General features: G+C 41.7%; 2 protein-coding genes across 2 annotated transcripts; one reads left to right on the top strand and one right to left on the bottom strand.

Moving 5' to 3' along the window:
- The first annotated feature begins 14,673 nt into the window (after positions 1 to 14,673).
- On the top strand, positions 14,674 to 48,362 carry slc41a1 (solute carrier family 41 member 1). Its single transcript, XM_041979762.1, has 11 exons — positions 14,674 to 14,965; positions 16,341 to 17,483; positions 25,182 to 25,289; positions 33,261 to 33,332; positions 39,239 to 39,383; positions 40,033 to 40,179; positions 42,055 to 42,202; positions 42,448 to 42,527; positions 42,624 to 42,758; positions 46,306 to 46,454; positions 46,555 to 48,362. Exons 2-11 carry the CDS (start codon positions 16,998 to 17,000, stop codon positions 46,738 to 46,740), a joined length of 1,656 nt encoding a protein of 551 aa, XP_041835696.1. The 5' UTR covers positions 14,674 to 14,965; positions 16,341 to 16,997; the 3' UTR covers positions 46,741 to 48,362.
- Positions 48,363 to 60,567: 12,205 nt separating this feature from the next.
- si:ch211-112f3.4 (EF-hand and coiled-coil domain-containing protein 1) lies at positions 60,568 to 71,499 on the bottom strand. The gene is made up of 8 exons (XM_041978516.1): positions 70,456 to 71,499; positions 68,754 to 69,195; positions 68,539 to 68,673; positions 66,051 to 66,254; positions 65,838 to 65,973; positions 63,116 to 63,208; positions 62,186 to 62,255; positions 60,568 to 62,107 (listed from the first exon to the last, which is right to left on the bottom strand). The coding sequence occupies exons 1-8, from the start codon at positions 71,060 to 71,062 to the stop codon at positions 61,932 to 61,934; spliced, it is 1,863 nt and encodes a 620-aa protein (XP_041834450.1). The 5' UTR covers positions 71,063 to 71,499; the 3' UTR covers positions 60,568 to 61,931.
- Between the last annotated feature and the right edge of the window lie 590 nt (positions 71,500 to 72,089).

Below are 72,089 nucleotides of genomic sequence, written 5' to 3'. Positions count from 1 at the left end.
CTTTAAGAACCATAATCCTCTTCCTCTCATGAACACAGCTTTTGACCTCATCCAGGGTACCACCATCTTCACAAAGGTCACTCTCAGGAATACTTACCAACTCGTCTGTATCAAAGAGGGAAATGAATGGAAGACTGCTTCAACACCCCCACAGGGCATTATGAGTACCTTGTGATGCCTTTTGGCCTGACTAATACTCCTGCTGTCTTCCAGGCTCTTGTTAATGATGTTCTCAGGGATATATGGTTGGGTTGTTTGTTTTTGTTTATCTAGATCAGGCATGTCAAACTGGTCCAGCAAAGGGCCGTGTGGCTGCAGGTTTTTGTTCCAGCCAGCCAAGAGCACACAGTTTGACCAATCAGCTGTCTGAAGACTGAGATCAGTTGATTGAATCAGTCAAATCTGGTGTGCTGCTGCTTGGTTGGAACAAAAACCTGCAGCCACACGGCCCTTTGCTGGACCAGTTTGACATATGTGATCTAGATGATATTTGGATCTTTTCCAAGGACCTCCCCACACACCAGAGACATGTCTGTGTTGTCATCCTCTGTCTTCCACAAAATAACCTGTTCATAAAAGCAGAGAAATATGAATTTCAATGAGATACTATATCATTCCTAGGTTATGTCATCTTACCTAACCAGATATCCATGGACTCCAGCAAGATTTCAGCTGTGAAAGAATGGCCAGTTCCCCAGTTTCGCAAATAGCTTCAGAGATTCCTGGGTTTTGCCAGTTTCTATTGCAGATTCATTAGAAGCTAGAGTTCCATTGCCTCACCTTTACATGCTCTAACTTCTTCCAAGAACAGGGTTATTTGGAACATGGCAGCTAAATCGGGCCTTTGCATGCTTAAAGGAACTATTCACATCAGCACCTGTTCTCCATGCACCAGATCCTTGTCGCCAGTTCATTGTTGAAGCGGATGCCTCTGACTCAGGAGTAGGTGCCATACTTACCCAGAGATTTGATGGCAAGACTCATCTATATGCTTTCTTTTCCAGAAGCCTCTCTGCAGCTGAAAGGAACTATGATGTTGGCAATCATGAGCTCTTGGCACTTAAACTGGCTTTTGAGTAATGGAGGCACTGGCTGGAAGGAACTAAGGACCCATTTATTGTGTGGACGGATCATAAGAACCTTGAGTGCCTGAAATCAACAAAGAGGCTCAACCCCAGACAGGCTACATGCACCCTATTCTTCAGTAGGTTTAACTTTTCCCTGTTCTACAGACAGTGGACCAAGAACACAAACACAGATGCTCTTTCGAGACTCCAGGAGGTTCCAGTGGAGAGGCAGGCAGAGGTTCAGAGTGATTACATCCTTCCCTAAACGGTGCGGCTGAGTGTCACCAGACTTGGCTTGAAGAAGGAGCTAAGGGAGGCCCACCAGTAACACCCGGTCCCTGAAAACTGTCCCAAGGATCCCCTTTTTGTCCCAAATCACCTAGTCCAGGAGGTACTATCGCTTGACCATAGTTCACATTTATAACGTCACCCAGGAATGAATAAGACTCTGTGGGAAACCTTAGTCCAGGACGTCAAGGAGTTCATCACATCATGCCAAGTCTGTTCCCAAGCCAAGTCTTCTCATCAACCACCAGCTGGGTTCCTGTGACCAGTCCCTCATTGTCCATGGTCTCACCTGTCCATGGATTTTATCACAGGTCTGCCCGTCTCTAATAATCACTCTGTAATTCTTACCATAGTTGACCATTTTTAAAAGATTACTCACTTAGACCCTCTTGTCAAACTCCCATCTTCTAAAAGCTAGGAGAGATTTTATCCCGGGAGGTTTTCAGGTTGCATGGACTTCCTCTAGACATTGTCTCTGACCGGGCCCTCAGTTCATCTCTAAGTTCTGGAGGGAATTCTGCAACTTGCTGGGGGTCCAAGTCTCTCTTCCAGCTACCATCCACAGACGGATGGGTAGACAGAGCGCCTCAACCAGGAGGTGGAAACTAAGCTCTGCAATTTGTGTGAGAGGGATCCAACTAAGTGATCGCAGAACCTTCCTTGGATGGAATATGCTTTGAACTTGCTTCCCACCAGTGCCACAGGGTTGTCTTCGATTTACATGGTATATGGGTTTCAGCCGCCTGTCTTCGACCTCCAGGAACGCACCGCCTCTGTCCCCTCTGCCCATACAGCTCCTTTGAGATGTCAGAGGGTATGGAGGCAGGCTCGCACTGCCTTGTTGAAGACATTGGCCGTGTATTCCCAGAATACCAATCATTGGAGAGTCCCCGCACCAATGTATCGGGAAGGGCAGAGGGTGTGGCTGTCGACTAAGGATCTTCCTCTTTGCGTTGACAATGAAGTTGGCCCCCCAGTTCATCAGCCCTTTACCAATTGCCAGGACAGTGAACCTGGTGGCGGTGCATCTTCAGCTGTCTAGGAACCTCAGGGTGTGGCCAAGTTTTCATGTTTCCATTTTGGGGGATGCAGTCATGCACCATGAACGTGAACAGCAGAGGACTCAGGATGAAGTCCTGAGGTGAGGGTGGTGACACTCTGTGGTCTGTCAGTTAGAAAGTAAGCACCCAGTTCTGCAGGGGGCTGAAGCCCAGGGGGCCCAGTTTGCCCAACAGGTGCTGTGGGCTGGTGGTGTTAAAAGCTGAACTGAAGTCCAGGAACAGCATCCGCACATGAGTGTTCTTCTCCTCCAGGTGTCCAAGGCTTCGTTGTGGAATGAAGGAGATGGCGTCGTCAGTGCAGTGGTTTGGTCGGTAGGCAGACTGGAAGGGATTGAGCATGGGAGGGAGTCTAGAAATGATGTCCCTCTTTTACCAGCCTCTCAAAGCACTTCATCATCATGGGAGTTAGTGCAATGTGTCAGTAATTGTTGAGAGAAGTGATCTGAGGTTTTTTCGGCACTGGGATGATGGTGGAAGATTTGAAGCATGATGGCACTACAGCTTGGTCAAGCGATGTGTTAAAGACGCCTGTCAGGACACAAGCTAGCTGGTCTGCATATTCCCTGAGCCTGAGTCGAATACTACCACACATCAGCTGAGTCCAGGCAGAGTGCCTTTTCTTCCTGTTGGGGTACTACTTTCTCTACAAGGGAGCTATGTAGAGCCTCAGACCTCCCAAAGAAGTTACTGAGTTCATTGAGAAAGTCAGCTTCACCCACAGGAGGGGGGACTGACTTGTGGTTGGTGATAGGCCGCATGCCTTTCCACATCTTCCTGGTGTTGGTGGAGTCATGGAAATGGTCCTGGATTTTCTAGTTGTGAGCAGGCTTTGGTAACCGGATAGCTTGGTTCAGTTTAGCTCTTGCTGTTCTCAGAGCTGGGATAGGCTCCAGCTTACCCGCGACCCGTAATGGACCAAGCGGTACAGAGAATGAATGAATGAATGTTCTCAGAGCCTCCTCGTTACCAGACTTGAAGGCTGACTTCCGTGCTTTTAGCATCTTATGAACATTAGCCATCTTTCAGGGTTTCTGGTTGGCTCGGGTGGCGATGTTTTTCATGTCCTCCGTGTATTTGCTAATGCAGGCTGACACAGACATGGTGTACTCATCAATGCTGATGTGGTTGTTGAAGGTGGCAGCTATCTAAAATACGTCCCAGTCTAATTGACTGGACAGACACCAGATCTGTTCCCTCAACAGGCAAATCAAGTTTAGTTCTACAGCACATTTCATGTATAAGACCATTCAAAGTGCGTTACATAAAACATTAAAAGCATCACAGATGGTAAAAAGAAAGCATACATAAGTAGTTAAAGGCAGCAACAGATAGCAAAAATCACAGTAAAATAATAAATTACATTAAAATTATTAAAAGCAAGATAAGTTAAAATGTTAGCGTGTAGATTTCATGCATAGATGCACAAGAAATGTTTTAACCTGGATTTAAAAATGTCTACATTTGTTGAAAGTTTAATCTCCACTGGCAGTTTGTTCCACTTTTCTGCAGCATAACAGCTAAATGCTGCTTCTCCATGTTTTGTCTGGACTCTGGTCTGGACTAGTTGACCAGAGTCTTTAGATCTAAGAGCTCTGCTAGGTTTATATTCTCTGAACATATCACAGATGTATTCTGGGCCTAAACCGTCATAAACATGATGTAAACGATCAGAAGGGTTTAAAATCTATTCTGTGACTGACTGGAGACCAGTATAAACTGGAAACCAGTATAAAGATTTTATCAACAGCAAGAATATCACTCCATAAATGTTTAAGTTATCTGAGACTCCCAGATCCACCTGCTGAATGGGTGTTTAATAATTTAAATATATTTCACAAGTGTTATTTTGTTATACTGGGTCGGGTCGCTGGGGCCAGGGAGAGGGAAGTCTGAGCTTTTGTGCTCTAGCAGCTGTCCCCGTGACCCGACCCTGGATAAGCAAGAAAATGGATGGATGGATGGATGGATGGATGGATGGATGGATATTCCAGGGGCCTCTGAGGGCCACATTAATGTCCCTACTGATGCCAAAATCAAAACCAACAGTCTTGACTCTAACACTAACAGATGCACACAAACACACACAAACCTACACACACACACTCACATTACTCTGTAAATGTAGCATTTGATTGTGCAAATTCACTTATTTTCACAAATTATGCAACGGCTTTGGAAATTTTGTGTTGGGATCAAACACAACCTTCTGGCAAGCAAACCCTGGAGCTGATGAGAGGAAGAGATTAGAATATGAGATGTCAAAGAGCGACCAAAAAGGATACATGACTTTAAAAAAAGTCTGTCTGTGTAAAGAAGAAATGATGGCATGACTGGAAAGAGTGTGCATGTCTGAAGGGCCAAATAAGAGAAAATGTGTTTCTAGCACTCACACACGTCTGAAATCATGATGAATAATACTCTATTCACTTGCACATGCTCATAAAATCAGCTCTCATATACACACACAAGCAACATATTGCTTATATACTAGTGGAAATTCAAACATACATACTATAAAAACCCCACACACATATATACAAGACACCGTATACGCTTATGAATCAGTGACATTAGTACAGAATGTGAGAGGTTATGTGTGTGCATGAGGTGACACTAGTTTGAATGCAAACACTGTTGTATGTGTGTGAGAGTTAATTTAGTCACAGAAGAGGCGGGGCTACAACCTTGCCGACAAGTAAGGTTGGGCATCGAGCATTGAGCATCGATTGGAACAGGGACTTACTTTCCAATACTCCCGGAATCGTTCAAATTTTTCAATTTTAGTTCCTAATTTTGATCCCTGGTCCACTGACCAGAAGGTGAAGCCCCCGAACACCAACAAAGAAGAATCCGCCGGAAACGTTTGCGTAACCACCCAGTGATTGGCCACACTTGTGACTGGCATGAATGACAGCCTATCATCAGACTTTTTCAGGCGCAAAGAAAAGGAGCGTATGCTTTTTGGCTAGTCAAGCAGGGAGCGCTTGTTGTGTACCTCCAGGTGTCCTGGAATGAAAATGCCACATAAAAGAGAGGGGACACTTCTTTTTTGGCCAGAAAGGTGAGGAATACAAACGTTCCCAACAACACACATCACACAACAAGAAGGAGTTTGTAGACAGACCTTCATAAGGACTGTACTGGAAAAAATACATAACTTGGAATAATTTTGTGGAAAAACTATTTTTGATATTTTTTAACACTGGACTCTTCTGTGGAAAAGTAATACAATTGATCATGGAATAGAAAATAATGTGATGTCATTACCACGAAACAGGTAAAATGTCCTGTTAGCTGTGTTGCTAGCCATAGTGTTTCTTTTACTAACTGTGTTCTGGTTTTTAGGAGTACTGTAAAATATGTTATGTGGCTCAACTGCAGGAAATCTAAGCTTTCTAACAAGGTATAGCACGCCTATATTGACAAAAGGGTTATTGGAGAAGTTTTACAGTTTATCGAACAAAATGGTGACTGAATCACCGGCGACCAAGTGAGAATGATGAGGTCGAACATGTAAACTTTTTTATTACCCTCACTCTTAAAAGAATCAGAAATCAGAAATACTGGAAATAAATAATGCCAGTCATGTTTTTGTGTCAGACTGAAAGTTGTATACTGTTAACCTTACCTGAATGATCAGCCGGTGTCATGCATACTAACAAGCATCCTCCACACCCACACCCCCACCTGGCTGTGTCTATGCTGCTTTATCAGGATGAATACTTGGAAACAGTTAATGTAAAAAAAGCTCCTGGAAAAAGCTCCTGGAGGAATAGAAAGCAGTCACAAATACCAATCTTCCCTTTCTTGAATGTAATCGACCCAGTTTAGACTGGGTAATGTCTGAAATGTATGACCACTGCTCCCACCATGCGCCTACATGTAGGGGGGCACGGAAGACAGCAGGAGTATTTGGAGCACGTCTGGTGACACTGACTAACTAACTGGTGGCCATAAGATTTTTTTTTCTCACATATGATTTTCATTTCAAGCTGCAGCACCTTCAGCACCCAAATAGAGTTTCTCTTACTTATTAGTGTCTCTTGTTAAATGTTGTGTTGTGATAAATTACAGTAGGTTGCAGGATAACATTTTAACAGACGATCTTGGTAGCTGTGTCTCAATACCAGGTCCACATAGACCATACTTGCTATTACGGACCTAAATGGTAAATGGACTGTGCTTATATAGCCCTTTTCTAGTCATCTTGACCACTCAAAGCGTTTTACACTGCATGTCACATTCATCCATTCACTCATACAGCACTTATATACTAAGTGCTTTTTGCCCTAACACACACATTCATACCCCAATAGGCACATCGGGAGGCAACGTAGGGTTTCTGTGTCTTGCCCAAGGACACTTCGGCATGGAGTCAGGCCACCAACTTTCAGGTTGGCAGACAACTGCTTTTCCTCCTAAATTACAGCCGCCCCAGCCGACTTGACAAGTTGGACTTGGAAATACAAACTTCTGAGGACAGAAAGACGGAAGAATGCTCATCTTGCATTTTCAACAGTGGCTTCAACTTGATGACGTTAAAGCCATTGCAGCCAATGTGCAGAAAAAATTGCACAAAATATGGGCTTGACTGTTGTTGTCGATGGGAAGGCTGCCCCGCAGAAAAGGTTTGGGGCCAATGCCATAGCGTAGGTAGGCAGATTTTTTGGGTTATCACTTTTGGGGGAACAATATCTCTGTGGAGCTGCTATTGAACAATGAGCTTGATGTCCCATAAAAGTTTTTTTGTTGTTAAACCTTTTAGCTAGGTGACCCCAGTAAGCAGTTGTGCTTAGGCCCCCAGATGGCTAGCAGCGACCTTGCTAAAATGGTTGCATCTGTGTTTATGGGTGTGAGAGACATTGAAAGAGGATCCTAAGTGGTAGCAGGAAAGGCCTTACATCAGAAATCTATTTGTACAGTCAGCAATGAATAAGCTTCAGCTAAAGAGCTTTAACAACCATCACTTCATCTTGCTGTGTCATTCTCAGCACAGCAGTTATTCCTGTAACACATTAATAATGCAGAAATCTGTGAATCGTCAAAGATGCATGCTGGAAGGAAAAGTAGTCCCTGAAATTATTAACGGAAGAGATAATATACAGAAAGTTTACTTACAGTCAGTGAAACAGTGATAAACCTGTCATCATCTGCCTCTCTGGCCGGCGTTTCTTGTTTGTAGATCAAATTCTAAAAAATTCAGCCTTTGTTACTTGTCCCTCCCAGTTCATTTGGAATATTATCAGATTATGCAACACATCTGCTGATTTGAATCCATGTTTAAAACCTATTTCGACCTTGCAAAACCTGAGATTCCGCAAGTGGGAGACTTTAAGAACAGACAGCCAAAGCGAATCAGAATGTCCATTTTGGAGATCTCGCCTGAACATCTCTAAATTAGTTCTGCTTCACTTTACCAGAGTTGACCTTTGCAGAGATAATGTTGACATACTGTACTATGATCTAACAAAGATTTAGAGCTACAGCGGCATCATATAAAGAGATATTCATATCCATCCGCTAAGGACAGGAATATTTTAGGCATGCCGGAAACCTTTTTATCTGTGTTTATTTGCGTTTAAAAAAAATTTAATTATTCTTCGCCAGTAACACACGTACTAATATTTACTATATTTACATTTCTTCTGTTTAATATAACTTTAAAACTGTTTGAATAGACCTTGTGGTTACAGAAATATACTCATTTCATCATGGGTATGCAATTTCCAAGCAGAGATGGTAAAAAATATTGGCACAGTTCTCAAAGGCTTGAAGATGATAGATTTATATTTGGTTTAGAGAAAAATTATATGTTTTGAAGCTACTTAATACCTTAAATTTGAATAAAATAATTGATATTTAATCCATATTCATATTTAATCCAATCATAAATTTAAACAGTCTAGATTTTGGATTTTTACTCAACTTTACTTCTGCATCGCACATTGTTTCCACTTTCTCAGCTGCAGAAAATCCTGTATAGTACACAGCAGGTACAGGACCAGCAGGACATCTACAACACGCAGGACTGTGGAAACATCTGAGACCTGCAGGACCTGCGTGGCCCAAGAGGTCCTGTAAAGTCTGATTTACAACCAGGACTCTAAATGAATAATTTTGATCTCCAGCTAGCGTAGCTCCATCCATCTATTTTCTTGCTGCTTAATATGTGCATAAACATGTATATAAACATGCAAACACAGTTTCCATGTGTTCATTGTAAAGTCTGACAGCAGCAGGGAGGAAAGACCAGAGGGATCTCTCTTTCACACAGCAAGAATGGATCAGTCTGTCACTGAAGCTGCGCTCCAGAACAGACAGGGCATCCTGCAGGGGTGGGACTCATGGTCCAGCATGGAGGTTAGTTTTGTCAGGACCCTTTTGTCAACTACCTCCTGTCCAGAGAACATCCCAGGACAGGGCCGGACTTTCTGATGACTTTGTCCAGCTTCTTCATCTCCCTCTCTGTGATGCTCCTGATGCTGGGATCAGGTTGTGGGGGCAGCTGCCTAAACAGAGAAGCCCAGACTTTCCTCTCCCCAGGCAACTTCTTTCAGCTTATCTGGGGGGATCCCGAGGCATTTCCAGGCTAGCTGAGAGATAATGTCCCTGCAGCATGTCCTGGCTCTTCCCCAGGGTCTCCTCCAGGTGGAACATGCCTCAAACACCTCACTAGGGTGGCATCCAGGAGGCATCGTAACCAAATGGCTGAGCCACCTCATCTAGCACCTATCAATGCGGTGGAGTAGTGGCTCTACTCTGACCCCTTCCTGGACTTCCTGGACTGAGTTTCATACTCTATCTCTAAGGAAGAGCCCAGCCACCCTGCTGGTCATGTATCATTTCTGCCGATTGTATTTGCAATGTCAATCTTTAAGTCACTACCACGGCTTTTGACCATAGGTGAGGACAGCAACGTAGATCGACCGGTAAATTGATAGCTTCGCCTTTAGACCCAGCTCCCTCTTCACCACAACAGACTGCCACAGCGTCTCTATCACTGTCAACGTTGCAACAATCCACCTGTTGATCTCCTGCTCCATCCTTCCCTTACTCGTGTACAAAACCCCCAAGATACTGGAACTCCTCCACTTGAGGGAGGACCTTATTCCCAAACTGAAGAGGATGATCCACCCTTTTCCGGCTGTGGACGATGGTCTTGGATAATTCTTATCTTAACTTCTTCACACTCGGCTGTGAATCACTCCAGCGAGAGTTGGAAATTATGGCCTGATGAAGCCAACAGAACCACAGAGACCCAATCCCAAGACCACCAAACCGGATCCCCTCAGCACCTCATCTGGGCCTAGAAACTCTGTCCACAAATGTTATGATCAGCACTGGAGAGAAGGGAGCCCATCTTTGAGTCTGCCGGTTTAGTTTCCTCATCAGAAGCATGTTGGTGGGATTGAGGTTTTCAAACTATTCCTTCCACCGACCTACAATGTCCCGAGTAGAGGTCAGCAGTATCCCATCCCAACTGTACACAGTGTTTGTGACGCACTGCTTCCCGGATGCCGCTGGATAGTGTACCAGAATCTCCTCTAAGCTGAAACTCTTTCTCCATGGCCTCTCCAAACTCCTCCTAGTTTTTGCCTCAGTGACTGATGCAGCCACAGCGGCGTTCCGCTTAGCCCGCCAATACCTGTCAGCTCCTTCCTAAGTCCCACAAGCCAAAAAGGCTCGATAGGACTCCTTCTTCAGCTTGACGGCATCCCTCTTTGCCGGTGTCCACCAACAAGTTCGGGGATTACCACAACGACAGGCACCTTATGGCCAAATCCCCAGGTGGCCACCTCAACAATGGAGGCATGGATCTTCCACTCAGACTCAGTGTTCCCCTCCTGAATAGGAACACGACTGAAGCTCTGCCGGAGATGGGAGTTGAAACTCTCTGGGACAGGGGACTAAGCCAGATGTTCCCAGCAGACCCTCGCAATGTATTTAGGCCTGCCAGGAATGATCAGCATCTTACCCCACCATCTGAGCCAACTGAACACTAGGTGTTGATCAGTTGACAGCTCCGCCCCTTTCTTCACCCCAGGGTCCAAGACATGCAGCCGCAAGTCTGACAACATGTGTACCTTGTGTACCTGGAATCATACCCAAAGCGCTTTACATTATATACCACATTCACCCATTCACACATTAACCACACCCATTGCTCAGTGACACCTCAACATGAGCTCAACAGGCCGAGGATCAAACTGGCAACCCTCACTCAACCACTCTACCCACTGAGCCACAACGCCCCTCAGAAACCAAACTGTGTCATGTCAAAATGGAGCAAAACCTCTAAGGAAGGTTTCCACCACCTTGTTGAATCCATCACACCAAGAATTAAAAATGGGGTCTGACTCGGTACTAGAAGGTGGACATCATAAAATAGATGTATAATCATGTAGCTTGCATGTAAATGTTTAATCATGAGTTGTAGTTAAATATAACTATAAACTTCATGTCTGCAAAACTAAAATAAAAGTGCACAGTGAAGCAATGCTGCATATTTATCTGAAAGTGATTCTCATATCACAACCTCAACTTCTCATATCTAGAGCACGGTGTTCTGTGAGAAGTTATGTTTTGAGGTTGCACTAAGCAACGTTATGCAGCTAAGTGAGTAAACTGGCTTCTTGGAAAAGCTTGCTGCATGTAAACACCTGCTAAAACCCAGTAAATTTATAGTCAGAACTTCCTGTCTTACATCAGAAGATCAAACTAATTCTAACTCACTCACGGAAACATTTGCGCCAAGAAGAATAAATGAATAACAGACTTTCAGCCACTGTTCACTTAAGGCTGATGATTTATCTCAGGTCATTGTTTCAATCTTTCTTCTTCATGATGTGAATTAGAGAAACATCTTGTCTAAAAAGAAATAAAGTGACTGCTAATGATCATAAAAATTCACAACCTCAACATTTAAAAAAAAAATAAAGAAATCCAATAAAAATTGTTGAACATATACTCTTTAATGTCAAATAATCCAGTTGCTCAAAATATTTGTTATCAGAAAATACACATGCACGATATAAAACACCACAACCAAAATCTAAGATTATTTTAATGTCACTCTGCTTGTAAAGTCTAGAACAACTCAGAGAAAAAACCAAATAAGAAAAACCTATTTTCAGTGTGAGAAATGTGGGCACAGAATGTGAGGAAGTTACAATTTCCTGTTCACCTGCCTTGTCTGAGTAAACTCTTTCAGACACATCCACCCACAGACAATGTGCAGCAGTGTGACTAACTGTTTTTCCCCTGCCACCGTTGTGGGCAGACAGGCGCAGCTCAGACAGCTTGGAGGTGGATGGTTGCCACCGTCGCTCACCAGCGTTGCTGGAGCTGAGACATATCTGCTCTGTAGCAACAGGCCAACACCACAACAAAGCTCCAAGTCCACGAAGAATAAAGCAGCTGCAGCTGATCTCCTAGAAACTGTACGAGGAGGCCGAGATAGATTGTCAGGTGTTTATACCCAAGGGAGTCGTGTTATATGGTGACAAGCACAGAGAGAATTATTATCTAACCACACTTCCTCTCAGTTGTACTGATTCAAAATTTAAGCTTTTTATTGTGAATTTCTGCAGTACAAGGGTACATACGCAGAAATCGAAAAGGACTTTTCTCTCCAGTCCGCGGTGCAGAAATACAGAGAATAATTTAAAACCAATGCATGAAAAAATGCAAGAGAAGAGTCCAGAACAATCTTCTAAAATCTTAATATTAAGAGGAGATTTTTATTGCTGCACCACATGGACAGATGGCTGACCTTCTTCCTGTAGTTCATCTCATCATTGTTGGAGATGAGATCCACCACAGTCGTTCATCTGCAAACTTCACTATGTGGTTAGTGGTGAATGTTGGTGCGCAGTCATGGGTCAGCAGGGTGAAGAGCAGGGGACTGAGCACACATCCTTGTGGGGCTCCTGGGTTCAATGTATTGGTGCTTGAGGTGTTATCGCCGACCCTAACTGCTTGTGGCCGTGCACTGAGGAAGTCCAGCAAACACTTGCAGTATTTCTGGCCTACTTTCTTTTTTGTGCTGGTTTTTACAAGTTGACACAATTTTATTGAGATTTTAATAACTGATGTGTGACCTGCTTTAGTCAAAATACCACCAGGAAACCCTCAAACAGTTAATTAATTAACCAGGAAGTACAGCCTTATTTATTCAGACGAGCTGTTCCAGTCTGCCCCTGTCTTCTGCAGGTAGCAGCATTTAAAAAAAAAAAAGCATCAAGAAATGAGGATGGATGAAGTCTTTTGCAGTGTTTTAAGCCTCCTCAAGTGTGTGTACGTTGTTTTACATCAACTGCGATCAACAGGCAACCTGTCCTGGCGTAGCTGCCTGTGAGCTGTGAGTTGCTGAGATAGACTTCAGCTTCCCCATGACTCTGAATTGGAATAAGTGACATAGAAAATTAATGAAATGAACGAATGAATGAATGAACAAATGGACTAATAAAAAACCACCAGATGTGATGTTGTATAAAGTTAAATAGCCAAGATTAGGCCATTTGTCCTGTTCAGGAAGAGCATCCAGATGACTAATCTGTGGTTGCTGGTGAAGTCCTTTTTCTTATTCAGTTACATTAAGTAGAACTTTGGAAAAACCCAGAGATACTTTTATAGACCATAAAAATTATGTAGGAACAAAAACTCCATCTTTTTAATAAGATGGTCTGTGTTGAATGTGATTATATCATGAATGTAAGATAACCATGTCATGGTAACTCCCTTATATCCATCCATCCATCCATCCATCCATCCATCCATCCATCCATCCATCCATTCATCCAGCAGGGAAGCCCAGACTTCCCTCTCCCCAGCCACATTAGCCAGCTTGCTCAGGAGGATCCTGAGGTGCTCCCAGACCAGCCGAGAGATGGTCTGGGAGCACCTCACCGACTAGGCGTCCAGGAGGCAACCTGACCAGATGCCTGAGCCACCTCATCTGGCTGCTCTTGATATGAAGAGCATACTTGAACTCCTCCACTGGGGGCAGGGTATTCCCTCCACTGACCAACATCCCGAGTCGAGGTCAGCAGCCCCCCATCCCCACAGTATTGATGGAGCATTGCTTCCCCCTCCAGAATCTTCTCGAAGCCGTCCGGATGTCGATCTCCATGGCCTCTCCAAACTCCCGAGTTTTTACCACAGCGACGGTGGAAGCCACATTCCGCTTGGCCTGCCGATACCCATCAACTGCCTCTGGAGTCCCCCAGGCCAAAAAGGCCCGATAGGACTCCTTCAGCTTGATGGCATCCCTCACTGATGGTGTCCACTAACACATTCAGGAATTACCACCACAACAAGCATCGACAACCTTATGGCCGCATCTCTGGTTGGCTGCCTCAACAATGGAGGCGCGGATCTCAGACTTACCTGAACAGGAACATGATTAAAGCTCTCTGTGACAGAGGACTCTGCCAGATGTTCCAGGCAGACCCTCGCAATGTATTTAGGCCTGCTAGGAATGACCAGCATCTTCCTCCATCTGAGCCAACTGACCACCAGGAGATCAGCTGACAGCTCCACCGCAAAAAAGAAAAAAAAAACAAAGAAAAAAATATCTAACAACAGTGGTGTATAACACAGCATAAAATACCCATGCCTCCATAACTTGTCATGTGTTAGGTGTGGTCTTGGTCTGACTATGTCTACGTGTGAACAGGATGATAAAGAGGAGTTTTTTTTATATTGAAGCCCATTCTAATTTAATACATAAAGCCTTATATATATATATATATATATATATATATATATATATATATATATATATATATATATATATATATATATAGGCTATATATATATATATACATATACATATGTTTGTGTGTGTGTGTGTGTGTGTGTGTGTGTGTGTGTGTGTGTGTGTGTGTGTGTGTGTGTTATTGTCACACAATCGTTATCTAAAACTTCCACTCAGCCAACATTTTTTATTCTTCTTTTTTGTGGATTAGTGACCAAAACCCTCCGCAGCTCAGTTAGACTTTACCCACATGCGTGCGCGCCCATTCATTCAGGAATCTGGGCCTATTGTTAAATTCAAACTAGTCTCTGAGCCGCTGGTTGTAAATTACTCGGCTCGTGGAGGAGACTGGCACCGCACAGTTTCCACACACGTGGGGAATGGGACGTGCTTGAGAGGGACGGAGGGCGTGCTGTGTCGTCAGCTCTGAGTCTGAGGAGGGGAGGGCCCATCTTGGACGGGCCCCCACCAGGACGGGTGTATTATAGATGCGCCGGGCGGCTGGGGGCCACAGGACGGTTGAAATGTAAGTAGTCGGGAGAGACTGGGACGTAACCGTAACCACGCGGAAGGGAGGGTTTAACCATTAGCCACCATTAACCCACTGCGACAGCTGTACGGAGCCGGTACTGTACTTAAGGCGTGCGCACCGGCGTCCACGCCTCAGCCTGAGTGCGTTACCAAACCAAGAAGTGGAGGACAGCGGCATCCAGCCAGCCGCGCGGAAACCTTGTGCACATACTGATCATCACTTGTCGAATTCTCCCTCTCTGGACCGCTGACACCGTAAGGTAACCACCCCGCGAGACGCTTGTTTTTAATCTAGTTGAGCTTTTAGATTTCATCTGAGAGAATGAATGATGAGGATGAGCCGGCTATGACTCCTAAACGGCAGCGTCTGAAGGTAAAGAAGAGTTATGTTTCTGATTTTCCTGACTTCCAGTGAGGGTGGTGACAGTGGCAGTGACATCCCAGCCCTCAGAAAGCCCCTCTGCCCTGGATAAATGAGCCGGAGAAAAGAACAGGAGGGCTCGTCTATTCAGCCTTGACCAGGGGAGCACTAATTTACGCCTTTGCCATGTTGGGTTCGGGTAGTATTGGTCCTGACTACTAAGCAGAGGATTGTTTCAGCGGGGAAAAAGCAAAAAAGTGTGCGCGCGGATGTCGCAACATGCAGCCGAGGAAAGCTGCAAGTCAGAGGGAGCCTGGAGAACAACCTTCATTATGAAAGCTAACATTTATTGCTTGATTCAGTTGGGCTTGTTGTTCTGATCATAACAAAAGGATCACCTGGATCACGTCAGCCTTAAATTTATTGATCTCTTCGTCAAACTTTGCTGGAGCCAGAAGAGAAGATTTGCTTAGAATTGATGTTATAATAAAACATCTCAGGTTTTATTGCCTTTACCTGCAGCCTGATTCCATTAATTATGAGTTTATAGTGTTTGTATGACTGAAGTTATATAAAATGACACAGTAGTGAAACCTGGCAAATATCCAATAAATAACCTCTGATTAGGTTTCCTTTGTGATATTATAGAACATTGTTCAATAAATCGTGTCTGTGTGTTTTAAATAGTGAATGTAATTGCTGCCCAGGTTTGACAGGAATAATCTTTGGCAGTGCAGTGAAACTTTGCTTCCAGATTATGTACACTGCTCCTCTGTTAGCAGCAGAGTATTTTTAGCCTCCTTGATGAAATCTGGCGCTGGATGAAACTGTCATTAAAGCCAGCGTTGACTGGATAATGTCAGAGGACAGCGAGGAGCTTCTCTGGTGTCTTGAAGCAGGTGTCTACAGCAGCATTTCTGGCTGTAGCTGACTGGGTTCATTTTGTCTCTTCCAATTGTAGCTGCAAGAACTCTTTTGATCAGATAAAGAGTTTTTTAAGGAATTGTAATTTTACCTGGACAGTTTAGAACTACTTAAAAACTCTATTTCTGACTGTAATTAGTAAGTTTCTGACTTTCTTTGATCGTCTGTGATTTATTTATGTGCCTTGGATGGACCCTTTAAGCTGTCACTGATGGAGGGAAAGAAATGGATTCATGTTTTAAAATGAAAATTTAGATATTAAATGTTTGTGGTTTAGACTTTTGTTCTGGAAAGTAGTAAAATTCTGTCCTGTGCCTTTCTGACTGAGTAATTAATATGTTTTTCCTCAGGTGACTGCCGCTCTGGTTGGAGGATTTTCTTTTTTCTTTTTTTTTTCTTTTTTTTTTGCACAGCAGGTAATTTAATCCTCATACAGCAGATCTTTAAATACCTCCTTTAAAAACCTCCCAGCAGAGCACGTGGTGTAAGGTGAGACATTTCCTGCCTGCTGAAGTGACCAGTCTCGTGCTAGCAGCGGACTGACCGGTCTGCACTGCAGTCTGGCCTTTTCAGTGTTTCTTCAGCTTGTTCTGGACTTTAAAGGACTGTTTACGTTCGACTGGAGGGGAATTCTGTGGTGAGTCCCCGAGCCTGTTGTTTTCCTTTCTCCTCTGTTTTGAACCACTATGCCCTTTTTTTTGCCGGCCTCCCCTTAGCACCTTGCAGTGAATGGAGAACATACTGGTTCTGCTCCCGAAGCACCGACAGGAACACGGGCTCTGCAGACGCACGGCTGCTGGTGCCTCGCTGCAAGTCTTTTCCTACAGAGCAGGTTTTTCCTTGTCTTTTAGAGCAACCCCCTCTCCCTATGAGCCTCTTTAATGGGATAAATCAATTGGACTGATCAGGTTCAAAACCAGATCAGACGCTTCCATTCAGAATTCCCTAGATCCATTAGGGCTCCAGACCTTTTCTTGTGAAGCCCACCACCTATCAAAGGCCTCCGCATGGTACTTTGGTCGAAAGAACAAGACAAACTCCCCGACATCAACATGTCCTCTGGGGCCATTGAGATGAAGAAGGAGGGAGGCCCCCTGACCCCAGCCTTCCTCAATTCCAACTGCTCCGTCCACCCGGTGATCCTCACCAAAGGCTCTGAAGAAGTGAGCCCAGGGACCGGGGGCGAGTTCGAGCTCACGGAGGTCACATCGCTCACAGAGAGGGCCAATGAGACCGGGGAGGATGAAGAGAGGTCAGAGATTGTGGTAGCCATAGACTGTCGGGCCAATGCCAAGGGTCAGCGGGAAGAGGATGCTCTCCTGGAGAACGCAAGCCAGAGCAACGAGAGCGACGACACCAGCACCGATCAGAGCCCCGAACCATCGGCGCCCCTCAAGGAGACCTCCTTTTCCATCGGCCTGCAGGTGGTTTTCCCTTTCCTGCTGGCCGGGTTCGGGACGGTGGCGGCAGGAATGGTGCTAGACATCGTCCAGGTGAGTGGTCCCAACATGTGAAAATAAAACACCAAAATGTGCAGCATTAACTGGAATCTGTCTTTGAACAAAACAGATTAAAAGGAAACGTAAATAGAAAGTCTGATGTCTTAAGTCGTTCAGTGATGGAAGTAGTTTGTTTCTGAGCAGACCATGTGCACTCAGTCACACGGCGTGAAGGGGTTGTCCCTGGAACATATGAATGAACTGGCTGAGCAAGATCTCTCCCCTGGCATGTGTCAGTTGTTTAGCTTGGCTTATCTAATGTCCTGCTCGCAGTGACTCATGGACAGGAAAGCTGTCCTACATGATGAGGGTATTTACATAACCTTTTTCTCCTTTACGGCATGCCTCTCTGCTTCCAGACCCTCCCAGTACATAAAGTCTCTTCTAATGAGCCGTCACACTTTTCTACTTGAAATCTGACATGCTTGGGAAGTGTTTGTTGTGGTGCAGTGTGCAGCCAGAGAGGAGATGGGTTAAAACTCAGTTTATTTGCTGTTTTTGCTCTAACTGCACCCTGGCTGAAGTCATTGTGCCAGGTCACATTTCTTTAAAGTCAGTCTGTAGTGCAGATAAAGCTGGAGGTGTCACCCTGCCAGAGGACCAGTACATTGTGTACACGCATGCTGGTGCCAGCACGGTGGACCCTCAGAAACTCAGCACAGAGAGGAGAGGGGGGGCAGGGGAATAAGCTTACTTTCTTTTAGCACCTGAAATGGCAGCACACTGCAGCTGAGCTAGAGCCAGACTGAAAACAAAATACAGTGTGCCGTCACGGCCTCCATTACTATGTGGTTTAGCAGCTGTACTCCAGCTAAAATGTAAAGACTTGAGGTCATTATGCTGCTGTGAGACGGGAAAGAAGCTTTATTATTGCTTCCACAGAGATGCCATGTGAGGCTTGTCTGAAACTCTTCTAGTGACTTCGGCTCAGCCTCTAGCAGGTCGCCTTGCTGTCTAATACCCCCTCCATGACACCGTGAAATGCTAACTCAGCTAATCCCCCGTCCTTGCAGGAGGGTAATTGTCTCTCGATCCTTTCCTCACTGTCTCTCACTGCTTTGGTCAAGCTATACCTATTATTCTGCTAAACGTGAACATAAACGTTTTATTTAACTCCAATCTCAAGTCAGAGTTCGGAAGCTCAACTCTAAAAATGGTCTGTATAACCAAGTCTTACAATCTTATATTTATCCAAAAAGTCTTTTGGATCCTCTACGATGGACTGGTGACCTGTCCACCTGTCTCACCTGCTGAATGCTGGGTCAGGCTCCAGCTTCCCCTCGACCCTTCGTTGGACAAAGCAGTGCAGATAATAGATGGATGGAAGTCTTTTTGATCTTTGAGAGAATGTGTATTTTATTTTGTTATTAAATCCTAAAATAGTTACTTTTAAAATATAAATTTGAATGATTTTTTTTCCCCACAAAACGTTTACATACAATCAATAGATAAAACAACAGCCACAATAATGACAGTCATGACAGAACCTAATAAAACAAGACTCACAGCCATGTAATAAGATTACAAAACTGCATTACTAAACTAAATTACTACAGAGGAGAAATCAGCTGCATTCCAGCATAGACCCCCCAGTCTGTTGAGTTCATCTAAGATGGTCAAAAATACAGAAATTTAAATAAAAAATGTAATTTTCATTCATTTCAGTCCAGTTCCTATAAGTTCATGCTAAAAGTTAGTCCAGCCTTCTGTAGCAAGTCTGAGATTTCATGTGGTACATGAGATAAGACTGGTTGCCAAAAATATGCATCTTTTCCTTTTAGAGCAGCAGAGAGATTTTCCATCAGCAAAATCTTGTACAGCTCTCTGTACCACTGTGTTACTGTTGGGGATTATCTTTAATCCACTGAAACAAAATGCATAGTTTAGCTAGTTAGAGTAGTTTTGTTACCAGAGAATACTGTGAGAGGTTAAGATGAAAACTTTCTGGTGGAAAAAAATTTTTACTTTACAGCATCTGAGATCACTTGGTATCTGTCAGACCTTGTTTCAAGACCTCCCAGTACCACACACTGCACAAATTAGATTCATGTAAAATATTAACATAAGAAAAAACATTATTAATAATAAATAATCTAATCCATTATTACTGATTTCATTTAGAGTAAATGCTTTGTTTTCTTTTAAGAAAAAAAAATACTAAGCAATTTTTTTTAATTCAGAAGAGTTGTCTGAAAGAACAATTGACAGGATGGTTTAAATGGTTTGTTTTACTTAAAAAGTTTAAAATGAGTTCTTCACCACTTGTTTTATGATATTATCACTTACTCAAGGCTGAGAATTTTTTCTTATTTCACAAAGTATTTTTTTTTTTCCACTGGCAGATTTTTTCTGTTGATTATTGTGTGAATTTACAACACACACACACAGAGCTCACTTCCAACTTCCAAGAAGAGGCCAATAGATGTTTCTCAATTCTTGAAATTCACATTACAAGACGCGGCTGAAGCCAGCACGTGTTGCTGGCTGGTAGTCACTGAGATCCAAAACAACTGTGGACAAAAAATCAAGTCATTTAAAAGGAAGAAGTGGGATCTAACTGGATTCTGCTCCCTGAAAGTAGCTAGCAGGCTAGCTTGCGTAGAGGAGGAAGTGGAGGAGCAGAGATCTGTATTTCCTTATTTTCTCTCTGAGTAATCATCGTGCATATAAATACCATCCAAATCACAGCACAGACATTGTTTTGTGGATGGTGGTTTTGTTTGATGACTGTATGTAAGAAGAGTCAGGATCTTATTTGAGCAGAGCAGTAGTGTTGCTGTGGATATGAAAGCAAACGGCCAAATTTCAATGTAAAATTCAGACTTGTTGCAATTTTTAACCACTTTTCTTCAGCAGATTTAAAGGTGCAACGTTTAAAAATTTTAAACCTCAATGACAGACAAATTAATATAATTAAACCTGTGTTTCTGTTGGTATTTTATCACTTTACTAAAAATAACTGTTGTGTTTTTAATTCTTTTAGAATGAACCATTTATATCTACTTCCTATGGCTCCACATACATGGCAGCTGCCTCCATTTTCACTACGGTGTCTTTGAATGGACAAACAACTCTGTGTGTGGAGCCTTGAAACCGCAGCAGCAGCTTTGTTTTAATGCAAATGTAATGTGATAACATAATGCATAAGTGAAATAGCCAATTAAGTAATCTAGAAACATTTAGCTGCTTCTATTTAGCAGATTTGAGCTTCATTCCACTGGAAGTAGCTGGTGACTGTGCTACAGCTAGCTTACTTGAGGTGCTAGCAGTTTCTGGCCCTATTTGGAAAAACAGATTTTAAGCAGTAATTTGTTTTACAGTTTACAAATTTGACCACAAATTGGTGGTAGTACAGCTGCTCATAATTTGCACACGTCCGCTTTAATGATAATAAGTTTACCAAGCTAATTTCTATGATGCAAAAGCCTCTTCACAATCGTGGTTTCCTGTCAGCGCCGGTCCCCGTACAGTGAAGTTATTTCACAAGAAAGAGTAGCCAACCACTTCGTCCACTAATAGAAAAGTGCCCTCTTTGATGGAGACACTCCCACACAAGCTTCCTCAGAAAGGACTGGCCAAGCTGGTCCAGAAGAAAGAGACGTCTACATAGTTCTGCTCAGTGGTTTGGCAGTAAAATGGTGTAAAATTTATTCTACTGGTGCCACAGCTTAGGACACCAAGGGTCATCTAGTGGTAGTTGTCTTGAGAATGGCAGCGACAAAGGCTAACAAGGTGAGTCAGAGAACAGCTATACACTCTGTCACCATATGCTTACATTCAGTTATCTAAAAAAATATATGAAAGAATGGGGGAAAAAAAAAAACATAGTTTGTACAGCATATTGTTATTATCTTTGTATGTCTGCCTCATAGTCTAGCTGTCTGTCCTGAGCTGTGGCGTCCGTAGACCTAAACACCCAAATAAAAGAAGTAGGACACAGCTTCAGCCTCAAAAACAGTCTAAAAATACGAGCCCCAGTAAACAGGAAATCCCAGTCGAGACAAAGGTTTGACACCAGCCAAACCCCTTGCTGCCCACCAGAAATAATTTTGGTCCAACCACATCCACCCGCCTGGTTTTTACACAGAAACCGCTGGAAAACCAGAACGTGGGCTTAATTCCTCCACACTAAATTGTCTGCCCACCAGCTGTCTTGTTATCTGTGACAGGCAAAGCTGCAGGAGCTTATGTTCAAATGCAAAGTGCTTTTCAGTTTCATCCATGATTGGTTTGAAAAATTCCACCAAAAATGTAAACACACATTAGCAGAACCTGAAGCCAGTTTTTCTGGCCCTTTACACCTCCCGTTGCACTGGCTGACTGTTTGCTTTGGGTAGGGCGTGCGTCTGGGTCAGTTTTCTCCATCTCTCCACATGTTATACCTCTAACAATCATTAGCGACATGTCAACTCACAGCTATTAAAACCTAGCAATATCTCTGATTGCTTCTTGTTTAGGATGTGAGTAATAGAGTGAAATGATTAGCCCGTTACAGTGCTGTTGTGTCACCACGAGGCCTGGTTAATCTTTCACTCTGTCAAGGATTCTCAGGAATCCTTAGAAACTCCCGTGTTGCGTATTTGCTCACACCCTGATCTATGGAGCTCGAGTCAAGTTTCGGTCTATCTTCAATAGCACACAGGATGGAAACCTTTCTGGCTTAAGTTATCATGTAGTTTTAAGTCTAACCAGGCATTTTATGTAGATGTAAGCGGGCCTCTGTGCTTATTATGTTAATACTGTGTCTGGAAACTCAAGCACTGATGAAATTAATTTAAAAAAGATATCCTTTTTGATACGTTTTCTATTGCTGATTATAATGTTTAGAATCTAGCTAATGCTTCCCTTATGCTTGACCTCAGCTATATTAATCTGACATGGCATAGCATGTGTTTGCACACGAGACTAGACCTCAGCTATACCTTTCATGCTGCATGACCAGGAAAGTGAAACAGACACCAATCGGTGTAGTATCCATGAGTTGCTGTGACACTGACATTGCACACCAACACGTTTGGCTTCCCACTCAGTACAGCAAGTACAGTGATCCCAAATAAAATGGGGCCATATTACTCAACTGGGCAACTAGACTCTCGTGGGGCTTGCATACCAGAGCTCCTATAGGTCTGTACACAGAGGTACTGGGGTTGTCCAGTAGAGTTCCTAGAACTGAGGAGGTGGCCATGAGGAGGGAGGGCTTGTTTGGCTCAGAGCCAGTGTTCCATGGAGACAACAACATATATCACCACAGGGGAGTCAAAGAGGGAGATAGGGGAGTGAGACAGAAGTAGAGTGAGAGAGCAAAGCTTGAAAACATGCGACTCTGAAAGAGGAGAGGAGTGCTCACAAGGCTGCTGGGTTGGCAGAAGGCAGCGAGCCAGGCCGAGGGGCTGGCTGCTGGAAAGGAGATCTTATTGGCCTGATGACAGCTTAGGAGAAGACAGAAGGAGTTTTACCCACAGTCAAGATTTGGTGCCACACCTACAACAAAATACTGACGTGTGGACACTCCATATCACTCCTTCTTATTTAGGCGGAAATGTTAGTGTAAGAAATGCAGAGAAGCAGTACATTTTCTTAATATAAACTTCATTAGTTCCCCTTCATCTCTTTTCTTATTCTCTGCGTCAGCCTTCCAGAATATTGATTCAGCTCAGGGCAGGCTGGACTGTAAGTGCTTCAGGCCTGTGGGACCAGCTCCTAAGATAAGCACTTTTACTGGAGCTAGATTGATGGTTTCAGCATCAGCAGTTGCTTCCCTGTGGGCCGCAGTAGACCACAAAGCTGCCATCACTGCAGGGAGCATAATAGAGGCAGCACAGTGACAAACCCAGAGAGTCGCTGGGAACCCACCTCTCCAGGACTAGCCAACAGCCAGGAAGGAGTAACTGAGGGTCAGGCCCAACACCACCTTTAGATTTTATTCAGGGCCCAACATGGACAGCTAATTCACATTCTGTGTATGCTGAACATGATCTGTCACTATTTAAAAGCTAGCTTGTCTCAAGTTCTCCTTTAAATTTAGCTCCTAGCTTCTAGTAAACTTTGTTTCTAGTTAACTACTAGTTAGCTGCTAGCTTTTAACTTTGTCTCACAGCGTCTGGTTGTTGGAGTAATGCATGCAGCAACATTTAACTTCTATGCTAACGTGCAGGTTGAACTAACAAGAACACTCATGGCAGCAGTTGCACTGAAACTGAGGCGGAGTTATTGAATGAGCAGGCAGTGAAGCGAGTTGTACAGTACAGCATAGCAAACTGGGCTTGTTGTCAGTGTCATACCACCTTGCATGCCATTTGACTTAACGTTGATTACAGGAATCATTTTCAGTTTGTGAGGTGGACCATGTTTGTCACTTAACCCTTGAAAGCCTGATCCAAAAAATAATAGATTTTTAAATCTGAAGTCTTTATTAGGCCCTTTTAACAAATGTAAATAAACATAATAAACAAAAATAATTTGCATATATTTTCTGTTTATTAATGTGTAATATGTAAAAATTATTGTAGTGCAGAAGGTATCCACCAGGGGGCAGAAGACAAGTATCAGATTAAATAGGGTGGTACACACCAGGGTTCGGAGCAAAGTTTTCACCGTAAAGTTATGCAACTGGTCACAGAAACTGTATGTGTACATATGGTGTTAAAGGGCTTAAGAATTCACATCAGAATACTTTCAAATCAGTTCGAGCCAATGTTACATTGTTGATTTTTACATGTCACTTATACATCAGACAGTTAACAAGGACTGGATCTGTGTAACACGACCCATGTTAAAATCTTCAATAAAGCATTCACGCTAACCTCTGGAAAATTATTCAGGTACTTAAGATGGTGAAAAATTCAATCCTCATGTGTCCCTGTTCTTATTAACTGTTAGCTTAGCTCCCTCGTCAGCCTTACTACCTTAACCACAATGCTTACAAATAAATTAAATAATTAGTTAAACAGAAAATGTCTTTAAGAGCTGTAACTGCTGTCAATCAGCTACAGTCTCATATCAGTTCAAGTAATTTTGTCCTTCTGATTTATTTATATGGTACAACGAGGTAGCTAGCATGCTAGGAAGTTGGAAACCTCCTACAATATACAACACATACCAATTAGCATGTAGTGTGCACGTTGTATGTTACTACCATGTGGTATGTGCCTTTAAGCAGTTTGTTTCGTAGCATGCAACAGTGTAACAGTGGCATATTTACATTTAGCTTGTTTAGTGCTAGTAGAAGAAATTTTGAAATTGTCCATCTTTGTGAGCATATATTTACCTACCCAACGGCGAGAGTCAGTACACACTTTTAAGTTTTTAAGACAGCTAATATTTATTTTGATAGAATAAAAGAGAATAGAATAGAGGCTTTATTGTTATACTATGTTTAGCAGCAACCGTCGGCAGCAGATACGTATCAAATGTGAATAATGTACAATTCAGTGGTCTAGAACTATGCTAGGGGCTCTGGAAAGCTCTAAAACAACATCAAGCCATAGTGTGTCATTATTGTTTTGGCAGTTATTTTGTTGTGTTTAAGCTGGAGCTGATGAAGATTAATGGATAAACTCTCTCCTAAACAAGAGTTTACCACTGTACCAGTGTTAAATAGCAGGGTCACACAGACTCAGAGACAATCCCAGTCCAGTATGGCCGTGTTTTCACTCAGCTTGTGTTACTGATTCTATAATCTGGTCATTGCAGCACTGGACGGTGTTCACGGAGGTGTCGGAGGTCTTCATTCTGGTTCCTGCTCTGCTCGGGCTCAAAGGCAACTTGGAGATGACGCTGGCCTCCAGACTTTCCACAGCGGTAAGAAACTTGTTTCTTAGAAAGTGTGTAGTATGCCCTCCGTGTTATAGAGCTCATACTTATATCACTTCTTATAAAGATGATTTTAATAGTTTAAAGTATTTTAAGAATTGAGTTCAATCTCTTCGCTTTATATCATGAAATTACCTGGCAAAGTATTTATACCTGTAGATTTTTACAATTGTTTAAGCCATGGGTGTCAAACATATGGCCCACGGGCCAAAACCAGTCCACTAGAGGGTCAAATTTGGTCTGTGGGAGGAAATTCATAAATATAGAAATGTTCAGTTATAAAACATTTCCAAGGCAGGGGATAACATGATAACATGTGTTTTATATCTGTCCGTCTTAATATATCTGACTTCAGTTTGTATTATGAGGTGAGTCAGTTCAGGTGGTCAGTATTACTACACACATGTGGAAATGTACACACATGTACATTTAAAATAACTTCTAGATCTTAAAAGGTTATTATGATCAAATGAAATACTGTTTTTCAGTTCCAGTTATTTGTGATGAAATGTTTTTGGTTTGTAGAGCCAAGTTGTAAAACATGTGTAAATGAGCAAATATGTAAACATAAAAGTGTACGTAAAATATGTAAATAATTCATATAAATAAAAAAGTAAGTAAAAGTACATAATAATAATAATATATCTTCTAAAAATTTAAAATAGTTTAATACATACAGTTTAAAAAAGTTTGTTAAAAAATGTTTTAATGATAATGTATAAATAACATGTATAAATAAAATTGTATAAATTTATATTTATATAAAGATTAATATAAATAAAATAAATGTAAAGGAATATACTGTGTCTGACAGAAGTGAGTACACCCATCACATTTTTGCACATATTTTATTATATCTTTTCTTGAGAGAACACTATAGAAGTGAAACTTGGATATACAGAATTTCTAATTATAGAAACTAAACTTTGATATTCTGTATGTCAAAGTTTCATTTCTATAGTTTTGTCCCAAAAAGACATATCTAAAATATTTGCAATAATGTGAGGACTCAATTCTGTCAGATACTGTGTACTGTACATATTTGATATAAAACATATACATTAAAATATTGAATAAGTTAAATTAATAAAATAAATAAATAAAACATGTAAATGTGTATCAGAGGCAAAATATGGTTCACTTCACTTATTTTTCTCCAGAAATTTCAGGATGTTTTTATGTTTTCTAAAAGGATAGCTCTTTAAATGTAAGCATCTTCATAATGTACTTGTACTTCTTCGTACTAAAACAAAAGAAAAATGTAGCTTTCATCATGCAGATTTGTAGCTGGTCCGGACCACTGTAGACCAGGTTGTTCCATCTGTGGAACCTGAACTAACATGAGTTTGACGCCCAGGTTTTAGTCACGTTTTTTTCCTCTTTTGAAGTTGCCTAATCTCTCGTTGTTCAACCCATTCAAGCTGATTGTTCTTGGGTCGAGGTCATAATGTTGCATAAAAGCTGATAGCAGCGTTTCTCAGCTCTTACATGTTCGCCGGCCCTGCTCCGCCTGGTCACCCGAACACATGTTGGTTCCGTGTACAAGACAAACTTGAAGTGCAGGCTTTTGCCCTCTAAAGCTGTTTAATTCCAAACTTTTGCAGACTTAAAGGAAACCATTCAAAGATTTGTACATTTTTTACCTAAAGACATTTCAATCTTGATAATTTTAACACTTTTTTTATTGTTTATATTCTAATACAGCTTTCTTTTGTTTTTGATTTAATTATAACTACGTCCTGTTATCTATCTATATTCTGATTTTTGCAGTTAGCCTTGTTTGGTTGAGGTGCAGGGACTAAAAGCTGCATAGCGTCTATTCACATGTGTAAGCCAGTGAGGACTCTGCAGGTGTGTGGTTTCACACTGTTTTATCAGAACTCCAACACTGAATGAACTATTTCTGAATATTTCAGCACCAAAAGACCCCCAGATCCGTCAGCTCAGGGTTGGCCAGGGTCCGGTGCGTGTCCTCAGTTTGGTTCATCTGCATTTTGGGCCAGCTATGCCAAAGCTTTTTATGCATGGGCTTGTTGGTCAGTAGACAATATAGTGGTCCTTTAATTCTCCTCAAAACAAGGATCATTGGTCTTCTTTTGTTCCTCTTCTTGGTGTTTTCTCAATTGTAGAATAATCTAGGCACAGGTGAAGTCTTCTTCTTTAGTCTGTTTTCTATTTTACAGTTTTCTGTTTCTGAATTTAAATTAAGATTTTTACACAAGTCCTAAAATGAGTTTAAGAAAAGTATTCATAACAGTCTGATGTTTGGGATGATCATCTAGCTGGAAGACTTTGATCTAAACCAATCCACAAAAATCAGTCTAAAAGCACGCTGGCATTCAGGCACCTTTTAGGAATCTAGAGGCGTTAGTCGTGCTGGTGGGTGTTCGGTGGCGGCGGTGAGGTTCATGGCTGGTCAGATTTATAATTGTAAGAAGTCAATATCTTTTCAACTGGCAGCATATTGATCCTTGGAAATGTTTCATATCTCATCAGCATTCCTCTCTCTCACTCACACCAACACACACACACACACAAACACGGGAACATGTCTGGCCTAGAAGGAAGTTTTATAGCAGCAAGAGACGATGAATAGAGCAAATTTACTCCATTAATGTGTTCAAAACATTTCATATTCTCTCTAAACAAAGTACAGTGTAAAGATGTGAACACAAATTAATTTTGACCCTCATTTAAATTCTAAGTTGTTTTTAAAACTTGAAATTCTGGTGATTTAATCACTTTTAATGCAGGTTCTCATTAAGAGAATAACAAAAAAAAGTAGAATAATTTACTTAAGGTCAATTTTCAATTTTTTTAGTTTAGATATATAATCCTCCATCTGGGGAGGCAGATGAAGCAGAGCATAAAATAAACAAACTGCTGCATCACATGACCTGCTGACGTTAGCTAACACTTTAGCATGGTAGCAAACAGCTCACAGGCGCCCCCTCAAGGTGCAGCAGAGTACTGTCTGACTCACTTTATGAGTTTTCTAGCAGTTTATTGTCTTATCATTGAGAATAACTACAGTATGTCACACACTTACCTTAAAGACATTGCACAGACTGTAGAAAGTCTGGTGGATAATACATCTTTCTGTAAACTTTTTATTTGCGAAATGCTGAGAAACAGACGTGCGCATGCCGTATCATCCAGAGGCTCGGCTCGCCGCTGCCTCAGCTCGGGTTTTTATCCTGTATTTGATCAGGAAATGCACGAATTCAGCGATGATGTTGACTTTGTCTCACACCACGGATCGTTTTCAACAGCCGTGGGAACGTGGTGCAGCAGGAAACTGTTTGAGGGGGACCTTTTTCACTGCTGCACAACTAAACCTGCAGCAGAGCAGCTGTGTTAGTGGAGATGATGATGGAGAAAATGGACGTAGGAAGTTCAGAAAGTCAAGACGCTGAAGCTGAATCTGTTGTCTGGAGATACTTTGGTGTTAAAAGTTTGGACGTGGACCAAACAGCTGACTGAAGATGACGTCCAGATCAAGCTGTTGCTGAACATGACAGTATGAGCAAGAATGTGTGAAACTTAGATCAGGACCCTCCTCATCCTCAGGTTAAACTGAAAAAAGTTTTTTTTTGTATGATGTTCAGTTCTTATAACAATGGAATAGTCTATTATTAACCAATGTATCGCAGCAATTCTTCTCTCAGTTGGTGGAAAATGTGGTTTATACCCATTCACGCATGGAAAAATATAATGCCATCCAATACTGTGGAATCAGTATAATAAAAAAATAATGAAGACTGTGATGGATTATTTTGGTTATATCACCCAAATGAATGAGTCAGAAAACTGATCAGTTGTTAAACCCTTGAAATTTCAAGCCATTTTGAGCTATTTTTGCTCCACCTCTTTTTTGGAAGTTCGTTTTTTATTTTATATTTAATGTAAAACCAGTCTGTAGAAGCTGAAACTTTTAATTCCAGACAGCATCAGTCATGATGTTTCTCAGCTGTCAGATTATGAGGCTAAAATGATGTAAAATGAATGTGTGAATAGATATAGCAGCATAAAGGCCGACCAGAAGAAGAAAGCAGAATTTATTACTAACAGAACTTTGTAGAAATAACACACAGATCAACAGTGACCAAGCCTTTTCTCATCTCATCGTTCTCTCAAGTCTTGGCTTTCAGGAGAAAAAATATTGTTATTGAAACAAACACACAACAGAAACTATTTCCATGTTTCCACTTTTTCCTCATTTCCAGTTATTCCTGCTACTATTTACCTGCTATCCTCACTAAACCAACTCCAGCTCAGCTGCTTTGTGGCGCCACCGTGCATCAGAAACGTCTTCTTGGCTTTATTCCAGCCATAGAGGAGCATTATTTTTCTTCTTTTCACACACACATAGAACTTTCTGCTCACTGGTTGATCTTTGGCTGCTCCTGATTGGACGTTACCGTCAATCTAAGCTCTCTGATTGGTGGAAAGTCTGACAGGAAGTGGCTTCATCATCATGTCCAGGTCTAAATAGAGGTCTCTTAGCAACATAGTAGTGATGGTGATGTTTTTATGGTGAAATGTGATAAATAATGCTGTTATCATGGATCATTGTGGATTTACCAGATAGAGTCTCTGAATAAAACTACATTTAGTGGCTGGATTGTAAACCTCCTGGACGGGATAGAAATGCCTGGAAAACTTCTGTAGATCATCTAAAGAGTAAAATATCCATCACAGTTTATCCCTCAAAGCTACACACTACCACTCCTGGGACACTGGTGGTGGTAGAAATGATGGCACTCGGGGGCGTTGGAGATCTAGCTCTTTTTAGGATTAAATTAGATGAGTTACAATCAGAGAAAGAAAACAATTCTCAGCTCACATCATTCAACCAAAGAAAAAGTTCATGTTTGTAATGGCCGTACTCCAAACTGAGTGCTATGGAAAGACCTGAAACCAGTAGTTCATTTGAGGAGACCCAACCGGAGGGATGAGCTATAACCTTACAGCACTGCTTATCAGCACGCTCTTTATGTATGAAGGAACAGCAGAATTAGCCCTGCGTTGCTTTTAAGCACAACAGTCCTCACATTCTTTCCACTGGCTTGTGAGAAACAGCTGATTAGCATTGCAAGCAGTGGCCAAACCAGCACATAGAGTTCAACTTATTCACACTGCAGTTTCTAACAAGACGTGCACAACTATTGCAACAGTGTCTTTAATCAGGTAAACGCTTGTACAAACGCCGCTTGCTTCTTGTATGAGTTAGACGAAGCTTTCAGTTTAGCAGTAGTGCTGTAATGTCAAAGCGTTATCCTGGATTTCCTTGAGTAAATTATTTTGAGCCTGTTTTTCTCATTGAAATCTAAAAGATTTGTGTTGCAGGTTTGAGACACTGCTGGTTTATCCAGTGTGATGGGGAATCAGTGACAGAGCCAAGATTCCTTTTGTCACTGTTTTATTAGAACTCCAACACTGAATGAACCATTTCTGAATATTTCAGCACCAAAAAACCCCCAGATCTGTCAGCACAGGGTTGGCCAGGGTCCGGTGCGTGTCCTCAGACATGACTGTTAGCTCTCTGCTGGCTGGCCCCAGCAGGACCACGTTTCTTTCCACGCCGCCACTAATTATGAGCAGATTAAGACTTCTGCAAGTTTCCTAATGCGCTTATTGCTGAAAAAATAATGTAATCCCTATTACAGGCTGTTGGAGTTCAGTTCACATGACTGCATTTCCTTCTTTTATTCTGTTTCCTTTGAACTTTTTAACCCTTTTTGCTTCTGAGTATTTGAGTGAGATTATTAAAAGAAGTAAGAGAGGATGCACAAACTGTATACCTCTGATCCAATGAGGATATTAAAAAAAAAAATTTGATATTCCAGCATTTGCTCCTGAGCATGGTTCAGGAATCTGCTCCATAGCTTAAAGGTTAAAGTGTTATTACTTAGATGAAGCACTTGCAGCCTGTAATGCATCTTATGTCATCCATGAATCGCTCCAACACCCAAACACCACTAATCCTACCACCTCCAAACACACACACACGTAAAGCTGGAAACACGGCATTATCATCATCATCCTCACGGACCTTCACGCCAGGCTGTCTCTGTGAAGGCTCTTTACATATTCTTTCAACAGGAACTTTCAGTCCTTCTTGTAAAATCTGAATAAACACTTGATGGACTGCAGTCTGATCTGAAAGCAGCTGCATGTAGACTTCCTGTCTGCATGAGCTGCTTCTCAGTTTGGTTTCTCCTATCGCTCCACCCTAAAACTTCTAAAGTTTTAAGGCAGTCTGTCCTCTCTGGGTGGCAGCATGACTGCTGGAGTACATGCTCGTGTTTACAGAGCTCTGATTGGAGGCAAACTCGTGGTGGCAAATACGTACAAATTTACGATGGCACTGGAGCTGTGGTGCACACGTGACCCTTAGGTCAGGCTCTTCCTGTGGCATGTACTGGATGGTGTTAGGTTGTCTAAAATGTCACAGGATGACAAACATCTCACGCAGACATCCACACCATCCCACTGTGGGTGGTCATTATTACTCAGCTCTTTATACATATAAACAATGTTGTAAACGTTCATAAATACTTCCTTCAGAACTACTTTAATCCTTGGTATGATAGATTCAACCAGGTGGTGGAAACCTTCCTCAGAGGTTTTTCTCCATGTTGACATGACAGCATCAGGTTTGCTGTGCTGGTTAAACCAGGCCACGTTGGTAGTAAGGGGCCCAAAGTGGGCCAAGAAAATACTTTATTCCTTCCTAGGACTACTTTACTCATTCCTAGGACTACTTTACTCATTCATAGGATTATTGTACTCATTCCTAGGACAACTTTACTCATTCCTAGGATTTTTGTACTCATTCCTAGATGAACTGTGCTGCCATTCTCTGGTTTTACTCAATGTAATGTGGTTTTCTTTTAGGAAGAGATAACATTTACATTTTCTACTATGTTCCAGGTGAATTTACTGTGACACAGTAACATGTATCTTAATTCTGACACGTCTGTAGTAATCTAAAGGCCAAGATTATACCAGAGCCCTTGTAGTTGTAAAGATATACGTTTGTAATTTTGGGTGGGTCATTTCAGACAGATGGCTGAAAAAATAGATGAAGAAGGGTTGGAGAGCCCAGGTATTACTGCTTGGCTTCATCTCTTCCGTCACTGTTGTGCATTTGGGTTCAGTTCCTTGCCTTTTCAATCTGACTGTGACACAGATCGTTTCTTAAATCTTGTGATGGGTTTTCTTGACATTAAAGTCAGGATCAACTAATTCCATCAGACTTAAAACATCTTCAATGAAACTAATGAAAATATGTCTTTTGCTACAGTATCATCTTGGAGATGGGGTACATTCATTTTACATCATTTTAGCCTCATAATCAGACAACTGAGGCTGAAAAACATGTCTGGATATTTACTGGGATGAAGCCTCTACATGTATTTTTTGCATTAAAAAAGCAGGCAGACCAAAGATTGCCAATAAATGGCTTGGAGTGTATGGGTTAAGAAACACATTTTAATCCATTTCATCTCTTAGTGGTTAATTAAACCCAAACATGAAGCGGATACTCTTACAAGGGGAGTTTACATGAGTCCAGATTTCTCCCTTTCCGCTGTATTTGTAAATGAGAAGGCAGAAAGGATGAGGAGGCTGTCTGTTTGTGTCCTCTCACTGTGAATGGCCATTTGGATCATTGCTGTGGACACACAGTAGCTCACTGTAGCCCCGGCCACTTGACGCTTGAGACCATCAGTGTGTGTGTGTGTGTGTGTTTGAGTCTGAAAGAGAGATGAGATAAGTGGAGTCGGCCGCAGGGTTGGGGGATCCGATCAGAGTGTCTTTGTCCAGAGAACTGACATCTTATTGTTCTGATGGGATCAAGATGCAACAGCATGTGTTTGCACGGAACAACAAACACGCACTCACAATCCCACACAGGAAAACGATCAAAATGTTGTGTTTTTCTGTCTTTTTCAGGCTAATATTGGTCAGATGGACACAGCCAAGGACATGTGGAAGATGATTATGGGGAACTTGGCTCTTATCCAGGTAAATAAAGCTGTCATATGTTTTACATCATCGTGGAGGGCCTCTGACCATGCTGACGTCCACTAAACAAACTGGAGTTAGATAATGGGTTTACATACACTTGAGGTCAGTGGACAGATCACAGGGGAGTGAAGTATTCAGACCCTTTAAAAGGACCAATGAAACAATGTGCAAATATTCATCAGCAAGTTGATAAATTTGTTACAAAATTTATTATATATTTATATTTGACAACCATAGTATGGAAGAAAATCGTAGACTCTTTGATACCTTTTCACATAAAAAAGTCTTCCATGCCATGATGTCAATGCATCGTTTGCCCCCACAGGCTGGACTGGCTTCTCATTCGGTACATAAATGCAGATGTCAGGTTTTTTTTTCCGGTTAAAATGTGGACTCATCTGACTGCAGGACACGTGTCCACTGCTTCGTCCTTGTGTAATCCAGTTTCAGATTACATTTCTGGATGCAGCGGCGGACTGTGTTGAGTGAAAAAGGTTTTCCAAGGTACTCCCTGGCACATAAGGCACGCATTGATCTTGATGACACGACAGATTCTTGTGCTATGATGCTTGAGGGCTCAAAGGTTCCTTGAATCCAAAAGCATTTTCCTAAACTCTCTAAAAGGGTCTTCTGAGAACAGCTGGGTCCAGATGTTCATCTGGATGCTTATATACCTGAAGGGCAACAAAAACCTTCTGACAGCACTGGCCTCCCATAGAGGACAATATACTCTGCAAAGATTGCTTAAGAATGATCCCCCCAAAAAAACAAGATAAAGTGCCGACCATCAAATTCTATTGATTGAGAACTGATGGAAGAAGACCATAACCCTGTATATGAAGGATTGATCTGCTGCTAATGTCAAGGCAGCATTAGGGTATAACCAGAGCTCCAGTCTCGATTCCCTCACAGCTTATGACTGTTTTGGTGTATTGAAGTGGGCCTGTACAGTAGTTTGAGGATATAACAGCCATGAAGTAAAGGGATTAATAATCAAGACATTGTGCAGCAAATAAAAGAATATCTACAGTGTTGATGGAAATTTAATAGCATGTTTATTATGTGTTCATTTGTGTTGCAAATACTATAAGAACTGTTGTGTTTTGTTGCCTGGGAACAGTGGTTACCCAACGTTTTCTGCAGGACCCCCTTTTCATCCACAAAAATAATGTCAAGCCCTCCCCAACACAACTATCACATGCTTACAATGAAATTTACAAACAAATTTCCAATAAAATAGTTTTTAGTTTATTGACTGTGACTTCATCAGTTCTGTAAAACCATGTCAATGGGAGAAGGAATGATCAGTTCCTCTGCTACAGTGTGAGCCTTTTAAACCTGGAAAGTGCAAACTACTTCAGGTTAGTTGAGCATTTGATGAGACAGATGCCATCCATCCATTTTCTTCCATTTATCCAGGGTCAGGTCGTAGGGGCAGCTGCCTAAGCAAGGCAAGGATGGCAAATTTATTTGTACAGCACATTTCATGTACAAGACAATTCAAAGTGCTTTACATAAAACATTAAAAGCATTACAGCAGGGTGCAAAAAGCAACAAGAAGTGCATTAAAAACTTTAAAAGAAATTAAATAAAAACAGAAAAAAATAAAATAGATAAAATCCTAGAAATACAGTTCCAGTGTGGGGAATTTAACAGTTGTTTTGATAAAAGGCAGCAAATAGAAAAGTTTTTAACCCTGATGTAAAACTGCTGAGAGTCTCAGCAGACCTGCAGTTTTGTGGGAGTTTGTTCCACAAGTGAGGAGCATAAAAGCCGAACACTGCTTCTCCACATATAGTTCTGACCATAGACTGTATAAAATAGATGGGCGGAGCTTCCGTGATGTCACCCGTAGGTTTCAGAAGAGCTGAATTGAAGCTCATTGGGTGGTTCCCAACGTCGCCATCTTGGCAGCGTCACGCGTGTCGTCATTCCCGGAAAATTCGAAAATGGGCAAAGAGGTGGAGCTATTTAGTTGTTTCTCATAATTTGAGCAAGCAGTAGCATGTAGATGTTGAACAGGGAAGCCAAGATTTCCCTCTCCCCGGCCACATTCGCCAGGTTGTCCGGGGGGATCCTGAGGCGTTCCAAGGCCAGCTGAGAGACGTAGTCCCTCCAGCGTGTCCTGGATTTTCTCTGGGATCATCTTCCAGTGAGGCATGCCCGGAACACCTCACCAAGGAGGCATCTGGGAGGGATCCTGACCAGATGCCCGAGCCACCTTATTGGGCTTCTCTGGATGGAGGAGCAGCGACTACTCTGAACCCCTCCCGGATCACCAAGCTTCTCACCCTATCTCTAAAGGAGAGCCCCCCCTCACCAAATGAAGAAAACTCATTTCGGCCGCTTGTATTTGTGATATCATTCTTTCAGTTACTACTCACAGCTCGTGACCATAGGTGAGGGCAGAAACGTAGATCGGCCGGTAAATCGAGAGCTTTTCCTTTTAGCTCAGCTCCTTCTCTCACCAAGACAGACCGATGCAGAGACGCCGCACTGATCCGCCTGTTCCATCCTTCCCTCACTCGTGAACAAAACCCCGAGATACTTGAACTCCTTTACTTGGGGCAGGACCTCATTCTTGACCTGGGGAAAATACTCCACCCTTTTCCGGCTGAGGACCGTGGTCTCGGATTTGGAGGTGCTGATTCCCATCCCAGCCGCTTCATGCTAGGCTGCGAATTGCTCCAGTGAGGGCTGAAGATCATGGCCTGATGAAGCCAACAGAACCACATCATCCACAAAGAGCAGAGACCCAATCCTGAGGCCACCAAACCAGATCCCCTCAACACCTTGGCTGCGCCTAGAAATTCTGTTCATAAAAGTTATGAACAGACAAAGGGCAGCCTTGGCGGAGTCCAACCCTCACTGGAAATTAATTTGATTTACCGCTGGCAATGCGGACCAAGCTCTGGTGCCAGTCGTACATAGACCGGACAGCTCGTACAAGGGGGTCCGGCATGCCATTCTCCCAAAGTGCCCCACACAGAAGTCCCTGGGGGACACAGTCGAACTCCTTCTCCAAGTTCACAAAGCACATTTAGACTGATTGAGCACTCACATGCCCCCTCCAAGACCATAAAGAGGGTGTAGATCTGGTCCACTGTTCCACGACCGGGACGAAAACCACACTGCTCCTCCTCAATCCGAGGTTCGACTATCTGACGGACCCTTCTCTCCAGGACCCCTGACTAGATCTTATCAGGGAGGCTGAGGAGTGTGATCCCCTGTAGTTAGAGCACCAACCCAGTCTGCCAGTCCAGGGAAACTGTCCCCGATGTCCATACGATGCTGCAGAGGTGTGTCAACAAAGACAGCCCTACAGCATCCACAGCCTTAAAGAACTCATCAGACCTCATCCACCCCCGGGGCCCTGCCACTGAGAAGCTTTTTAACCACCTCAGTGACCTCAACCCCACCGACAGGAGAGCCAACACCAGGATCCCCAGACTCTGCTTCCTCATCAGTAGATGTGTTGGTGGGATTTGAGGAGGTCTTTGAAGTATTCTCTCCACCGGCCCACAATGTTCCGAGTCGAGGTCAGCATCCCCCCATCCTCACTGTACACAGTGTTGACGGAGTACTGCTTTCCCCTTCTTAGCCGCTGGATGGTGGACCAGAATTTTCTCGAAGCCATCTGAAAGTCATTCTCCATGGCCTCTCCGAACTCCTCCCATGCCCGAGTTTTTGCCTTAGTGACCGCTGAAGCTGCGCTCCGCTTAGCCCGCCGATACCCATCAGCTGCTTCTCTAGTCCCCCAGGCCAAAAAGGCCCAATAGGATTCCTTCAGCTTGACGGCATCCGTCACTGCTGGTGTCCACTAACAAGTGCAGGGATTTTCACCACAACAGGCACCAATGACCTTATGGCCACAGCTCCGATTGGCCACCTCAACAAAAGAGGCACAGAACACAGCCCACTTGGACTTAATGTCCCCAACCTCACTCGGGACATGGTAGGAGCTCTACTGGAGATGGGAGTTGAAGCTCTTTCTGACAGAGGACTCCACCAGACGTTCCCAGCAGCCCCTCACAAAACATTTGGATCTGCTAAGCCTGACAGGCATCCTCCCCCACCATCTGAACCAACTCACCACCAGGTGGTGTTCAGTTGACAGCACCACCCCCTCTTCACCCGAATATCCAAGACATGTTGCTACAAGTCTGATGATAGAACTACAAACTCGATCATTGATCATTAAGACACCCTTATGCCTGAATTTGGTGTTTGACATAAACAATCCATGACTAGCACTTTAGTAAAACAACTCTGCTATATACAACAGTCAAGTCATTTATTTCTAAAGTTAACAACAGGTTTTTCTTTGTATTCAGGATGAGAAGTTCCAAAGTGGGGTTGTAACTAGTTTAGCTTCTTTCTGTCAAGTGCTTGACAGATGGAGACACATGTTTCAGACATACAACACACTATGGTCTTTCTTCTTTACCCACCATTGACCATCACTCATACCTAGAGTAAGACATGCCTCGTCATTTCTGGTCTACTTTTGGTAGTTGAAATGTCTGTTGTTAATTTGTCATTTGCCCATCTGTACTTTCACAAATTTGTCCATTATTATTTTCCGACTCCCCACCCCACCCTGGCATAAAAAAAATAAATTCTAGCTTATCAATAACTTATACAGTCATGAGCTTTCTTTTGACCCTGAGTGGTTTGGTTGTTGTGTGATTTGTGTGATCCCTCAATCCATTTTCTATACTTCCAAAGCAGAGTTTCAGGGGTCTGGAGCTACTTCCTACCAACTATTTATGTTTTCATTCCTTTTTTTCCCTCTTGAGATTACAGGAAATTTAAGTTGAGCTGGAAACCACTGTTTCCTGTGTTTACTGCTAATCTTCAGTGCCATCACAGTAGTGGAGGATCCATAACATTAATTAGGAATTGCATGTCAAATTCTTTTTGCTGCACTAAGTTTTGTAAATTCCTCTTCTTGAGCTCAGATAGTTGTTTATTTGCTTGTGTAAGACCCCAAATTCAGCCAGTAGCTGTCATTCGGGCCAACCCACTGTTTGGTCAGCAGAACACTGACTGTACTGGAGCAAAGTATTACAACCCACTCCATATTATGACAAAGCAATCCTTGGTGTTTGAAGATAACAACATAATAAACCCGTTATGAACTTTGCTTTCTCAACATCATGAAATCATTAACTTGTAATCTTTAGATGATGACGTTAAAAACATTTTTCAAGCATGGCCTCTCAGTTTCAGTATGTAGCACGCCCGTATGACAAACCAAACATTGACTGAAGACTAAATATGTCACGTGTTTGTTCATATGATTACATTCTATAACTTCTATAACTAGGTGATGCTAAATCCTGCACATTGGATCTTTGACTCTGCATCCAAGCAACATATTTTCTTCTCAGCTATTTTTATTCTACTGCACATGCAGTAAAGTAAACAAGGGTCTAAATGGGATGGATTTTATTTATCAATATTTTATTCTTTGTTAATTTGTTAATTCTCTATTCTAATTAGAGGCAATCTCCATTTTACAGTGTGGCATTTGATGGAGGTCTGTACTACTTTATGTACTACTTAAGGGCTATATTTCCAGGAACACTTTAAACCTAACCTCTTATATGAACTTACACGTGGACAAACAGGTGCTTCAGTTTATATGGAGATGCTTATTTTGTTATTCTATTACTTGTTGTGGTAATTGAATAGTTGTGGTTACTGGAGTGATACATACATACATACATACACACACACACACACACATATATATATATGTATATATATATAAGCCTCCATATATATATATGGAGGCTTGACAGATGTAACAGATAGCCTCTGGAGTGCACATGTAAGCTGACACTGACAGCAACATGGAACATTTTAACGTGAGTGTGTTTGTGTGTGTGTTTGTCCAGGTCCAGGCCACGGTGGTGGGGTTCCTGGCTTCAATAGCTGCTGTGATCTTTGGTTGGATCCCAGAGGGACACTTCAGGCTGGGCCATGCAGTGCTGCTGTGCGCCTCGAGCGTGGCCACCGCCTTTATTGCCTCATTGCTCCTGGGTACGTTCCCCAAACAGGAAGCTAGCTATGTTCATAACAGCCACTCATCAGGGTTTAATATGATGTTTATGCCAAGGTTTATTTGTCTTTATCTAGCTTCACAGGTAAAGCAGGATAATACACTATATCATTTAAGTTAAAATACTCTTATTAGATTAATACCGTTAAAAGGTATTAATTCTGCAAACTTTCTGGTGAAACTGACTAACAAAAAGAAACTTCTATAATACCTCTTTTCCACCAGTACCAACCAGTTCTGGACCTTTTTACATTACAATTCAATTTAATTCAGCTGCATTTGTATAGCAGCAATTCACAACAAAGTCATCTCAAAGCACCTCACAGACAATCAGTTTAAGCCAATTCATTGTAATCCAATCAAAACAAATCCAAATTAGTCCAATTTATAATAACGTCATTCATACAAGCCAATTTATAAAGATAGTTACCTAACTAAAGCAACCAACAGATTGCATCAAATCATGTCTTTGATTATATCCCCCTTTCTGAGCATATACAGTATGTATATATATATATATATATATATATATATATATATATATATATATTCCCTAGAAGGTATTACATTCACACACACTTCACTTCAGATGTCTTCTGTGTTATGACGCCTCTGACTTGAAATCAACAGGTCTCGTCATGATTGGTGTGATAGTGGCTTCCAGAAAAGTTGGCATCAACCCCGACAACGTGGCCACACCCATCGCTGCTAGCCTCGGAGACCTGATTACCCTTTCCCTGCTGGCAGGCATCTCAACAGGACTCTACAAGGAGTTAGGTAATACCACTCACATGAATGTAACACTGCCACTGTAACACAGTGGCCTTGTAAAGTAGATATTACTCAACTTAATGAGAAGTATGCAAACCACACTGAGTGTAAACATAAAATATCACACACTTAAGTTTAGTTTGCTGCTCTGCTGTGTTTAGGTGTTACCACAGTGCCAAGGAAGAAAGACATCAGAAGTGATGTTAGAGAAGCAACTGCTGCTGCCCATCAATCTGAGGATGATTAGAAGGTCATTTCTAAATTGTCACCAGTCCATTATTCTACAGAGAGAAAGATTATTCACAAGTGGAAAATATTCTGGACAGGCCCAGGCGTGGATGTCCCAGCAAGTTCAGCCCAAAGTCAGACCCAAGAGCTCCATCTCAGACTCTCCAGGCTTCAGTTAGCTTGTTGTTCATGACACTACAACTAGAAAAAGACTGAACCAGTATGGCGTGTTTGGAAGGGTTGCAGGAAAAAGCCTCTTCTTTCTAAAAACTACATGGCAGCACAGCTTAGGTGGCAAAGCTGCATCTAAACAAACCACAAGACTTCTGGAACAATGTCCTCTGGACAGACCAGACCAAAGACCATCGGCATGTTTCCTAGTGTTGTTTTGATAAGTCACTCAGTTCCTTTCATGCCTTTATTCCTGCACCCACCTGCCCCTCGCCTTGCCCTTGGGTCCTCATCTTCTCGCTAGGTGACTGTTTGACCTGGCAGGTGATAAATGAAAGCAAGGGGTATAATTACAGAGGTGAACTAACAGAGAGCAGGTGAAGCAAATGAGCCAATTAAATCAGGTGTGCTGATGAACAGGAAGTGAAGCAAACAAAATACACGGGGGGAAAAATAAACCAGGAAATAAAACAGAAACCAGGCAACAGCAACAACTAACACAAACCAAAAAGCCACAGATCATGTGCTCCTGCAATTAACCACAGCCATCATGTCCTACTTCACACAGCTTCAAAAGCCTTCATCAGCTTTGAAGTGAGAAAGAGGAGCAGCATGTGTGGAACATGTGAAATGTGGCTCAGCGTCTGACTTTGTAAATAAGGATGAAAGCCTCCCACACCTCATCTCCCTGTGTTTTAGGGCAAGAAGCTCCACAGCTATGTGGCTCTATTGTTGGGTCTGAGCAACACACCCAACTCCCCATGGTTCCCCCAGCTCCACGCCACGGACAGACAAACAGACAGAGCGCAGTCCTCCTGTAACTCCTGCAGCTGCCAGACTCTTTACAGCTTCACTCTAAACATCACATCAAACTCCGATATTGAGCCTATTTGGGATATTTTGGCTCAGACACACAAACACGGCAGGTTTATGGGACCTGGAAGTTCTCTGCAGTCTTGAAAGCTTTTTTGGGGTTTGAAGTCTGCTTTAGTGTCGGCAGAGCAATAACACTGCCACCTAGAGGCTGAAACAGGAACTTTACCGTGATCCAACTCCAGCTGCTGTTCAATAGATTTTACATGATGTCTTCATGGACACGGTTAAAATATGTCCGTATTGCATTTTGTTTAAGTCTAAGCTGTTTCTGCCAACATTTTTAAAAACTTACTGCTAAATAAAGCCACACAAAGTAAAATAAAAAAAAAGGATTTACTTTAAAATCATGCAACGTAAAATAGAAATAAAAATGTTTTATAGAAAGAAAGAAATCAAAACAAGTAATCGAATGTTACAGAAAATATTTATATTTTAAATACATTTAAAATAAAAATACATATTTATAGAGGAAAAAAGAAAAAAAACATTGCATTCAGATCTTACATGGTTTATATATTAAAAAATGTTTTTAATGTGGAAAAAAATGAAAAACATTGCATTTCTTTATATATATATATTTATATATGTACTGTATATCTCATTCAGAGTACAATGACTACGCCAACCCGCTGGTGTGTGCGGCGTTCGTGGCCATGTGCCCCCTGTGGGTGCTGATAGCCCGGAAGATCCCGTCCACCAGAGAGGTCCTGTATTCTGGCTGGGAGCCGGTTATTATCGCCATGGCCATCAGCAGGTAGGGATCATGGAACCCAGAGCCCAGTCCTGGAAACCTCATCTGTCACCTGTAGAACACGTCTCACTTCCCTGCTCCGTTTGTTCTGGACAGAAGATATTTAAATGGATAAAGTAGAAGAAAAGAAACAGATGAACATGGGCGTCATATTAAAAAAGATGTGATCCACTGTGATGCATTCACTGTCAGTCAGCCTCCTGCACATTGAAAGATGTTCTCACCCTTAGTTGTTTCTGTTTTTTCAGTGTTGGAGGTCTGATTCTGGACAAGACCGTCACCAACCCAAACTTTGCTGGCATGGCCGTTTTCACTCCGGTCATCAACGGTGAGGAGACATAAAGCTGAAGAGTAGCGTTTCTTTCAAGCTGTTTATGAGTTCAAATGTGCAGAAATATATAGTTTTACTCTGTTTCATGACCAGGCGTGGGAGGAAACCTGGTGGCGGTTCAGGCCAGTCGAATCTCCACCTACCTCCACATGAACGGTCTGCCCATGGGGGATCCCAACCACACCCCGAGGAAGTGCCCCACGCCCTGCACCTCCTTCTTCGGCTCCAGTAAGTCACGGACAGCTGTGGAATGTTCCACTGTTTCTGGACACGCCTCGTCTCAGGAGATCTCACCCTGATGTCCGTCAGGACCGCATGCACCGTGCACGTGTATCATGCACTGATTTGTTTGAGTTTAATTCTGTTGGTTTTAAGTTAGATTTGAGCCGATAAGATCCAGAAATGGAACTGGTCTGACTTCTTTGTGTACTTTACATAAAGTTGAAGGCTCACCAGCTCTGCTCCTCTTCCACTGCTCTTCTTCATGTGATGCCCAACAGGAAGCAGAGCACTGCAGCAAACACCTGCCCACACAAATCCTGAGCTCTGGTCACGTTCATTTTCAGTTCCCTATCATCACTGTCTATTTTTATATTATTAAAGTGTTGAAAATATCTCTTTTGATACAGTATAGCATATTATATCCTGAAAGCAGTACAATAATGTACAGTTCAACACCCCTTTTCATCTTGACAAATTATTTTCAATTCTGTTTAGTGCGTATATAGAAAAAAATATACAAGATGTGGAACAAATAACACAGAGTGAAACAAAAACAGTAGAACAGGTGGACATGTTGATTGGGACATTATTAATTTGGATTTCCAGGTTTGGAGGACTACTTTCTTAGTGACAGCTAGAGAAATAAGTAACAGATTTGGGTGGGGATGAGTATTCTAGAGAGATCATCAGCTGATGGTGGGACTCTGCAGCTCATGATGGTGGAGAGCGTCTCAGTAACGGTGACTTGTGGTGGGTGAACTGGTTGGCATGGAGATAGTTGTTTGTGCTACCTGAAGTGCATTGTGTGCCGATATCTGAATCACCCAGTCCCATTTTAAACATTTCACTTTGAGTGATGTGAGTTCTGTGGATGACTTTTTACTGTATAGATGTTTTTACCGATGTTTTCCAAAAGATTGAGGTTGGGAGAAAAACCCCACCCTGTACTAGAGTGTGAAATGATATAAATTGGTTGTCTGAAAACAAGTGGCAGAGGTGTGTGATTCCTGTTTGTTCCCAGGTGGAGAAGTGAATGGGTTTGTTTTGTAACATGAAGGTGGGATTGTGCCATAGTGGGGTTTACTTATGTGGAGCTAGTGATGATTTAGTTATTCTGTGTTTTTTCCACCAGACTGTAAGAGCAGATGATACAGTGATGAGTTTCCAGATGTTTGATTTACACAGTTGGTAGAATTTCATTCAGTTTTATTTTGATTGCAAGGAGCTTAAATAATCCTCCGTGCAGTTACCATTTTCTGCCAGCAGGTAGCGTAGTTTTACCACTTTGGGATTTAATCTGGGTTTAAGCTATGAGATACATACTAAATTAATACTAAATACTTAATACTAAACCTAAATGATCTATTAGATAGGTCATTTATAGATATATAACTATATATCTAAAGTAAATACTGCTATAATCTGTGTAGATTTTGACTCTAATTATTGTTGGTGATTTTAACATCCATGTCGACAACCATCAGGACAAAAGGACTAAAGACCTGAGTCACATTTGGACAACTTTCTGACTCAGCATATAACAGAGCCCACACACATTGAAGGACACACTCTAGATTTACTGATTTCGAAGGGTTTGGACGTTTTAAAGGTTACCATATGTGATGTGGGCCTGTCTGATCATTACTGTGTTTTCTTTCAGGGTACGATTCCTGTTCACACTAATGTCTCAATGGAGGTGACCACAAAACGGTGTATAACTGAAAATAGGAGTGGGATGTGTAACCAGGTCTTCTCTTCTCTTTTTCACACTGATGAAAAATGGAAAAATAGAGTATCGGAAAGTCGAGCGCATATGGAGAAAAACAAATCTACAGGTTTCATTATAAAGAGAAACTTCACTCTTATAATTTACAACTGAGGAATGCAAGGAAGTCCTATTTCTCTGACATTATTAGCAAAAACTCCCATAATGCACGGGTCTTGTTCGCTATTGTTGACAGGTTAACAAACCCTCCTGTGTTAGTAGCACCTGAACTTTATTCCACCAAGGCCTGCAATGAGTTTGCCAAATTTTTCACAGAAAACATCCAGAATATCAGACAAGAAGTTGGTTCATCAACAGCAGGTTCAACAGACATGACAGTTTAATCCCATTAACAGCAAAGATCTGGGCGACATCTCACATCAGCTGCACTCCTCTTGCTGCTTGGACATCCTGCCCACAGGCTTTTTTAAAAAGGTCTCAAAGACTCTAGAGCCAGATCTGTAACAGATTTTGAACTTGTGTTTAATTTCGGGCATTTTCCCAGAACTTCTAAAAACAGCTGTAATCAAACCCCTGCTAAAAAGGGACGACCTAGACAAGACACAAATGAGCAACTACAGGCCGATCTCAAATCTTCCTTTTCTAAGTAAGATAATCAAAAAAGCTGTTTTTCATCAGCTAAACGACTTTTTAACACAAAACAATCGCTGCGATGTCTTCCAGTCAGGTTTTAGACAGCACCACAGCACTGAGACGCTGTGACCAAAGTCAATGAAATACAGACGATGGACCTTAACTTTGAAAAACACATTAAGGAACTCACAAAATCAGCCTACTATCACCTTAACATATCAAGGCTAAAAGATGTCTCAGCAGGACCTGGAAAAACTAGTCCATGTTTTCATCTTTAGTCGGCTCGATTATTGTAACAGTATTTTTACAGGTTCTACCTATAAATATACATGTATATTAATATATACATGTATGTAATATATACATGTCTGGAACAAACTCCCAGAAAGCCTCAGATCAGCTGAATCCAGGTTTAAGACCCACCTGTTCTCTGCTGCAGTTCAATAGATTTTATTTAAAAATCCAAATCTGCATCTGTTTCTTTTAAGCTGGAATCTTCAAACTTTGGTCATAATTTATAACTGTTTTTGTCTATTGTCCTTTCTTCTTCCTCTCTTTTAGTTTTAATTTTAATTTTTGATTTTTTTTTTTTTTTATGTTTCAGTGTTTTTGTAAAGCACTTTCACTCACCCTGTTGTTAAATTATGCTATACAAATAAACTTGCCCCATTAAACCATTACTAAATTCCCTACTATCTGGTGGGAACCAGTGCTTATTGGATTTCCTGTTTCCTTTCTATCATCTCCAACCAGTCTGCCCATTCTCCTCTGACCTCTGATAATCAACAAGACATTCTGATCCAGGCAGCTGCTGCTCACTGGATATTTTCTCTTCTGCAGACCATTCACTGGAAACCCTAGAGATAGTTGTCTTTCCTAAATTAAACCAGAAAAATTCTCAAAATGATAACAAATCAACTCATAATGAGCATAAAACAATCACAAATAATCAAACCAGAGGTATATTATGACCTACAGACACAAAACCTTGAACTGACCGCCTCTTCTGTGGGAGGGATAAGATGTCCTTCTATATCCTCCTTCTCAGAGCTCTTATTTCTTCCATAATACCTCACCCCACCCATGGATCCTGAGTTTTAGTTCCAGGTTCGGTCCTGATGAGCCAATTTTGCAGCAATCCTGGAAACATCTTAAAATGATTTTAACCATCTTTCCACCTCCTCTCTTTTCCAGCTGTGAACTCTCGTTCAGCTCGTGTGCTCTTCCTCCTGGTTGCGCCGGGCCACATCGTCTTTCTCTACACCATTAACTCCCTAAGGGGGGGACACACTACGCTGACGCCCATCTTCATCACCTTCTACCTGGTAGCTGCACTACTGCAGGTACACATACCTTTATATAGATTAACATATTCTGCCACTATATAATTTTGGTTGGATTCGATTCCAGAGTCCTCATTGCTTCTTCTTGGTCCCGCCACAGGTCATGATCCTTCTCTACCTGGCAGACTGGATGGTTCACTGGATGTGGGGCCGAGGCATGGACCCCGACAACTTTTCCATCCCGTACCTGACGGCCCTTGGTGACCTGCTGGGGACCGGCTTCCTCGCACTCTGCTTCCACATGCGCTGGTTCATTGGGGACAGAGACACCAATGTGGGCAACTGAGCGCATGCAGAACAAAACACTCAAAAACAAAAAGCAAAACGCAGCAACTTTCACAAACTGGAAGCTACTACAGTGAGGAGCATCCCCTGTACCTGGACATCAGCGATTAAAGGGCTAAATTCCTGCAGGGCTCTGGATGGTGGTATCACTCACATGGAACGTCATCTTTAGGATATCAGGAAGTTGTTGTACTGTTGACACAGGAGCAGCTCCACAAGTTAATATCTTTCTGTTACCATGGAAACACAGACATCTTCACCTCAACCTCACAACAAATTCCCACCTGTGATGAATCCCCACAGACTCCACTACTCCTTTATCTTACTCAATAACAGAGTCCTACCACTTTTGTTTTTGACAATGATTGTTATTGTTGGTGAATAATGCAGTTGATATGAATCAATATCTGTTCTGTGTACACGGCAAATCCTCATTATTTTCAATGGGGACATTAGGCCCTCTGTTTTTAAAGATTGGCCTTTAACACTTGAAGCTGCAACAACAAAAGAAAGAAAAAAAATTACCCAAACAAGTTTAGAATGCTTAACCACAAAGTGCTACGTCCCATGTTCCATCTGCAGATTAGTTATTATGCGAAATCTAATGTCATTCATGTTTTAATAGAGTGCATTGTTTGTTTAGGCTTTGTGTCAGTAGGGAACAAGGTTAACGGGTTAATTTCAGGGGACTGGAGCAAAGTTTATTTTTTTGTCACTACTTATGCTTACTTTACCCCACATTTGGATTGTCAGGTGGGAGTTCATCAGTTCCTGATTAAGGTCGCTAATAATTTCTAGGTTGTTAGCAAGGTCATATTTTGCAGCCGACTGTTCCAGGTGACAATAGCATTTGTTTCCCTGTTTGAAACCATTTTCCAACTATCCGCTGGAAAGAGCTAGTTGTTGTGTTTTACAAGCCAGACGGTTAAAATGCTCAACAGGCTGCTATGTGCTAATCTGCAGAGTTCAGCCAAGCTCTGTGTTCACAGATGGTTCAGATGTGTTAAGGTGCCTTAGATCAGATGAATGCTAGTGAAAGTTTATATTTTCTGTGGATTTTGTAGGAGCACTGAATCGTTCCAGAGTGACCAATATTGCTGTTAGCTCATAGGTGTTGTGGCTAATGGTGTATTCCAGTTGTCTTGGAATTCCGAGCAGCCGAGAATATGTGACGGACTATTCCAAAATAACCAATTTGTGAGCATCTACAAATGCCATATAAACTAGAAAATCACAAACCCATTGCAAAAATGCGTACCATGACAACAGCAGCCAAATTTGGTGATAATAAACCATACGAACAAACCTGCCATAATAATGTAATTATCAGTAACAACAACTCGCTGCTGTTTACACCAGAAACATAACGGACACAAAATATTTTAAAAAGAATTTTAATAAACAGTAATGGACAACAAGTGGTACTGAGCATAGCCATCTTTAAATCTGGAATCTTGGCGTCTTTTGAAACTTACGAGTTTGCCGCACTGAAAAATGAAATCACTTAGTCATTTCTGGATTTTTCGAGGACAACTAGAATGCACCATCAGTGACGTGAAGTCTACTGGCCTGTGGATTCAGTCACCAAACAAATCACTTATTAAATCTTTAAGCTGTCTGAGAGCCCAATCACATCAGCAACATTTTGATTTCCAGTATACACAGCATTTAAAATCGCCATATTACGCTGAATCAGTTCACTCCAAAGGAAATCATTCACTTAGCTTGTATGGAAGGGAAATCTCTACCATGTAAACCTAGCTAACCTTTGAGGTACCATAGATCTCAAAGTGGAGTAAGCTAACATAGCTTACAACATAGCTAACATTATCATCCATATTAATTAAATGTTCTGCTATAAATTGCTCCACAAAATGTGATTGGATTATAAACGCTTAGGAAACACTGACATCTTTTTGGTGAATTGTGTGAAGCTGCTACTCAGTTAGCAACAGTTAGTTCTTTGAGCTAATATGTTAGCAAGCTGTTAGTTTGTGAATCTTGTAGCGTGCTGCCTGCTAACACATTAGCAGCATCATATCGTTTTTTGGTTAGAGGATGGTGAGCTTTGACAAAAGCTGACAAGACACAAACCATCTCTACAGTGCTAACAGTACAGAAAACTAAACATATTTAGCTCATTAGCTTAGTTTTTGTTTGTTTTGCTCTAAGTGCATTCTAAGTTAGCCTTCTAGATTCCACCACCCTTTTTCAGAGGACAAATTAATTTGGCTGCCGGTGTGAACAGGTTCTAAGGCAAATTATTATTATTATTATTATTATTTGTATTTTCTTTTTCTTCTTTCAATTCTGTTATTTTTCTTTCTTTTTCTCTTCTTATTTCACATAAATATGAGTTATAAATGCTAATAATGATGTCTAATCAGGAAAGAACCTGAACTGCTCATTGATGGATGAGGTTTACTTAAAGGATAACACACTTGTTACATACACACACACGTACCTACATACACAATTTACCATCAGATGAGCTCATTCTGTTTTCAGTGGCTTTTTGAGGAAGATGATGGAAAAGGATGTTGTGAGCCAGCATGACAGACTGTACAGCGTACAAACCTTTGCCAAGGAGAAACCTGCATGTTTTGCTTGACTAATCCGCCACTTGTCTGTTTTGAAAGGGGGCCAGCAGAATGCATGTGCAGGGCACATAGTGTGAATGTGCAAAACTTGATTATTTTAATTGTTAGATATTTTGTTTTGGTCTTAAAGTTCTTTTTAAGTGTCATTTATGTTAAATATATGATTTTTGTATTCCTGTCCTTGTTTTCCGTAATCTTTTTAACTCTTTAAGATGGTTGTTTTGTGTCATAAATTTAATTAAGCAAAAGCCGCCACTGTAAACACAAAGCAGCTTTCCTGCACTTGTTAAATGCAACAAAGTACTGTAGTTTGCAGAACCACCACCAGGGGGCACTGCAGGGACTTACTGGACTGAACAGCTTCTGTACAAGTGTCTTCTGGATTCAAACCCACTCGTCCACCCAGAGGGATTACTCTCAACTTGTCCTTGGCTTTTCTGAAACTTGCATCTATTCATCTGTTCCCTTTCAGTTTGCATCTTTCACTCTTACTGACCATGTGCCGGCGTTCTGCCTCTACATCCATGGAAAGTTGTGAATACTTCTACAAGGGGGGCAAGTACCGCTAAGTCTATTTATTTTTAGAAGCACACAAAGCAAATTGTACATACTATATTTATTCTATATATAAGGTTGTTTATTTTCTCATTTAATTTTGGCTCAGTCTGTTTGTCACCATGGTGTTGTCAATTTCCTTTTTTTTTTTCCTTCTTTTTTTTTCTTTACAAAAGGCCAGTAGAGCTTTTTGGCGCTCGCTGCAGTAGAATGGTGGTGAGGTTAATGACTAGTACAGTGCCTAATACCAGTTTTTACGCACATATGCAGATATCCCAACCCTCCTCATCAAATGGGGACTTCTAAGACATAAAATGGCCTTAACCTATCAGAGCCAAGCTCAACTCAGAGTAACCAATCAGGATTTAGGTTTACCACAGAGTAGCATCTCTTTAATTAGCTGTGATTAATAAAAGATGTACAGAATGTTGATTATGATGTATAATGTAATGTAATAATGACTTTATATGATGTGGCAGTGGACATAAGGGCTGAAACCCCCTCAGCAGGCTGCTTCATGTGGCATCTGGGAAGTCTGGAATCAAAATAAGCACCAGAAATAAGATTCCAACCAACAAACCTTAAAAAGGTGTCTCTTGCCCAGATTCCAGAGGTTCTTTTCCTAAATCTAACACACCCAGCCTTTAAAACAAGCCACCTAATTACTGCCTTGTTAACCTTGGGCCCCTCAGCTCACAGGGAATCACACCGACCCTCAGGCTTCCGAGGCTCACATCAAGATCGAGCCGTTGACTCTAAGTATCCTTCTATCTGCTCTGTTGCATTTAAAGAAAGCCAATGACACATGCAGTCTTGCTGGGCCTGAAGTCTTTGTGTGTTCACCTTGTAAGAGCCCTTCTTTTGTGATGCAGGAGGATGGCTTTTTCTCTGCAGGACTTTGCAATTTGCTGGAAATAAATTACTTTATTATTTCATACAATCCCCTGTCTTAATGTTGTTTTTCCATTAGTTTTACTGTGTGTACGCAAAATTATTGACAACTCAACTGTGAGCCTTCTTTAATTTGTAAAGGTTAGAAAACTTAGCATGATGACATGATACTCACTGGTTTTTTAATTCGGTCCACCTGTTCAGTTGCTTGTTAAGGTAAATATAATCAAACAGCAGCAGGTAGACACGGTAAAGACATTTACGATGGAAGAGAGTGGCAGCAAGCTCTTGGGGAAAGACTGATGGAATGCCACCAGAGTTTTAATGAACACTGTGAGAAACCAGTATGGCTTTTGCTTTGCTTTTGTTGCAATGTTCCATTTATCTTTAAACCAGTTTACATATTAATAGAACAAGGCAGACAAAACAGACCCGAAAAGTCTTTCCTCTTTCATGACTTCAAGATGATGAGCAGATTCATTCATCGTTTCAGTGCAGATTAATTTTACAAGATCAGTTATGATGACAAAAGAAAAGCACGATATCGCTCCTTGAAAATGCTGAAGAGAAAAGACAAAGCCTCAGTGTAAATCCCAAATCTTTAGAGACAGTCATAAAATCTCCACACACCCATACAATCTCCCCAGCACACACTAGCACTTTCTTAGACAAACATCAGCCTGCTTACACACTTTAAAGATTTTTTAACATTAAAAACTTAGAAATGATCCTTTCATATTAGTCTTAACTTCATTCTAGTCTTAACGCCTGCCTGACTCAGCATGGTGACAGGAACCCAGTGACAGTGCTGGCTTGTTTTACGCCCTGGGCGAACACACCCCTTTGTGCCCCACAGGTGAGTGTGCATGAATAACACCTGAAAAGCCATGAAGGTCTTCATCCAAACAGACAACAGTGGAGACACACCTGTTGCTGAGGAGGGACACAGCTCCTCATTCTGACAAAGGGCAGAGGTTGCACCAAAATGTTTCAGAAGTGGCGTTGAATTTACATTAAAATTCAATATGTGAGTCTAATTCGATAAACAAGCATCAGTTACCCAATTAAAATAAACATGCCATCATACACAGTTTATTACATTTTCAGAATTCACAACATAATAGCTGTTAACATATAGAAAGTAGAGACCAAGGCACTCTTTTTATTATTAAAAAGTGTTAATGTAAACAGCTAGTTCATAGTGGAACTAATAACACCAATATTTTTTTCCTTCATCAGGGCTTAACAATGAAGTTATGTATAAGTAGTAGCAACATACCTAATGTTGCTACCATATATATATATATATATATATATATAGCCTATATATATATATATTCACGTTATTAACCAACGCTTAATTTACGCCGTTAATTGTTTCAATCGCGTGTTAAGTTTTTTTTTTTTTTTTTTTTTTTTTTTTTGCTGGGCGCTGAGAGCAAAGGTAAGACATGCTTTCTGACTTTTACAAACATGAAGCACAAATCGGGTCTTCTTCTGCCTCTGGTTCGGTGAATCTTGGTCGTAGCGAGATGAAACTTCCAGCTGTGGAATCTGTGAGATGTGAGCTTTCAGTAGAGGAGTCATTTGTTCATGTCCATGCCGTCGGGTGGACACGCAATGGCGCCACCAGGGGGTGGCCACCCCTGGCCACGGCCCCCCCTGGCCACCCCCCGGCCACCCCCCTGGCCACCACACTGGTCAATATACATTGTAACACCATCAGGATAGCCAGATTATTTGATCGCACAGAACAGCTGACCCTCTTTCCCGCTCACCTTGCCTCTCGCGTCACCCCACAAGTGTGTACTTGGCTTTTGAATTGTTTGTTGTCTTAACTGTGTTTGTTGGTGATAGAAGTGGTTTTACTGAGATTCTGGACTTTCTGTGGAAACCACACATGTTTATAGTTACATCTACAGACCTGACGTTACACCCGGAAACAAGATGTTAACCCCTTAACTTCCGGTAGCGGAGGCTGCAGGTGCAGAGGTGAAGCTAAACAGTCAAGCTAAGAATGAAAGTTTAGAGAATTTATATCCAGAAATCTGGATAATGAAGCAGTGAAGGTGCATGGATGGAAGTTATTGTGCATATTGTGAATATTTCTCTCTCCTCACCATCTAGAAGCTGTGAGATTCTCATCCTGCTTTCTGTCTGTTCACCTGATGCTGATATTCATCACATATTGTTCCTTCTGTGTTTAGAAGGAAGCAGCTTCACAGCTTTAAATCCATCCTGCTGACTTTTTACCTTTTAGTTAGTAAATCCTGAACATTTAATCCTTCTTTCTCATAAATACTTGATCTTATAAATATATATGAAGAAATATTTTAACTGTTGCTGTTTAAAGAAAAAACTGCTGTTTAATCTGTTTATGTGTTTAGTGCAGGGGTCTGCAGCCTTTCCAATCCAAAGAGCCATTTTCCCTCAGCCAGCTAAATAAAACTCCTTTAGAGACGCAAATGTTACCAGACTTTTCAAAAAGGCAACTTAATATATATTTTAATAAAGAGCCACCATAGGATATTTGTTATATTTTAAGAACCACATTTTTATTTCTGTTTTTAGGTTTTTAAATAAAGAAAAACATAAAACCTTTATAAAAAGAGGATAAACAGACTTTCTTCTCAGGGATGTAGATATTTGTGGAAAATGATGAAAAATAAAAAAATAAAAAAAAAAGTCCCTGGTTTACAACCTGATGACAAGAAAGATAGATTTAAAAAATATTTTAGCCACGTATTTAGAGGTATTGTGGAAGGTCCAGAGAGACACTTGCAGCTCCAGAGCCGTAGGTTGAACACCTCTGATTTAGTGTTTGTAAACCAAAATCTACTGCATTTTCTTTAAATAGCTGTAGGCCTTCTTTTAAAGGAAAGAGGCATTTTGCGCGTAACAATGTGATTAATCGTGATTTTTACCACTGATTTTTCATATAAAATGATTAATTATGTCATTCAGTTATATTGATAGCCTCAGTGTGAAGGCTCGGAAAAGAAACAAGGTGAAGCTAACGGCAGTAGGATTAAAGGAATGCCCTTATCGTCTCCCTGCCGTTACATGGGTAGAATAACCAACTCAATGGCCCAGATGTTCAGTTTCCTGATCTTTTGATGTATTTGGTTTCATCAGTGGATAAAGCCAAATTTTTTAATGATTTATGTAAGGGATAATGCTCTTATGATGCTGGATGGTTTCACATCATCCATTAATTTCTGATAACGGACACCACATCAGCCCTCATCCCGTACATGAATACTGTTCGGAAGTATTACAAAGTTGTTTTTTTTTTTTTTTTTTGTTCGGGAGTTTACACACATCATGCCATGAAAGATCCAAACAAACTGTCAAATGTTTTGAGGGACTCCACGGTGACCCATCGACATGAACACGCTTGATAGCCGCTAACCATTTGTTGCGTCTTTCTTGGCTTTTGTGTCTCATGGGCAGCTCAAAGAATGATCGCTTCTTATCTTCACTTTAACTGTGCTTATAGCAGGCGAACACGACACAACTTTTCGACAAATTGAGCAGAATTTGTTTGAGAATCACAGACAAATCAATGGTGCTTGATCGCATAAATTCAGTGGGTTTTGTTCTATCAGTGCTGTTCTTTTCACTGACAACATAACCGGGTGTGACAAAATTCAGTGAAGTTCCCGGATGTTTGCGCTCACAAACAACTACAGTAAGAGTTGCTAGATTTGTTGCTAGTCACTTTTGACAAAAAAAAAAAAAAAAGTCACCAAGAGGATTTGAAAAGCCGCTAGATTTAGTGAGAAAGTCGCCAAGTTGGACAATTCCCAGTGGCCTGGAATTGGTCTGACTGGCCTGTTTGTCACAATATATTTATATATATCTTTATATTAAAAATTAATAAATAAAATCACGGTGCATTACAACGATGTGGCTTATTGGTCTGCCTGGCAATGACTCCTCAGTCACTAACATTGGAGTTTCTAACCCATTCTTTAGGGGTGTTAAAGCAAGGCAACACAGTTTATTTGTATAGAACATTTCATGTACAGGACAATTGAAAGTGCTTCACATAAAACAACAGCATTACAGATGCACAAATAAATTGAATCCCAGCACCCCTAAAATTTGAGAGATTTTTTTTTATTATTATTATTTATGTTTGTTTTTTAATTATTATTAACTATACTGTGCTTGGTAGTGCAGAGAAAAATGCATCAATTGGGTTTGATCCCGCCTGCCTTTCCCCGACTCGGGCTCGGAGCTCTCAACAGTGATGCTCTTCCTGAGTGGCTGTAGAGGTGTGAGTAGCTTAAACAAGGTTATTCTTAACTTCTACCACTCAATACCAACACATTAGGAGCATTCGGAACGCAGTTCTAATAACTACCGTAGTTCTATGAACTACCTTCTCCAGGGGAACAGTTTCATGTTGCATTTGCACAGTTGGGGGCGGTAGCGGGACCGATGTGACGCAACCGTCTGCGACAGTGACGTGTGACTTTTGCGCCACATAACAACAAAACAAAACCTGCAAAAAATAAGGAAAATACAAAACAACACCACTAAGCTAATATGTAGAACGAAGCGATTGCTGTGTTCATGCTCTGCTTGACGGAGATGTTACTGATGGAAGATAAAATCAGGCGTCTAATGTTGAGGCTGGAAATGCACATAGAGAGAGTCCAGAGATGATGATGGTGGGAAAAGGTTGTTCCCAGTTTTACAATGAGCAGTAGATAGAGAATTTATGTATGTCCAGGTGGACATTTCGGTCCATCTGTGGCCGCCTGGAGAGGATGAACACAACCACCTGCTGCAGATACTGAGGGAGATGGAGAGCTGCAGCCTTGATGTTTTACCTTGTGCCTTCTAACAAATCACAACACACCTTTTTATAATAAGCATCATGTTGTGGAAGTTCAACAGACAGAAAATGTATCATTTGTTCATTTTTTGTTATGTGCAAAATAAAGATCTTATAACCTGCTTTTAAGCTTTGTGTGCTTTATGGAATCTATCAGTAGAAAGATGAAGGAGTAATCTGTCACTGGAGAGTTGGTTGTGACTGACTTATGGTCTGGAATTATGAAGAGATACAGTCACACAAAATTATTAGTATATGAGGGTTAAAATGTAGTAAAGGGTGGTAAAATGTTTACAGGTGTGTACTTTCCTACAGTCATTTATCAGACGCTTTTTTTTTTTTTTATCCAAAGCTACTTTTATAAGTGTCCACAAGTATTTGATGCTGGACCTTCATTAAACATGATGAACTTTATCCTGTGCTGCAATTTAAAAGTTAATAAACTGGAATGTAATGCACACCCCAGGAAAAGACTTAAAACCTAGTGAGCAAAGATGGATTATTTAATATTTTATAGCTATTAATGGTTAATAACTACTTAATATTTTTATTAGCTAACATTTCATAGATGTGGCCAAATCACATCTGACAAAAACTGAATGCTTCAGACTCTTTACAAAGTCATTTATTTTTATAGTGAATACAGCCGTGCAGAAAGAACTATTTACCTGTGCGTATATGATGATGCATATCACTGGCTTTTCCTGCCATCCTGTCCAGCACACCCAGAGACCCTCCATCACAGATCTCTGCTGGCTTAAGTTCTGCCCGTCCAGCCGCTGCTCTGTTCCTAGAAGACCTGCAGCATGTTGAAGCTGCATCGCTTTGCCTCTGCTGTTCAGCATCTAACAGCTTGTCCTGCACAGCAGCCAGAAGAGTGTCGGCCCTTTTTCTATTTCATGGAAAAACGGAGGGTGGAGACTGATACTTAACACATCAACTATAATAATATATTTTGAATTGTAATATAAAAACTCAACAAGATGCCTGTACAATGCAACAGAATGTTTTTTTGTTTTTTGTTGTTTTTTACCAGGTCCAGGGGTGGCAGAGGGTGCTGGCAGCGGGCTGATGCTGGCTGATGGTGGTTGACGCTGGTTCTGGTTTAGTTGCTGAATAGATAAGCATTTTAGAATTAAAAAAAACAAGTCATAAACAAGAAGAATGCTAATAAAGTTATAATATATAGTGTAGAATTCTCAATTGTCCAGGAGTGCACAAGTTAATAGCAGTCATTTCAAATGAAATTAAAAAATTAAGTTTATTTAAATGACTGAGTCTGCTATTACAATCAGTTCTGTGTGGCTCTATCAGTTCCCCTTTTCCATTTAAACCAGTATCTGTATATAAGCATACATGCCCTGTTTACATTTGACTTTTGTTATCTCTATTAAATCAAGAACAGACATTCTTATGTGCATTAAAGCTGTTTTATTTACCTGATCGATGCGGCAAGGGCTGCTGGTGGCAGCAGGAGCATCCAGGACTCAGTCTCTGATGAAGTAAACATGGATCAGAACCATATTATATACAAAAAAGATGGAAAACATGTGAAGTAGATCAGCTCAGCTATTTGGGTGGGATCTGAGAACAACACTTCAGTCTATACAGCAGCTTTAATGCTTCTTGTCCTGTTTACTAACCTTCAAACTCCTCTGAGTGTGCTGTGTTTTCACGGTGGATGATCACCTCCAGAAACCGCACACTGGGGTCATTTCTGCGGCGTTGCCTGAGTAGACATGCCGGTGGTCCAAGGTGTTGAATCATTTACTGGTTTTTCGGTTCGTCCCACTCCGGTTGTTGTGGTTCTTAATTTATTTGTTGCCTTGTGTGAGTTTTCTCCATGAGCTGCTTCGCATTATGATAAATTCCCGCGTTCTCTGACTGAGAACTGGTCATCGCAAATATTTTTATATTCCCCTGCGAACCTTCAAAACCTCTCTGAAAATCCTCTGTGGGGTAGACGGTCAGAAGAGCTTTGCCCTCCTCGTCAGTCCATTTATCACTTGCTCTGTTGTTGTTTTTGTCCGTATGTGCAACCGTGTTTTTTAAATGTGGCGGGGACACAAGATGCGGAAATCTGGCAAGGGGTGTAGCTACCAGTCACGAAACACCTACGTCATGAGGGTTCCTATAGAACCCCGAAAAGACCCAGCCTCGGAGTAGGAGCTTAAATGGTTATGAGAACTGAGGGCTTTGGCCCCTAGTTCCTATATGTCCGAATGCGCGAAAAAACGGCCTGGTTCCCGAAAAGGTTATAGGAACTGCAAAAGGTTCCTACAGTTGGAAAGGGGCTATTATTATCATCAGCAGTCCTCATGTTTGCTGCATTTAGGGTAGTCTTTATGCTGTTAGGTAGGAGTTAGATAACGTTTTTTTCCAGCAGTACCACTGTCCTCTCTTTGAACTGGAATGAAAGAAGCTAGCTGTTATGTATGTACATGTGTTCATATTAAAGCCAAGGTGCTACTAGAGCCAGGTTCAGCTAAGAGTGCAAGAGCAAATGGTCTGTCTATCAAGAATAAGTCATAAGTTGTTGTAAGTTGGATCAGTGTATTATTATTTAAATCTCTTCTTAGATATAAAACACATTGTTCGGTTATTTGCCTTTTAGTTGACAGTACAAAGAAAGAGAGAGAGAGAGGAGCAGAGAGAGGACTTAATGTAAGGAATAATGCCCAACGAGGTGTCCATTATCACAAATTAATTGACGATGCGGAGGCGTGAACCGTCTGACGCACACTCTCCAGTGTGAGGAAGAGCCCTCCGGCAGTCCATGGAGGTGTCTTGCAGCGCTGGACCGGCATTCCCTGGAACTGTCATGTCTGTTGGGCCAGACCAGCACCAAGCTCAGACCCCAGGGAAGGGTCTCGAAACCCAGGCGAGTTAAGTCGATTTTTATTTTTATTTAGTACTAGGTGTGTGTGTGTGTGTGTGTGTGTGTGTGTGTGTGTGTGTGTGTGTGTGTGTGTGTGTGTGTGTGTGTGTGTGTGTGTGTGGATGTGTATGTGTGGGAGTAAAAGGGTCTTACCAGTTTTAGATATAACAGCCATTCAACTTCCCGGTGTGGGAAGCAGTGGTAGAGTGGAGCGCGCAGGGCCAGATGTGCGCATAGCTTGCCTCTTTTCCGCAGGTGTGTTAGATTCTTCCGGTTCAGTGTAGAATCCTAAAAGGCAGATTGATGTGTAACAGATGTGCAGTGTAGTGCTTTGCTTCACAGGGGTGTGGTGTGACATTGAGTGGCTTGCAGTGTACCCTAAAGCAAGCTGTGTTTGGAAGCAGCACGCCTCCCATCTTTAATACTGTGGACTCCCCGGGCAACCACAAGCTGTTCTTATATATGCATTTAAAAAATAAAGTGTTGTTATTCGTCTGACCTCATTGTGTTCTCGGCTCCTGGTGTAGTAGTCCTCAGAAGGGATTATTTTAAATTACTGAGCATTACATAACTTTGTCCAGATATAGGCTTCCTGTTCGTTCTCATACCGCTGTCCACAACGGTGAAGAATGGCAAGTGCCACTGTCTTCTATCGGTTTATTCCGTTCTACAACGATAGCTAATTACTGGCTAATTGCTCTTTTCACTCTTCACACTTCTTCTTTCCAACCCTTTCATTATATTATATACACATCAGCACTTTTCATGACTCACACGAACACACACATGGAACAGCACAAGCGCACATACATCCCTGTCACAACCAACGGGCTACTCTACATAATCTGGAATCCACAGTCATTTCTTTAGATGCAGAAAAAGCATTTGACCGAGTAAACTGGAAATTTTTATATACAACATTAAACAAATTTGGGTTTGGGTCATCTTTAATAGACTGGATAGAAATATAAAAACCCAAATGCATGTGTGAAGACCAATGATCAAACTTCTCCAAGCTTCGGTTAGCAGAGACACCAGGCGGGGTTGCCGGCTTTCTCCTTCACTTTTTGCTATTTTCTTTAACCCCTAGCTGCTGCCATAAGACAAATTAAAGCAATTAAAGGAATCCAAGCCAGAAATATAGAAGATAAGTCTTTATGCTGATGATGTATTACGTTTCCTCCAGAACTCACCGACATCTCTCCCCCAGACAATCACACTCATTAACACATTTTCATCAATGTCTGACTACTCTATTAACTGTTCAAGGACTATAGTTATGCCCATTAACTGAGACTTACAAAACTTACCTAATACTACAATACAGTCTGGAAACATTAGATATCTAGGCATAAACATTTCCCCCAAGTTATCAGAACTAACAAAGCTATATTATGTCCATCTTCTTAAAGCAATAGAGGATAATCTCTCATGGTGGAGGCGCTTACCCATATCACTCATAGGGAGGGTTGCCACCATTAAAATGATGGTTCCACCTAAAGTCAACTACCTGTTTTCAATGATACCCACTAAAGCATCATCCAGCTGGTTTCAGTCACTGGACTCTCATATATCTAAATTTTTATGGAAAAACAAGCCATCACGTATCAGTCTAAAAACTTTACAACAGACTAAAGACAGAGGTGGATTTGAGCTAACCAACTTTATTCCCTATTTCTTAGCTAACAAGATGCAATATATCTCCAAATGGCTTAAACCTAGCAGTCTGGATGAACCTTGGTTAGATGTAGAGCAAGCATTATGTGAGGATCTTGTTATCTCTGACCTGCCATTCATTAGCTCAGCCATCAAAACACATAAGTGTTTTAAAAGCATTAAAATCAGTTCGTCCTTAGTGGCTTGGTGGGATTTTCTAAAAATAACCAAATCCTCACTTTTTCCAGGTAAGCTTACACCCCTCTGGAACAACCCTGATATCCTGCAAAACATAATTAATTTCACTCAATGGAAAAATAAAGGAATAAAACAGAACATATAATAGAAAATGGAAAATTCCTGTCATTTAATATTCTCACTTCACAATATGGAATTGGCAGCAAAATATTTTTAGAATATCACCAGCTTAAATCTATTACATGTGAAAAAAATATATACCATTAATTACTTAAACTTACAGCTACCTATCAGGGTGGCAAAATTCATGAAGCTCAATGCCCCAAAGTTATCATCAAAAATATATAGACTGTCATCTAAACTAGAAGACTCAATCTGTCTTTCAACATCAAATTGGGATGCTGACACATCCAGTAACTTTACCAGTAAGTTAACTCTGCACACGTCATATGGACGGCATTATGCATCACAAAGAAAACTATCCTTGTGAACTGGAAAACCATAAATAATTTGTGTATTCAGCAGTTTAGGAATCTCTTAGTAGACCACATCAGAAGTGAGACAATGTCTGCCTCCTCAAAGAACCATTTAGCCGAATCTCATTCCCTCTGGTCCCCTGTGATTAGCTCCATCACTTAGTGTAGGTGGAGGAGTGTGACCTTGTCACTTTGGGGGCTGGAAAATGGCCAGGAGTGACTGGTGGTTGCGGATTCTTCGTGGTTTCCCGTGGTGCGGGACTAGGCTGCTCAGCGGTGGGGGTGGCTCTGTTGGGGGCTGTGGGGACCAGCGGTTGGGTTCACCACGGGGCAGGAGATGAGGCTGGTAGTCCTGGGCCGGGCGGCCGGGCTATTCTGAGGCAGGCTGGGTGAGGGTTCTGGGCTCTGATCCCTGGGTGGAGCCGTAAAAAAAAGCCGTAGGAAATTTTCTGGTGTGTTTATGTACAAATGTAATAGTTTGTTATCTGGTGATAGGTTGGATTAAAGAGCCTTCTGTCTGTGGTGTTTTTGTCTTTTCTTTCTTCTTTCCCTTTTGCTTCTTTTTGTTGTCTTCCTTCTTTTTCTGTCCCCTCCGGTCAGGTCCAGCAAAATAACATAGATTCCATGATTCAAAGTAAATAAATAAATAAATGAATCAGATTATCAAGAGGAACCTTATACCTATAAGCCTCCCCTTGGCAGAGGAAATTTGTTCAGCGCGATAGAGCAACCAGACTATCGTTCTGCTGCTATGATGCTGGACAGGACAGGTTAAAAAAAAGCTAATTGCTGGTGAAGAACGGCAAGTGCAACTGTCTTTTTAGGAATCTTTTGACATTATAAATCATAATATTGGTCAGTTTTACCAAATCCTTGAGACAAAAGCACATTTTACATCGCTGTACATGTTTATCAAACTTATCAAAATTCTGAAATTAATTTGGAAACCCAAACATGTTTGTATCATTATTTAAACATCTCCAGTCTAAACAATCGTTTATATTAAATAAAAGCAAAATAACTGGATGAAGTAAATACGGATAAACTTATATACATTCTGACAGTTTCAAACAAAGAGGTCAGTTAGCAGATTTAACCAGAGATGAGCCGAGAGTTGATGCTGCTGGTTGGATGTCCTGAAGGCGGAGCCAGAGGTGTTTCTCCACTCTCTTCTCCTCCTCCACCATCCTCCCCACTGTCTCTGAGGACATCACTGGAGGACAGATGGACACAGAGGGCATCGGCAGCCTGCAGGACCTGAGACGGACCTATAGGAGAATGTAATGAAACATCAAGGAGCAACGCTGAAGCATGAAGACAATCTGGAAGATGCAGAGCAGACTTACCACCTCCACTTCTGCTGCATGCCTCCAAACTATCCATCACTATCTTCCCCAGGACTCTGCGGGACACGTTCTGCAGGGAAAGAATACGTTTTTGACTCATCATACAGGACGTATAAGAAAGACATGAGGAGACGGAAAAGACCAGGGGCCTCATTTATCAAACTGTACGTAGCAATACAAACTACAGATGGCGTCTGCGGCGCACTTAAAACGTGTGCACGCACGTCCCACGCCTGTTTCTGTTTATAAATCAGAAGGTAAGAGGTGAAATTTTTCAGGGTGTGAGACAGTGTTTACTGATGGACCACGCTGACAAATGTAAAAATGTTTAATTGGTGGGCACGCCGTGGGCATCACTGGTGTCAGTAAGGCAGAATAGTGGCAGCAGGTGGCAGATGCTGTCATCATAGTGTCAGAAGGCAAGACATGCCAGAGGTATCGGAACTGCCTTGACAGAAATTGGGACAACAATTACAAAAGGATTGTGTAAGAATAAATAAATGAATAAAGGAAATCCACCTCATGTGTGTTTCATAAGCGTTGCATCACTTCTAGACCTCCAGTCTGTCCCACTCTGCTGGATCTCTGAATAAATGACCAAAGCTTATTTTTGGCATCTTCTTTTACTGAAATGTTGGCAGCAGACTCTCCACCTCATCATTTCCTTGATTTTATTCTGGACCGTTGGTGTCGCCGTTTTCCCAGGTTTTGTGCGTACACCATGGTCAAAGTTTGCATGGAGGTAGGAACATTCTCCCGCCAAGTTTGATTTTTATAAATCCCAAAAGTTGACTAAAATTGGCGTACGCCGGTTTTTGTACCTGGTCTTTACCTGGTTTTAAAATAAGTTATAAACATGACCTTTCTTAATCCCAGACTGATTTATACTGTTGACTGCGGAAGGCTGCAAGTCATAGTGTGTGTGAGCACCTTGTTTCGTAGCTTTAGCAGCAGCGTTAATGAATCTGTGAATTTGTCCTCCAACAAAGACAGCTTTGTCCTGTCCTCCTTGTCCTCAGGCCTCTGGAAAAACAAAAGAAGAGATACAGCCCTGTTCATGATGCTTCTATTTTAGTTTTTTTTTTTTTTAACCTTTATTTAAAAAGTAAAACCAACTGAGATTTTAAATCTTTTTTCAGCAGCACAATTAAAAATTTACAAACACACAAACAACACATACGAACTGACTACAGTACTAAAAGCAAATCAAACTCCCCAAATCAAGCAGAACATCTACAAACAGATATAACTGTCTTCGAATCATCTAGCATCTTCTTAAAAGCGTCCAGTGAGACCAGGGGCCTCCTTTATAAAACTGTGCGTAGCAAAGCAAACTACAGGTGGCTTCTGCTGAGCAAAAAAGAACTGCTGCGGACTTCTACTTTCAGATTTATCAAAGCGTGCGCACGAACGTCCTACACCTGTTTCTGTTTCTGAATCAGAATCAACTCTAAAGCGGGCGCACGTGAGGGAACGCCTTCCCATGCCCACATGGTGGCTATAAATGGTCAGGTGGACACCTACGGTACATATTCATCACATCATTTCCATGATGGCTCGGGAGGGGAAAGGAGTTAAGAAGTGGTGTGAGACAGAGATCCTGATGGACCATGTTGACAAATGTAAAAATGTTTAATTGGTGGGCATTACTGGGGTCGGAAAGGGAGAATAGTGGTAGCAGGTGGCAGATGCTGTCATCACAGTGTTAGAAGACAAGACATGCCAGAGGCATCAGAACATGTGGCTGGATATCTCAGTCGGTAGAGCATCTGTCTGCTATGCGGGAGATTGGAATTCAAATCCCACAGGGGTGAACAGTAACACCTTCCGGTTGGGTTCTTAGGCAAGACGCTGCAGCCTACAGTAAATCATTTTAGAGAAAAGCGTCGACTAAATGACAGTAATGACGCCGGTAATGTAGTCTTTTGTTTCAATGTATAAAATAAACCTGTACAGATACATCTGAGAATGGTAGCAGTTTATTAAGTGTTAAATAATATCTCTTTATAGTTCCTGGGTGTTCAGACTGGTTCAGAGGTGCTGCAGCTGTGATCGGAGAGACTCAGAGCACCGCAGTAGACGAGTCCTCCGAGGAAGTCCTGCAGGTGCAGAAGGACACCATCACTGAGAAATGGAAACTGTCTTGACGGAAATTGGGACAACAATTATTAAAGCATTGTGTATGAATAAATAAATGAATAAAGGAAATCCACCTCTTGTGTGCTTCATAAGTGTTGCATCACTTCTAGACCTCCAGTCTGTCCCACTCTGCTGGATCTCTGAATAAATGACCAAAGCTTATTTTTGGCATCTTCTTTTACTGAAATGTTGGCAGCAGACTCTCCACCTCATCATTTCCTTGATTTTATTCTGGACCGCTGGTGTCGCCGTTTCTCGTTTTCCTATATTTTGTGCATACACCTGGGTCAGAATTGCAGTGGAGGTAGGAACATTTTCCCATCAAATTTGGTTTTTATAAATCCCAAAAGTTGACTATTTTTGGCGTACGCTGATTTTCATACCTACGCCAGCTTTATAAATAAGGCCCCAGATCATGAATTTTCAAGTCTATCCGCAGTTTTTCCAGGCAAAGGGGGCACCAGACATGAAAGTCTTTTTTCCACAGACTGAACAATTCATCAGTGTCATCAGTGTATAATGAAATTTTGCATTGGACACATTTTAGTGAATGTTAGTACTTTAAAAGACAAACAGGAGTGGCTCTGAAGCTGACCCCTGAGGCACTCCCTTTGTTACTTGGTGATGCTCAGGGGTAAAACCTTTATGTAAAGCTGTGAATCCTGAAGGTCTGAGTAGAACTGAGGAGACAGGCGTTCCTATAAAGGACGGTACTGCTGTTTAACCACTGCTACGACAAACCACATAATATGCTACTTTTTTTGGCTAAAATATTAAGGGATTTATGGAAAGTTGTCTCAAAGACCATCTAATGAAGACAAAGTATGCCTGTTAGTGCCCATCTAAGTAGCCTGCTGAGGCTTTGCTGCGACAAACATCACACTGTTTTAAAGCAACACAACACATGTAACCTTAAAACTCTGGACTTCTGACTCATTTTGATGGAACACTGATATTCATTATGTACATTCATTAGCATTCTGTTCTGTTCTTATCTGTTCCTATTTAGACCACAAGAAGATTTTCCCACAAAGTGGAATTTACCATCTTGTAGTTAAACTTTGAAATTTGCTTAAATATCATAATCTAGTGGAAAAACAGAAACTGCAGCTTCAGCCTCAGCTTCTACATGGATTCTTCATTTTGGTGAAATAACAAGTATAGTAACTTTTAGAGGAAAAAATAAAAGACATGTAGCTTCATTAGTTACAAAGCCTATAAAAAACACCTTGGCAGACCAGTGGGAAGTGAAAAATCTATTCATAAAGGGATCATATTAACTGAAACAGATACTGAGTGATTAAAAGACTGTCTTTGTTAAATGTTGATTCTAAATCAAATTTGGATGAAATTAATGGCAGCCATTTTTTATCTCAGCAGGTGACCTCTTGTACAGCGTTTAAAGAGACGTTTCAGCTTCTGTCTGAGATTTATAATGATGCAAAGTTTTCAACAGGTTCCTGAAAATTCTTTTGTGAAGACTTGAATGTTAAACAATGACCGTCTTCCTCACCATCTCATTTTCAAGTCTGCTTCCACCCAGCTTTTCCTGGCTGGGTCGTGTTGCGCTGCAGCAGCCCCGACTGTCCCGACTGCTTCGGTTTTTGTCATGAGGGAGACTCTGACAGGCGACCACATCCTTCTGACATCTGGGACAAAACAAGTGAGCATTAAAGTGTCTTAACTTGGATCCAGTTTGAGCTAAAGACAGAAAGAGTTAGCTAACCCTTTTCCACGGCCATGCAGGTGGCAGATGTGCTGCTTCACCTCCAGCAGGCAGCGTTGTCCTCCCTCCTTCCTCCCTCTGTCCTCCTCTTCTTCATCAGAAGCAGCTCTTCCTTCCACCGCCCGCTGCAGACACTCACCATCTGTACCAGTCTTGCTGGAGGAGTCTTCAGGCCGAGCTGGTGGGAGGCAGGTGCTTCGCGACCTGACAGAGATGTAGAAGTTATGTGTTAAATATGATGTAGTTCAGCTGAAAATGTGAACTGGAGATGCCAAGACTTATTTAAAGCTTTATTTCTTTCTATTTATTTACAACTTGCCAAATATGTCAGAGTAAAAATATGAATCCCACCCGGTTGTTTTATAACCACAAACTGTTGAAATGGGTTGTAAATAAATGTTCTTTCTACACTATAACAAAATCTGTAATATTACCATTTTTCTGTGTTCTTTCACAGTTCTTTCCTGTATTTTTAATTATGGGTTAACACCAATAAGATTACAGAAAAAGACTGTAAATGTACATGTCTGATGTTAAATAACATGAAAAACCTGCAACTGTGAAAACTCATCCAATTTCTAGTTTTTTAAAATAAATATTTCATTTCACAGACGTTTTTAAATGAATCATGATTTCAGTAAAATAATATTTAAACAGCTAAATTCAAGATTAATGCTGTTAATTTGATATTTAATTGTGAATTTATTTATACTCTTATTTTGTTAAACTAAATTAATTGTGCATGCATCTAGTGTTGACCTTGAGGATAAAGAGGTGGATGTGGGACTGGAGAACCCAGGTTCAAGTCCCAGGTTCAAGTCCCCCAGACTGGTGATGGATGTAAACCACTGAAGGCCCTTGACCAAGGCCTTTGTGTCCTGCTGCCCCTAGACTGGGGTCCAACAGGGATCAATAATTACACAAAATATTTGATTAGTGATATATTGTTTCATTACATTATATAATGAGTAAATACAAAAATCATCAATTAAACTGCAGAATAAAACTAATTACTAATAGGAATTCATTTTCAGACTTGTGTTTTGTATTTTTCCGGAGTTTTGGCCATATTTACAGGTAATTTAATTATTATATATGCTAACATCTTTCATTACACATTAACAAGCTGAAATCTAACAAAAGATCCTGTGGAAAATAAAGGTATAAACTGTACTCTTATTATGGAATTTTTTCACAGTAACACTGTTTTTTGTTCATTTTTCTAAAATGTATTAGATAAGGAATTCTCCTTATAGGATTCATTCCACACCGTTTTATACAATCAGTCATATAAAATTACATATTTTTATGCTCATCACTATCTTTTATCCTGTTTCATCTTTTCTTTTGGTCACAAACAGTGCCAACATGCAGACTTACTGGACCAGTTTTAGCATTTTTATAAAACCTTTTTTAATTTTTCTTGGGTTTTTCCTTTCTTGGACAACCAACAGAGACTGAGAAGTATGATCGATCAAACCATAACCCCAGCAGGTTTCTGAGAGCATGGTCAGCTAAATTCTGTGTTTTACTGTGGTCAGGCTTAAAACACACTTTGAATGGATTCTAGTAAAACTAAGGACTGTTAAAGTGAGTCACTAAAGATTTAACTGTTTCACTGCAGCCTTGTTAAAAAGGAAAGTTCGAATGGTCACGAGAGACAAACTACAAACCTCAAATAAAACCAGAATGCAATGATTAGCTAATCCCAGCCTATATTGACTACAGAGACGTAATATCTAATGTTCACATTGATAAACTGTATTTTTTTGTTTGTTTGTTTTTTTGTTTTTACAAATAGTCAGTATTTCATTTACATTTTTATTTTGTAGTAATCTCTTATGTTTCAGCTTTCTCCTGAGACCAAAACTATACATGCAGCCCTTGTGGTTGGGAAAGTTTACAGTACTTCATTTATTGTGGGGATGCCATGTTAAGACAGGAGGCAGAAAAAACAGTCAAGAAGAGGTTAAAAGAAATACTGTTTTTTGTTTTCGGACAGCAACTAGTCTTGTAAAGCTACAACATCATGGAATTAAATAATACAGCTGCGTGTCATCAGCGTAGAAACGTCACCATCTTTCATTTAAAGTGTGACCACCAGTCTTTCCTCTACTTTAGGCTCTGTTTTGGTCTCACCCAATTCCTGCGGAAAATATCGCTGCATGTTTACTATAGTTCGTTCACTGATACTAATCAGAGCAATAAGCTAAAACAGCAATGTTTGGATAAACAAATCTCCCATTCCACCATTGTGGCTGATTTCTAACACTAAAGTATGGATTATTCCAGCTTCAGTGTTAGTTTTATTTCATCTCACTATCCAAAGCAGCACCAGCGCAGGTCGAAAGGAGAATTTCTGACGGGGATTCTGAATCCAGAGTGTAACCCAGCCTTTGGCTTCAGTGCATTGAATTACAAATCAGCAGAGCGCTTAGGCAAATGGTGTGTAACTGGATCCACAAACACACCTGTGTGATGTTTGTACCTGTACTGCAGCAGCTCAGTCTCCAGGTCGGTGATCCTGGACTGGAGTTGTGGAACTGACCGGGCCTGCTCCTGGATCAGCTGAACCCTTTGCAGCCCCAAGCTCAGAGCCTCCCTGGCCTCCTCCGCCCGCCTCCTGACCACAAAAATAGCCGGTCATTACATAATTATTCTAAGATTCATTAAAACATCAGTATGTGTTTATATAACTCCTACCTGATCTGAGCGTTCTCCTTCCTCAGTGAAGACTCCACCCCCTGCAGCCGATGCACCTCCCGGAAAGCCCACTGGAGCTCCTCCTCCAACCGCTCGTTGTATTTGATGGCCTCCTCCAGCTGCCCGTCCCGTGAGGAGCGAATCAGCTTCAGCTCCCTCAGAAGGGGGTCTCTGATGTCCCGTCTCCTCTGCACCCTCCTCGCGCCATCTCCTCGAGCACCACTCAGCTGCCCTTTAAGTCTGTGGGTTGGTACCAGTTTTCCCTGAGCGAGGGTGATGGAGGATGAAGGAGCTGAAACAGCGGAGCTGTAACAAGAAGGGCAAGGGATGGTGCTGCTTTTCTCCCGTCTGAGGGCCACTTCCAGGGCCAGGCAGCGAGCGTCACTCCCCTGCAGAGCAGAGCGGAGGTCCTCCACCAGCTCCCTGAGAGCTGCAACCTCATCTGAGGAAAATATGAAACCAAATCACTGATTTTACTTCAACAGCAGCACCCAAACAACAAGGCTATCACAGCAGTGTTAGAGAGGAACACAATCAGTTCCTTTCATAGTAATCATTCATTCATTTTTCATTTCATTTTCTGCACCACTTAAATTGAATTAAGGGTTGGGGAGAAGCTGGAGCCTTTCCCAGCAATTAACAGGCGAGGTAGGGTACACCCTGGACAGGTCGCCAGTCCATCGCAGGACCAACACAGAGATAAACAACCACTCGCGCTCACTCCTAGGGAGAATTTAGAGTCCATTAAACCTAATTTGCATGTCATTGGACAGTGGGAGGAAGCCGGAGGACCTAGAGAGAACCCACACATACATGGGGTAAAAGATGCACAAACTCCACGCAGCAAACCCACTGATCAAACCACCCCCAAGCCAAGATTCCACCCAGTGACCTTTTTGGTGGAAGGCCACGGTGCTAACCAACACACCACCACTATGTGATTAGTGGTAGGTAGGTGGGGGCGCTTTGTGTGCTTTACCTGTGTGTGTGTGTGTGTGTGTGTGTGATAATGATTGGATGTGTGTTTTTGTTTTTCATTTGGTTGAATTAACTGGTTATCTGGCTATCTGGCTTGTTATTTTAAACCTATTTTGTTCATATTTAGTTATTGTGTAAAGCACTTTAAGCTGCTCTTATGTATGAAAAGTGCTATATAAATAAAATTTAGATTTTTTTTAATAATCTAAGTCACAAAGACTTCCCCACAATTCTGCACGAGTACCTTCTTTTCAATGACATTTCCTTTTGTGCTGCACTTTAATCTGAGGAGAACAGCAGGTGTCGGAAACTGTGCTTACAACCAACTACTGTTTCTTAACAGCCCCCAAACCCAAGTTAGGAGCCCCAGAATGCTCAGTTCAAATCAGCAGATTACATAATGATGCCTTTATATCAGCAGCCATGCAGGACCTTATGCGTGGGTTATTTTTTACACTTTAAACTGATCCTGTCTGTATGCAGAATAAAAACTGAACAGACTTTTGCTCCTTTACATCCCTTGTCCAGTCAGAGAAACGTGGGAAAATCTGTGAATGATTAATTCTCTAAACATTTTAAAATGTTAAAGGGACAACAAAAAGAAATAGAACTTAAATTTGTGATTTAAAAAAAACAATTTGTTTCATCTGTAGGTTTGAGCTTATTTTTTATGCAACACAATTTGAATGCAAGGTGTTTAAAAATCCTGCAATGATCAGATTACCAGGCTCGCGGGCGTCATCCAGGGTGCGATTTATCGTAGATCTGTTCGTGGTTCGGCTTGGATCTCTGGTCAGATCAAAACTGACACACTTTCTCCGCCTGACGCGAGGCCAGCGGAGACGGATCTGTCTCTCCACCAGCTCCGTGTCATCAGAAACGGGCAGGCGCCAGGCGCACTCCCCGGTACCTCTAGGCGCGCTGCGCACACGGAAATACCCGCAGAGCCGCGAGTGGAAGTCTTTAAAAGACAACTGGTCTGGTAGACCAGAGCATACGTCTCTAAACTCTTCTTCTTGCTCATCCCCATTTCCTCTACCGTCCTCCTTTTTCCACGTCCTCTGCCCTCGCTGAGCTCCAGGGAGCCCCAGCACTGCACAGAGCGCAGTGAAGTCCTCCGCTAACACCGCGTCATCCTGGTGGCGGTAGGCCAGATGGTGGAAGACCTCCTGCAGGTACTGATCTATACCAGTGGCGAGGACGACAACTTCGTTCTCTGCGCCGGGGTCGGTGCAGTGGTGGTGGGCCAGGGCGCTCCGAAGCCACTCGCTTTTACGCGCCGGTCGCGGTGAGGGCTGGACGCGCGGAACAGCCAGAGCGGTGCGCTTCATGGATGAACAGCAACTAAAAATGTTCTGCTGTATGCTAACAAACAAAATCCGATCTCATTAATAAGAATAAAACACCATCTTATAACAATATGGCATGTTAGTGGTTTGATGCTGCGTTATTTCCGGGACACCGAGCAGCGGATTCCTTCCCGCAGTGCTTCGAGTCAAGATTTGATCCCTGCGGCAAGGGGAGGAAAAAAAGTCCCGAAGTACGGACTCCACCCTTTGTGTACACACTCTGACCACATGCGTGTGTATAACAATGCCAATAAAGCGTCCTTTGCTGCAGTTTCGTACAGTATGCAGTGGGGCGTTGCGTTGTTTGATCCCTGTTACAGAGTTGGATCAAATATCAGTTGCAGCCAAAAGAGAAAAGGGAAGAAAGAAAAACTCGACAGGTAGAGCAGAACAATCAGGACTGTCAGACCACTGAGTCATTTCTCAGCTCCTCACAAAGCAACGCGCAGCTTTCTTCTTCTTCTTCTTTCGGTAAGCTATGATCTGTAGAGACTTGGGGGCAGTTTTTAGCATTTGTCATACATGAACAGTGTTTCCAGAGATTTCGGCAGCTCTCACAGCGGAAATACTTTTCCCCACCCTGATCTCATTATCACTTACCTGACAGTCAAAACAAAGACCAGCTTATGACTCACTCACCAAATCCCGCATTTATCCCACTCTTCACTGCTCCTTTTCAAAAATCTAAAAGACTAAATGTGTTGAGTTGATGCGATGTGATTGGCTGAATAGATATTTGAGTTAATAGGTGTACTTTTTAAAGTGAATGGTGAGTGTAAATTGCTCTGGCATTAAAATATGTGACGAAAGTGAACATGAAACCGTGATTGTAATTAAATGAAAGATAATTTTTTAACCATCTGAGGGAACTCCACCACAGACTGACAGAAGCTCTGCAACGTCTTTTTTCAGACACTGAAGGATCTCAGCTTCCTCCAGAAGCAGAGTCTGCTCTGTTCTTTCTTCTAGATGCTTCTGTGATGCATTTCCAGTCCAGTCTGTTGTCCAG

Source organism: Melanotaenia boesemani, chromosome 3 (assembly GCF_017639745.1).
Source record: "Melanotaenia boesemani isolate fMelBoe1 chromosome 3, fMelBoe1.pri, whole genome shotgun sequence".
Lineage (NCBI taxonomy): Eukaryota > Metazoa > Chordata > Actinopteri > Atheriniformes > Melanotaeniidae > Melanotaenia > Melanotaenia boesemani.
Note: the sequence above shows the minus strand (reverse complement) of the source record. Positions and strands in the feature narration are given on the sequence as shown.

Coding starts and splice junctions, on each gene's coding strand:
- si:ch211-112f3.4 (XM_041978516.1), bottom strand. CDS start 71,062: ATGAAGCGCACCGCTCTGGCTGTTCCGCGCGTCCAGCCCTCACCGCGA. Junction 68,674..68,753: donor AAGGAGAACGCTCAGATCAG/GTAGGAGTTATA, acceptor TTTTGTGGTCAG/GAGGCGGGCGGAGGAGGCCA. Junction 62,108..62,185: donor ATGCAGCAGAAGTGGAGGTG/GTAAGTCTGCTC, acceptor ATTCTCCTATAG/GTCCGTCTCAGGTCCTGCAG.
- slc41a1 (XM_041979762.1), top strand. CDS start 16,998: ATGGTACTTTGGTCGAAAGAACAAGACAAACTCCCCGACATCAACATG. Junction 39,384..40,032: donor TATTGCCTCATTGCTCCTGG/GTACGTTCCCCA, acceptor TGAAATCAACAG/GTCTCGTCATGATTGGTGTG. Junction 46,455..46,554: donor TGGTAGCTGCACTACTGCAG/GTACACATACCT, acceptor GTCCCGCCACAG/GTCATGATCCTTCTCTACCT.